Source organism: Trachurus japonicus, chromosome 8, assembly GCF_045865225.1.
Source record: "Trachurus japonicus isolate A0001 chromosome 8, Traja_1.0".
Taxonomy (NCBI): Eukaryota; Metazoa; Chordata; class Actinopteri; order Carangiformes; family Carangidae; genus Trachurus; species Trachurus japonicus.
Window position 1 is genome coordinate 11,998,927 of NC_140914.1, and position 60,680 is coordinate 12,059,606.

Genomic DNA, 60,680 nt, shown 5'->3' on the forward strand with positions numbered 1-60,680 from the left:
ATACCAGCACTACACTGTGGTCCGGTTTCTGCTCTATTGTTTGTCTTTGTACTTCAACCTAATCTACACTCTCATATCGTTTACTCTCATTACAGATCTAAAGACATACAATGTAATCCTTAAATAATCTCACTAATAATCTGAATGCTCTTGTATGGTTTTAATCTCACTTGTGTGACGTGATGTAATTCTCTTTTTAACTATCTAATCTCTCTCATCTAAATTTCAGATCATCTAATTTCTTCTTTCACTTCATTTTATGCCTAATTCCATCTACTGTGATCTGGTCTGGTCTAATATAATCTCAATTATCTGCAATTCAGTGATTTTAATTTAGCCTAATCTATTAGGCTATTGTTCAATCTCATTTCTGTTCAAATTTTTGTAACTCAGAGACAAGAAGATCTGATGCATTTAAACTAAATGAGAGTATTACTCTTCAGCATAATATAATCTATTGTAATCAAATCTCATATCTACTCTGACTGAATGTAATCCCATTTGATTGTCTCATCACGTCTGATCATCTAAATTCATGCCATCTCATTTTAAAATAAATGTTATATATCATATCTGTTCAAAATTGATGTAATCCTGCCCAATTGAATCTCATTTATAATGTCATGTTATCCAGTCTCATTATATCTCATTTAATTTCACCACATTGCATCTCGAATGTAATGTAATCTAATGTATGATCTCTATTCTAAAAAAAAAGTTTTTACCTCATTTCACTTAATCTCACCTCTATTATAACCAAGTATGATATGTCCCAACTCAGCAAATCTGTTCTCATCTGATGATTTGAATTATTAGGCCCCCCTTGTGTCGAGACGGCTGTTTCATTTTATGTAGAAAATACAGAAGCGAAGCGAGGGCTGGTTCCCCTAAAGTTACTTGTGTTTGTCTCATTACAGGAAAAGATACACAAAGGAAATGGTGCGTTGTTGTTTGTCGTTATTTGTGGTCTAAAGTGTGGTAAAACAAGATAAACATGCTCCATTACAGATGAAAGAACCAGGCCCATCATCGGCAAGTAAAATGACTGATTCCACCTGTGCTGTGTCACCAGCTGTAGGCTAAAGCCTGACACGAACATAAATCTGAGACTCCATTTCTGGAAAAATCTAGTCTTTGTAGCTCGTTCAAAAGGAGGATCATTATTTCTGCTGTGACTCAGACTAGTCAATATTCAACATCAGTTCTTCTCTGGAATAAGAATGAAAGAAAAACCTACACAGAACAGGCATTCATGCAGGGAGAGATTTATTTGTTTTAGCCTAAATAGTCACGCAATAAAAACTCAATTTATCTACCAGTCATCTATGAGTCACGCTTTATCTGAAGGTCACGATTACATCATGCATCTAAAACAATATGGGTGACTTTACTCGTCTTGTGTTTCCTCTTTTTTCTCTCGTTTTGGCTGAACACGGGGCCGTTAAAAAGAAATCATCACGGAACAAAGTGATTGAGTAATGAAGCTGCTTTTCTCCTGAAACGGTCAATTACACACAGCAACCACCTCCAGGGAAAACAATGACAATACAATATTTGACTCTTTATACCTTTTGTTCCTTGTTTGTGTGGTCAGCATAAGACTGGACCACAGAGATGATCAAACTGTTGTTTCACAATGTTTCTGCTCTATAATTAAAGTCAGAAAGTCCATCATTTCATCACTCTGGTTTCACAGGCTCAATATTATTTCAAACCTGGGCACATATGGGCAACATTATCACTCCTATAAACTATGCTGGAAAGTTTTGTGGAAGGTGTGACTGCCTTAGTTAGCATTTTCTGCGAGCCCTGTTTCTCATATCACACTTCAGGATAGTCAGCAGAAAAACAATGGCAAAGTGCGCTCTCCTTGGTCTGTCTGGCTGCAGTCTGAACTGTGCAACCCACAGTGTTTATAGTGTAAACACTCCTCATGTGTGTGTGTGTGTGTGTGTGTTTTTAACAGGCACCACAACGTTCCTACAAAAAAAAAGAAAGAAAAAAAGAAGCAGAGGTCTCTCTCTTTGTATCAGCGAGGAATGAACGTGGAAACCCCAGCCCAGTGCAAACCCTTAAAAGGCCACTGACTTAACATATTTACATTCAGTACTTAATTACCCAGAATAACCTGTGACGTTACCGCGGCAGCAGCAGCAGCAGCAGCAGGATCAGCAGCAGCAGTGCAGTTAAAATAAGAGAAATCCTGTGACTGCTGGGCTACTACACCACATACTTTCCTCAGGAATGGAATGCTGCTGCTCCCAAGTCAGATGGAGGGAGGAGAAGGAGGAGGAGGAGGAGGTTTTCTCTCTGTTAATGCACTTTTTCTTTTTTTTTTTTAAAGAGCTTGTACTTCAGATCTTAGCATGAGTGAGTGAGAAGACTGAGGGAGCAACAGGTTTTTGATTTCCTTATGAAAACTTATCATTTTTCACCCTCATCTTTTTTCTTTTTTAACAATTGGCACAGATTTGATTTTGTAAAGTAAGCAAAAGCAGACGCCAGCCAGCAGTATCTATCTTCTATTTATGGCGTCCTCCTCCTCCTCCCCCTCTGGCCGCCCCCCTCCCCTTCCCAGACTGACGTCAGCAGAAAGTTATTTTCATGAATGGAGGGGGCGGTCACGAGGTATCGGTGACGTGAATGCTTGCGGAAGCAGAGCGTGGAATGTTGGTACATTGTTGTTGTTTTGTAGTTAATTTAGTACGAGGATACACCGCTGCCCGTCCGCTGGACGCTTTACACCGACCGGCTCCACTCACCGCCTCGCCTCCTTCAGGAACCTACTCCCGACACTTTTTAATACGCATTCCGGTCCGGTCCGGTCCACAGAGGTGAGCTTGTTGTTTTTATTTTTAATTTTTTTTTTAATTTTTAATTTTTTTTTATTGGAAGATGTCTTGACATTCCTGAGTAAATTGCTGAAGTTTCTCACGGTGACATAGGCTATTATTGGAGCGCGAGGGTTTATGTTGTGTTATGTTGTGTTGTGGCCATGCGCGCCTATGTCATGTAGTAGTAGGACAGCTTCAGAGTTTTTTGGTACCAAGTTGTTTAAAAAGAAAAAAAGGAAGAAAAAAAAGTTGGTGTTTGAGTTTGTAGGTTTGTTTAGTGCGGACACGTGTTGTGTTGGAGTAACATAACATAACACAATGCCCCGCGAAACAAGTGGCTCCGCACAGACGTGTAGAAGAAGACGTGGTGGAGGAAAAAGTTGTAGAAAATAACTTGCGTAGCCTACTTTATTTTCTATTTTTAACAAACGTCACTCATTCAGTTGTAATAACAGTGAGTGAGAGCCAGTATCCATTTTTTATTTATAAAAATGTCATAAACTTGACAAATTCTGCGAAGAGCACGTAAACGCATCATTCAATACATTTAATGAGACTTATCTCGCTCAGTTTTTGACTAAATCGTTTAAAGAAAATAAAAATAAAAACGACAGTATGACGTTGTATTGTTATGATGACTGAATGTGGTTTAAGTTAATGGAAGAAAAACATAATTAGGTCTACGGCATATTACCCCTGATCATCAGTTAGAATAATAGCCTATAGCTATAAATAGGTGTATTTTCTGTTAGTTGTTGTTTACAGCTGAGCTCAGCTACTTTCTATTTTCGGTGGGCTTTTTAGGGAAAATGGAAGTGAAATAAAGTGAAGTGGCTGCTCCGTTGTAACAAATCCATATAAATCGTTTTCACGTCCTCCTTTAAATTCTTGCACTGTTGTTCCTTTTGGAAGGCGGGATTTAACTATTACAGGCTGCTATAGCTAAAGCAAAAATACCAGCCCTACTTTTGACATTGGAAACAACACGTGGTCTGCATTTTAGACATGTGGGACAAAGGGCACGATGTGAAGTTGGACCACCGGGGCTGAGTGGCCTACACAGGAGAAACAAGCAGTCATCAAAACAGCAGGAGTGCATATTTCCACAAACACTAAATCACTGTGGAGCTCCAGAGAGCTTTTATCTTATCTCTGTTCAGCTATCATTCCTGCTCTGACATAAAGTAAAAAATAGCTAAGGAAACTGTGTCATGGAAAAAGAATTATAATTTTTTCATAATTACCTAATAATAACAACACAACTCAGTGCTGAGCTACTTTTGTTGTTTTCCAGTGCTCTTTATTGAATAACTTGGACTTTTGACCTTTTCAGACCGTTGTGATTAATAAATGGAAAATATTTGTCTTCGACTAACTTGTTCCACTTAGATGGCCACAGATCGGTGCCCAGGGGGGCTTTTCTGATTCACTGTTGTCTCTGGTGGGTGCACACTGTCTGCTGCTCTCAGAGGGGCGGGTGGGAGCGGATGCACTCCCCTGTCATGAGGTTAACATGTGGTTAAATCTCCAAACTGATGATGTCTTCACTGGATAGAGAAGTTACAGTGGCTGACTCATTCTGCCACCACAGCAGTGTGTGTGACAGTGACGAGGCACATTGGGAGAAATTCCCATGAAGACACAGGATCTAGTTTAGCTGTTTGCCCTTTCTGGTTTTACTGCTCTGTGGTGATTAATCAAAGAGACACAGAATGCAAAAATGTTTTTGTGGTGGAGTATTGTGAAAGTGCAATAGCTGTGGTCAGTGATGCGATGACTCACAGGGGACACGGCCACTATGGTGTGTTTTGCTCCTCTTAGTGGGGAAGAAATATGTAGAGTTTTGATTATTGACTCTGGAAGCTGGCGATTTTTATACACAGCCAAGCAGAGTGTAGCTACACAGGCTGTTACCGTTTTATTGTGTCTGAGAGACGGCTCCGTCTGCCACCCACAGGGATTTGCATCCCATCATTTCCCTGCTCCTTCTGTCAGGATGACTGGATCTCAACCTGCTGATCTCACCTCAGTGTGGTCAGAGGTGTGGGATGTGTCAGTCTATTTATTCTGTGGGATTGTGTTATTGGGAATTCCTTCCAGACTTGCTGATTCAATTGTTTTCTGTGGTGACTTCCTGATTCCACCATGACTCAATAAACTGCAGGTTAACACCAACACAAACAAACGCTCTACTTGCTTCAACACAGTCCAAAAAATGTATGGTTTTTCTACCACTTCCTGTTGTGCCACTGAGCCAGCTGTTTTGCAGCAGAAACACTAAAATCTGGATAGTACTGGATTATTATTAGCAGTGTTTTCAAAGAGCTTCGGTTTGTTTTGGTATGTCAGACTGGAAAGTGAGAATGTGATGTAATGTAAGCTCTTGGGGGAACGGATTATTATTATTTTCCCCCAATGCTTCCCACATTATTGGTTCCCAGGTTTTAAAAACGTGGGTAGGTATGTCTTTTTTTTTTTTTTTGCATTCTTGACATTACTGGTGTCCCAGTGTCCCTGTTAGGGCGAATATCTTTCGCTGAGATATTCGCTGAGTTCTCCTCCCTTTCCGCACAAACGTTCCGGTGCTCATGCCAACCATTTCCAAGGTTCTCTGTACTTTTCCTTCCTCCCCATGAAACAACGGGATTTTCCAGGAAACGTCAGATCGGGAGGGTGTGATTCCCTGCCGCTGGTCGTCGCTTTTACCAGTAAACAGCATGACTCACCGCTCAGCTATGCTCTCCATTTCCTTCGCATAATATCCCACCAAATGTGCTGCGCTGGAGAAAGAGCAGAGCAGAGCAGAGCGAACGCGCGGGGGCCACCAGTCTGTGGAGAAACCTCCGACACATCCCTGAGAAAAATGCAAGAAAAGCAAGAGTTTGGTGAGAGGAATGTATCAAACTGTCAAGGGCAACGGCACAACAAATTCCTGCTTAACCTACTCCCAAAGTGAAACAGAGAGGAAAAACAAAGAGCCCAGACGAGCCAACTCTGCATTTATCACTAGAGCATGAGCACACAAGTCTTTGATATGCTGTTTATTTTAGGAGAAGGCTGGGCCCCACGGTTACCTGCTGTAACTGATGTGCAGCCTTGAACTTGGCCAGATGCCTGACTTTAAAAATATAAACATTTGGCATCAGTGAACTGAAAGGTACACAGGTTCATATGGAGTTAGAATAAACTTAATTTTTGTGAAGTTGTTCTTTAACAGCTGTCTGGTTTTTGTGCTGATGCAGAACGCAGCCCCGTCTTGTTTTCTGGAAAACAGTCTTGGAAACAAGTCAGTTCGTCTTCAAAGAGTTGTTGACACCCAAAGAACAAAGTAGCAGCCCTCCACATCAAATGAAACCCCGGCTTAACAATGGAGCACAACTATGAGATGTGCGTGTATTGTTTGTAATAGACAGTCAATTGAGAAATGACTCTCGTGTTAGTCCTTGGCTCAAACCTGAACTGTTGTAATGGTTTGTCAGTAAGTGCATTAGTCCTCAGAGACGCATCTTTTACAAAATGAATTATTATTTTGCTGCTGTTTGTTAAAAGTTAAGCGAGAGACAGACCACACAACACAATTGTTTACAATTCCTGCATCAAAGAAAGGTGTTGGACTCTGATTTGCACACTATGGGAACACAGGCTGCCTCTGATTTGTTTGGGCAAGCGAAAGACGTGCGACTCCTCTGAATTCCAGACATTTTGTGAATTTTGCAGCCGTTGTTTTACAAGTGGGATTGTCTCAACTCCACCCCCATAGCTGAGTGCATCGCAGGACATATTCAGACTGCATGTTCCCTTCTCTTGCCTCTGTGCATGTGAAGGTTTGCACATGTGTGTTCACTCAGGAATGTGGTTTTTGTTCTTTGCCCGCCATCTGTGGCTCCTCTTTTGAGGTGTTTTTTCGCCAACTCCTTCTCTCTTTCGCTGTTACGGAAAAACCAATGCGAGTTGTTTTCTGCGCTTACGAACGAGAAGCCACGATTTGTTGCGTCTGTGTGGCAGAATCATAAATGAGGGGATTTGGCTGTGTGATATCATGTAATGTTGTTTTTCCTTCTGAGGAAACTTTGGCATTTTGATTAGGAAAACCTTGTCTCTGTGTGAGTTGCAAAAACATAAGCACATGCCTAAAGAATTTCAGGGAAACAGCCTGGCCTCTTGGTTCAAGCTGGGGCCTCTTGAATGAAGAGAGGGAGGCCGCCACGCCACTTTTCCATGATTTTCTCAAGGAATACACCCAGGGACCCCCCTCTGACGCAATACCACTTAAATTAGGCTGTTAGGCCAACTTGCTGTCGAGGAATGTTTTATTTCAGCTCTTCACCTTCATTTGAAGCTCCTGAAATTTTAATTACGCAACTCTTTGCTGCATGTTTTGCAAAATGAATCAAAGAGAGAGCAACAGATGTTCACTAGATCTCTTCACAGCAGTTTATGTGGCTGTGGGTCGGGCTGTTTGTTTCTGCTTTTTCATACACTCTCGCTCTCACTCAGCATCTGCAAAGTCCTGCATTGGCAATATTTTGTAGAGTGGTACAATGTGGAAACATGATAAATATCCCAAAAGGAACAGCCACACCCAGTGTGCTTTTCTTCCATGAAAGCCGCCGCTAACAGGCCTGCAGAGAATATTTGCCCTCTTAGCGAGGTATCGCTTATCGCATGCTCACTTAAATTGTTTAGTTGGCAGAAATTTGTGTCAGCACTGTGGGCTAAATATATCCAGCAGAGTTAAATAAGGGCATGGAGCGGCTCAGGAAAGCCCAGTGTAAGAGGATCCAACCAGCCCTGAATCGATAGACTACATTGTCTCACAGCAAAAAATACATCAGTGACTATAAAGGAAACTATTTCTCTGTGACACTCTATCTCCAGGAATTTTCCACATGCATATCTACGGCCCTGTAAAGTTCAGCATAACTGTAAATGTTATGCTGATGTGATGATCTGTTTTAATGTCTGTGATGAGCAGGCAGAGCGCAGTGGCCTGTGTCCTTGTCCACTCGGGAGACATTTCACATAAATCAAAGGGGAAGTAACGGGATAATGAGAGAGACTGTCGACAAACTGATGGATTTTTCTTGTTGCATGGCTCCTTTAAGTTTATCAGCACAAGTTTGGTGCTTCTTATTTGCCCTATGTATGGGCTGTGTTGCGGTTATGAATGAGACTTGTTTATCCTTTTGGTGACCATGTGACTCACACTCCCACGCCCATTCGCAGGGTGTTTCCATGGCAGCAGTCGAGCATGGAACAGTGCACTCGTAGTCAGGCTGGTCTGCAGGTCCTGAAATGGAGCCTTGGGGGGATGTGTGCCTCTCACAGGATCACAGCTCAGCTCCCTCGCTTTTTTTGGCTGTGGCGGCAGTCTGGAAAGCATGTGCCTCACTGTAATGAGTACAGAGGGGCTTTTCTAGAAAACTGCCCCAGCAAATATCACATAGGCCTACGCAGAAAGCTTAAATGCAAAGAGGGAGGAAGAAGAAGAGAGGGAGAGGGAGAGGGAGAAAGAAAGAGAGATAGATAGATAGATAGAAAGAAAGAGAGAGAGGTTGCCTGTTTCTAATCCTGCTTGGTCTAGTGAACTACATTGTCAAGGCTCTCCTCCTCTTACAAGTAAATAAAGGCGCGCTCCGCTCCAGTGCTGGTGTTTAACGGTGTCGCGCTGCCCTCTACTGGTGTCTGCGGCACCGCCAACCACCAGCACACAGACACAAATATTGACACATGACATAACCCTGGAATGTTGTTGTGATGTCTTTAAAGTGAAGTTACAGAAGAGGAGGGGCCACTTTCCCTCCAGTGTCTGCACTATACAATAACATGAGGAGTTCAGATCTGATCTGATCTTATCAATACAGCAGTTAAGAAGTCCTGTATTTACAGTAGAGTCCTACTTGTGTGTACGTACACCGAAATGCAATTGAAAGTAAAAGTAGTCCCATAATATGACTCGTGACTGCAATATTATGACATGCTGTTTAAGTACTACTGATTAATAATAAACACGCAGCATTTTAACATAGACGATTAAAAGAAAGCCAAGTTTAAATGTAACCTAGTGTTTTAAATGTTTAATAACACATTATATTTAAAGTGACACCTCCATGACTTAAATGTTTATAAAGCAGGTCTATGTTTTGGATTAATGCTGTGAAAGTGCTTTGTTCGCAGAGAAATGCACACGACTGAGCATTAAAAGAGGCCATCAGGCCCTCTGTAACTTGGTGATGTCACAAAAAAATGCAGCTATGCATTAGTATGGCTCACCAACCTATTGTTATTAGAGCTCCAGAGAGAAGCCTAAAAAACTTGAAATAAAACACAAAGTGTGTGTGCATGTGTGTAAGAAGTCTGATGTTTCCCATTTAAATTAAGTTGAGTTAAGTAAATATAATTTGAAATAGTCAAATTAAATGTATATATCTCTAAATGATGAGCAAATAATGTGATAATACACTGTGCTTAACTGTGTTTATTCTTCTCTTCAGTCCTCAGTGTGTCTTGTGTGAGATTCTGGCCAGTCGCCTGCATGCAGGGAATGACGACTCATTTTAAGACGAGCAAAGCTTTAAAGGTGAGTGAGAAGAGTCTGAGGAATGGTTCAGTGGGCTGTGTCAATATGCCGACATGTACCAGATGCTCACCCCTCTGCTCGTGTCCTGCAGGTCAAGAAGGAGGCGGGCGAGAATGCCCCAGCGCTCAGCGACGATGAGCTGGTGGCCATGTCCGTGCGGGAGCTCAACCAGCACCTGCGTGGGCTGACCAAGGAGGACGTCGTGCGGTTGAAGCAGCGGCGAAGGACCCTGAAGAACCGGGGCTACGCCGCCAGCTGCCGCATCAAACGCGTCACCCAGAAGGAGGAGCTGGAGAGACAAAAGACAGAGCTGCAACATGAAGTGGACAAGCTGGCCCGCGAGAACGCCAGCATGAGGCTGGAGCTGGACGCCCTGCGAGCAAAGTATGAGGCCCTGCAGTGTTTTGCCCGGACTGTGACCCGAGGGCCACTGTCGCCGGGCAAGGTGGCCACCACCAGCGTCATCACCATCGTCAAGTCGGCCAACCACAACAACTCCAGCCCGACCCCGTTCTCGGCTGCCTCCTAGGGTCGACTGGACTGGGCTCTCCTTCTCCTGCCTGGTCCTTCCGGTTCTGACCCAGCCTGAACCCGCTCATCCTGTACTGAGAAGACGCTCAGTAGTTAAGACTGAAGGATGGGATGGGTGGAAAAGCTCTATGTGATGTTACGCTGAATTCACAACTCCGTCTCCCTCCTTCTGTCTCTTTTATACAATCTACATTGTCTGTGCACTGTGCAAATCCCCCTCCCAGACGCCCAGCACCGGCAGGGTAATGGGCCTCTGTGACCCTCCCTGACTGATAGCAGAGATTTGCTTTGATTCCAGTGTGAAGAAGTGTTTGACACGCCTTAATGTGGCAGCAGTGGCCTCGGACAGCTTTGATACTTATTGCCATAGAGCAGAAAACCTGAGAGATTTCAGTATACATATGTGACAGTGAAGCTATTTACAAAGCCTTTTAAAACGGTTGCCTACAGGGTCTATGATGGATCCACATAAATCATTATCTCACATGTAGTTTAACACTCAGAAGATTTCAAGCTTTGAAGTCATGTGGACACCTCTACATAGCCACAGTTACCGATGCTCTGCAACCACATGCCTTGGAGAGCCAGCCCAGTGCAGCACCAGACGCTTTCACTGAAATGTTCCTCTTGTTTTTTGGGAAGGTACAGTACTAGGCAGTAAAAATCATCTGTTTGTAGAGTTCGGTTGGAGTGAAATCCTCCATGTGGCTCTTTGTGGTCCGTTTGGAGCTCTGCATTATGCAGCATTAGGACCAAGGGCTCCAATACTGATGCCAAGTATTTAGGAGCTAATGCCAGAAAATAGTGAATTCATTTTGACATTACATTTGTCATCAATTCGATAACTTTAAAACTCCACCATTAGGCCAGAAATACATATTGAAAAGGCTCTTTTGTGCATGTTTTTGCATCCTACTTGCAAAACCCTGCACCAGGTATATCAGATTTCAGAGCAGCATATCTGATGCATCCCTAAATTTGCTGTCACAACAGCTCTGCCATGAAATGTGAGACTTGTCCTTACATACCTTGATTAAGAAATAGTGGAACGTATCAGTGAGGCTGAAAAGTGTTGCGCACAGTGAGCAATGTTGTTGAAGACATTGGGGGCTGTCGGGAAGGTGCTGCATGTGATTGTGTTGGTATCTCTGAAGTCCCTCTTGAATAGAGAAATGATTCAGTTTCTGCTTATAACGTTTTCTAATGCATGAGAGTTGAATTATACTTGACTTTAAATACTATTTGATGGAACCTTTGGACGACTTTGGAGGACAAAGAATATAAAACCAGAAAAGTGATGATAGAGGAAGACTTTGGGCACAGATTGGTTTGGATGCAGCAAGTTCCACGTTGCCCAGTGTCTCATTATATAGCACTTAGAGAAAACTGTTAAGATACAGTATAAAAAAAAAAAAAATCACAGAGAAAGAGAGTACTAGAATTTGGAAATTACAACAGATATAGAAGCTATTCTTGCATTTCTGAAGTTGCTGAGGCTTTAAGTGCATGGTGATTTAACGTGGTGTGACCACATTTAGCCTTATGTAACTGAGGATGGTATACGCTCTGATATGTATGCTGCAGCACTTACTGGGTGATGTTTTGCCTCTTTCCTTAAATATGCCACTCTTTGGTAGGTAATCCATATTGGATATAGTGTAAATGAGAGCGGTCCTTACAAGTGAAATGCAGTTCAACTTACTTCCTGTATATTACAGACTACAGAAACGATAAAGCTCCCACTGCCTCCGTTGTTACTTTGCATTGAGAACTCCGTCCAAATAGAAATCATTCCTACTGCTGGGTCACGAGAAGTGCTGCTGCCGGTGTTGGTAACTCTGAAACAGTAGCTATGTACTTTGCTTTTGACACACTCTTCTGCAAGAGAACTCCTGACACCCATCTCTAGAAACAGAGGTGTCACGACAGCAAAATGCAGTAAACACCTTTCTCCTGTTTGTACTTTTTTTTTGTTGAGATATTTAAATATAAAAGTCACTTGAAATAAAAAATGAAAAGCCGTTCTTACCGAGGATCCATTCCTAATTCGGAGTGAAGTCAATAGAGATTGTTCATGTCAGGATTTTCTCTTGGCTAAGAGGACATGACTGTTCTTCCCCTGTTCCATAGCTGCAAAGAACAGTATGGGGAACTTTGCTGCTGTACAACCTGCTGTGATTTTTAAGCAGGGGCATTGCTGTGTTCTTACTCTCATTTTGTATTTTCACTTGGTTTCTATGTTGATACGACCTATGTTCTCTTTCTGATACTTAGTTTTATATGCATATACAGTATATAAAATATATATATTACATATTTTTCTATATTTATGTCTTTTACTATCCTGGGAGTGGTGTGATTATGTAATCGATCTTTGAAGTCTAACTATGTTGATGCTGACCTTTTATCTGAAGTTGTATTCACATTTACAATGAGAAAACTACTCTCATAACTTAAGTCTTCTTTGTGAGTATTTATACCCCGTGAATAGTTCTTCTCAGCACATTTGCTATTTCTAATCCACAAATTGGACAGACAGTGACTAGGGTTACATACAGGCTGTGGCTTATTATCTCTTAACCGTCAAAAATGAACTTGCACGTCTGCATCTGTCATATTTTACATCATAACTTTTATAACAATTGGAGTGAAACTACAGACAATATACGTGATTAAATGTAATGGAGCAAGTCAAACCATCTATGCAAAGGAAGTCACAGTATTTTAAATCATTTCTAGGTCATTAACCTGGAGATTTATGCCAAACATCTTCAGTACCTATGATATCATCTGAAAAAATATTTAACATAATTCAAAGGAAGAGCTGATGTGATCAGACAGCCTTGTGCTAACCAGATGTTCAGGTCTCATTTGAGGCTTCTGAACATTAGTTTAAGAGTTAATGTGAATATTTCATATAGGAAAAGAGACAACTTCAGCTGCATGTAAACCTAGTCAGTCTAAGTAAACCTTTCTACGGATCACAATTGATTAAGTGACAGTTTCAAATGATGATGATGATGGTAATGCTTTTGTAACCCATAAGAAACCTTACCTGAACATTAAGTCCAAAGCTGCTACAGACTATCCATCCAGACCTGTTAAGTTTAAGGTCACAGAGTCAGAGGAAGTTATAGAAACACAGTACATGTTTACAGAAGTCCTTTTTCTGCACGTTACAATACAAGACAATATTGCTCAAAGAGAAGATTACATTGAGTTTCTAAACTGAATGCTGTTTAGCCCAAATGAGGCGTTGTTTTCTTTACAGCATTTATTACTGTATTTGGATCTGAGGTGAACACACCTTAAAAAGAAGAACTCTCAAAGTATATGTTTCTGTACTGTGCCACAGTTAAAGACAAACCTCTCTGCAGATGAATTAAATACTATGTTGTTAAACCTACATCCAGTGTGACCCAGCAGAGGTCCCTACATGCTCTCTCACACATGTTGCTCTTACCACACACACCACACAACAACAACTACATTTTCTACAAGGCACTTTTTCTAAAATAAAAGCAGACCTGCAAAAACAAATAAGCATTATGCAGAGTATGAATAGTCTATGGGTGAAAAGAGGCATAAACATTTACCTACCCATGTTTACTCAACAGCCTTCTTCCCTCCACACAGCTGAATTGAGTGAAGCTTGTTATACCCAGGAGCTATAATGGAACTGTGTAAGATATCAGTTGTTATTTTACCTTTTTATATGAACCATAACAATGCAATAGTATGTAAAGAAATGAGGTTGCTCGCATATCTTGATTCTGTATTCAAGGTTATGAGTTTTAAATTTCTTCCTGAGAACGTGTCTTTGAGTAAATAAGCTTACACACACACACATACACACACAAAGCTTTGCCAGCCCTACAAGCTACGGTATTTAACTTTAGCTGTGTAGAAAGTCAGTTTTAGAATAATAGACTGAGGAGATTGTTTGTTTGTGCCTATAAACTCAGAAAAAGCTCCAAGATGGTGGGAATGGAGCATGTGTATGGATTACATGGTTGTGGATGAAATAATGGATGAAATACATTGAATGTTAGTTCAACAGCAGCAGTTTCTGTGTCGAGTTTGTACATTCGAGATAAATGGATTTCTTTGTTCTAGTCTCATGACGAGCGACTGTAAACAAGAACAGTAATAAGGCAGCATAAACCGAGTATGTACCCTTCACAGCTTGTCATTATTCTGCTCATATATATTTTATATTTATTTCATTGATTTGTGTAATTTTATTAAAACAAACACCTAAATTATTTTTATTTTACATTCATTTATTTACATGTTTTCTCAATGAACTACCCTCATGTACAAATAAAATCTGTATTTGTTTCTGCTCTGATTTAAAGTATGGTAAATTATTCCTATAAATAGGTCTGCTGTGTCTGTTTTTGTACTTTCAAATAAAGCTTTTTTCCCCCTATCTACAACTGCACAATTACTCCATTCAATATACAGTGGCAAGAAAAAGTATGTGAACCCTTTGGAATTTCTTAGTTTTCTGTATTAATTGGCCATTTAATGTGATCCGATCTACATCTAAGTCACAAGTATAAACAAACACAATGTGCTTAACCTAATACCACACAAAAAATTATAATTTTTCATGTCTTTATTGAACATATCCATTTAACATTCACAGTACAGGTAGAAAAAGTAAGTGAACCCTTGGATTTAATAACTGGTTGAACCTCCTTTGGCAGCAATAACCTCAACCAAGCACTTCCTGTAGCTGCTCATAAGAACTGCACAACACTAAAGGATGAATTTTTGACAATTCGTCCTTACAGACCTGCTTCAGCTCAGCCATGTTCTTAGGATGTCTGGTGTGAATGGCTAATTCCACAACATCCCTATTGGATTCAGGTCTGGGCTCTGACTGGGCCACCCCGAAAGGTGGATTTTCTTTTTTTGAAGCTACTCTAGATTATTTAGATAGCAGATTTACTTCAATGTTCAGGGACATTGTCCTGCTGTATCACGCCACACTAGCTGAGTTTCAGCTAGTGGACAGCCACCCTCACATTATCCTGTGGGAAGCCTTGATAAACTTTGTGAGTCATTTTTCCCTCAATGATGGCAAGCTGGCCAGGCCCTGAGGCAGCAAAGCAGCCCCAAACCATGATGCTCCCTCCACCGTACTTCACCTTTGAGATGATGTTTACATGCTGGTATGCAGTGCCATTTTTACACCAAAAAAATTCAGGCCTGCAATGGAAAGCAAAGCAATTCATGCAGAAAACTAGGGAATTCCAAAGGGTTCACATACTTTTTCTTGCAACTGTATGTGAGCTGCAGAAGCAAGAAAGAATTCATTTTATTTTCAGTGCCAAAAAAAGGGGCTAACATTTGCACCACTATTTTTCTTTTCATATTTGTGTAACGAGCTGTAGATTCATCTTTGCTTTCCCAGAAAGACAGCTATAATTGGCACGAGAAGGTATCAAAGTTCAACAAACTATTGCTACACAATAATTAATGTGGTCAGAAAGCTAGATGTCTCCCACATGACAAAAATACATTTAAGTGAAAAAACTTGCTCTCGGTTGTTTGTGCCTTTCTTTTCTTCTTCTGAATTGCACACATTAAATACATTAAGATCTTCCTGATTCATGATTCAAAGAACAATTTTGTTTACACGAACAAAGCATATTAAAACACCATAATTTACAACATTCAGATTCTGTACATGTTTCTCTTCATAATCCCTGGAAGATGGAATTATACGATGAAGAGTGGCGTGACCACATCAGACAAAAAAGGCTCTGCCAAAAGCATTTGTTATAGTGTAGAGGTTGCAAAAAGACTAATTGTGAAAGTCTGCTTCAACGGCTGTCTAGTTGCAGTGAATTACACTCCTTAGGATACTGGGAAAATTAATGAGAATAATACAACTCCCACTTTTATAGGGGACAGGTTTATCTAATTTGTCCATGCTGTAGTAGATACAAAGGATTGCAAAGTGCTACAGTCTGCAGTTTGAAGTGCCTGCTCCAAAACTAATGTGTCTTTGAAGGGATCCTTTCATTTGTCAGGAAACCATGCAGAGGAATGCTCAGCAAATACTTCAAACAAGCAGATGCGAGACAAGTCCATGAAGTGTCATCCCGAGCCGTCGCTGGCTTCACTGCTCCCCCACCTGGAGTCACATATTAATCATCTTCCCTTTGAAACTGACATGAATCAGAGGAACGAGGCTTCAGACGACCAGAGAGCGGTCGCTGACGTGATGACAGAAACAGAATCAGGATCAGGGACACTGCTGAACATCCAGCAGCATCGTTTGGAGAAAACACATAGCTCCAGACTTCTGATACAGCGGCGGTGACATGTCATTTTCCTACGGTTATGACTGCGTATTTATGTTGGCAGATCACTTCCCTGTTCACTGAGTCATCCATTTTAAAACATTATTAATAACATCCTCCTCTTCTGGGAGCTTAAATAATAACTCATTAAAATAAGACAGAAGTAAGCAGTCCATTTTAAATACTGTGATAAAGAGAATTAAACACCTGGATTCAATCCAGCTCTGTGTGAGATGCAATACAGCTGTTTCCCCAGGGGGTGAGGGATGGGGGTGGCAAGGACACAAACACCTGGATCTTGCTGGGAAAAAGCCTAGAATTCATCATCAGAGGTAATCAGCATGATTTTGTCAGACTTGCGGGAGCCCTTGCCGCCTGTGGCCACTTTTCCGTTGGCGCTGGGCTGGACCACCTCCTGCGTGGACTGCTGGGTGTACTGCTGGTAGGCTGGGGAGAAGTTGTGGATGGCATCCTGCACCATGTCCCCAGGGTTCATGGTCTCCTTCAGGCCGCTGGAGATGCTCTGCATTGGGGGGAGGTTCTCTGCAGAAACACAGGGACAGAGTGAGTTAATGGGTCACATCATAATAATAATAATAATAACTAGAAAATTTCCTCTCGGGAAATTTTGAATGGGCCACGGGAGCTACTGCGGGTTGTGCCATCTCTGTCAACATGGGAATCAAACCCACGATCTTAAGGTCAAGACAGAGCTGATCAGACCTGGCTCTAGAGTCTGTGTGTGTGTGTGACCTGTGTCAGTCTGATTTAGCTGTGTCTGTGTTTATAAACATTTAAACGAGCGCCATGGATTGTTTATGAAGTTAAATGATCATGGTCATTGATCAGGGATTGATCAAAAACTATATGACCTATCTTTTTTTGACTTACATGCAAAAATTTTGCGCAGTAAATCGCGACTTACGTCGCAAATAATTCGTACACTGTTGAGAAAAGTAATAGCACACCGATCCCGATCAGGACGCACATTTTGATATATAATTTGTCCTGCAACTCTTCGAGTTGCAGGACTAGTAGCAAACCGAAAGTTGGCCGGAAGTGGAAAAATAATAAGAAAAAATCCACACAATAACAGTAGTGCCCGGGCTTCGCCCGGGCACTGGTCCCTGCAGCTATTTCATAGCTGTTGGGACCAGTGCCCGGTGCGATTGCCCGTGGCCCTAATGATAATAGTTTCAATTTATATAGCGCCTTTCAAGACACCCAAGGATGCTTCACAATAACACAAGACACAAGAAGGACGCTTAACAATGACACAAGACAGGACAACATCATAGTGCATGTGACAACATCTGTAAGTATTCATCACATCAAATGAAGAAAACATTTCAACTGCAAATGCAACAAGATCTTCAAGGAGCCAATCCTGCTGAGCATTTTATATTTTTGCTCACCCCTGAAAACTTAATTTTATATCATAACCATTTCACAGTAACATTAAACATTTATTACACAAAATGTGCCATAATTTGGACTTTGGGAAAGAAATGAAAAAACAAAAAACAAAACATCAATTAGCTGTTTAAAAAAACTCCAACAACACTAATTCATGTTATCAGGATTGTTTGGGTGCATCATCAAAGTTTGATTCAAATGTTGCTAAAGCCTGATTTTTAACTAGTGAGAGAAGTGTAATTAAACATAACAATACAGAAAATCTCTGATGTGGAAAAAAAAATCAAATCATCAAACTTTGGCAGAAAAGTTTGTGTTCATCATATATGACACCATCACTTAAATTAAGAAGCTGACCGAGACCAAAAAGCTTTCCACAGTCTTTAAATAATTTATCCAATTGGGAAAATTATTTCTTTTGAGCAGCTTATTAATTACTTCACTAAATGCTCCAGTGCTTCTGGTTCTGTAAACTTTCCAAATTGTGGCATCGCAGCAGTAACATCAACCAATAAAAAAGATTAAAATCCCTAAATAGCCGTGATTTGTTTCTTTCACTGTGGCCTTTTCATGGGCAGCAGTTTACAAATGGACTGAACAGAATTCAGTCACAGCCACTCCACTGATGGTCCCTTTGCACCCAGCTGTGAGCCAGGTTGAATCATTTCCAGAACTAAAATGGTGTCCAAGGCAAGAAAGAAAAAAAATAAAATAGAGAGAGCCAGCAGACATCCACAGCCTTCTGTTTGGCAGTGCTGTCTGGACTGGATCAGAAGTGGCAAAGAGGAGGGCAAGCTGAGGTGGAGGGGGAGGTGTGGGGGGGGTTACAAGGCAGTTAGGCACGGTCTGCCGACTTTCTCCTTACAGCCTGGTCCACGGCGCTGAAGCAGAGGAATGGTAAACAAGAGGTGTTGCATCCTCTGCAATCACACACATTTGCTGCACCCGAGGGTGGGGGTGCAAACCCAGAGCTTCACCGTTAAAGTTCAGTCACAAAAGAAACGCAATAATCAGCTGCTATTTTTATTATTTTAACACTTACTGCACACTGTACTAACAGATTTCTTTCAGGAGGGATAAATGACAGTGAAAACTATTAATTCAATGTCATTTCCTTGTGCGATTTTTATCTTGATTAAATAAAATAAGGGGTCCAATCAAGTTAATGTGGACATTCCTATATTTCCATCATCACTTCTGCTACGTCTACACATTACACAGCTAAAGGGGACAGAGAGTTTCCTAGAGCAGGACAGGGAAAAAAATGGCCGAGTGATTGATGTCACTGTCGAGGGCTTTTCCCTCGGCTTCCATTTGTCTTTAACTTGGAGGCAGCATTGACGTCAAAGGGGTGCCACTCGCTCTCTGCTAGTTACTGTACTGTACTTTGAAGTCTTCCTCAGCTTTCCTCTGCTTTTGCTTTAATGACGACCGTCCTCTGAGCCATGTGCAACAATCAGCGCCCTCAGGCTGATGGCTACCCCCCGCTGACTTCCAGCCTGACTGACGCACAGATCACGGCAGCACCACATTCAAGTGCGAAATTGCAAATATTAAGAAATCCCAGCTTGGGTTTTATATGGATATATATAAAATTGAGGGATTTAATGTATAATATGCCTGATAAAATGAAGCAGCCTGGTCTAAACGGCTGCAAAAGAGGGATACAATTACTGGAAATACTTTCAAGCCGGTGTCAGTCCTTATTGCGTGGGGGTAGGAGAGGAACAATTAGCCCGAGTAGATATCAACATATTTTCAAGGCGAGGGTGACGGGTAATGAGCAGTTGAAGCCTCTCTACGGCGCTCACCTGGCACATCATTTTTTTTCTCCTGGTACACGGTGCAGGTGAAGGCATATCGGAGGGCGATGGCGGCAAAGAACATTTCGATGCAGATGATGAAGTTCTGCCAGCCTGCTGCCACCGTACCGGCGCCGACCTCTTGTCCGTCGATGTAGAGTGCGTTGGGTATGACCCCGCAGCGTTCCAGGATGGCGAGGACCATTCCTACAAAAAGCAGCGACATTTTTTCCACATCACATCATCAATTTATGCTTCACCTACTAGGGGCACTGATATAAGAAGGAGTAGAGAGGGGAACTTACCTTGCCAGAAGGATAAGAAGATGACAGATTTAATTGTGAGGAATTTGAGCACAGGTTCGTACGGCCTGAGCAGGTCACTGGTTGCGAAGAAGAAGAGGAAGAGAGCGTAGAGGGCCAGGCTGACGGAGAAGTTGTAGATGATTGTGATGTACAGGTATCCTCCATTCACGCTGTAAGGAAACAGACACATGTGGTGATGTTACAACCCTGCCACATCTGCGATCGTACGGCAAAAAAAAACTAAAATATTAAGAGTGTTTCATTCATGTTCTGCCTCCATGTATTTTACAATGGGCTGAATGAAAAAGAGTGCCAGCTCACATCTGATGATATTCTCAGCCATATTGCATGAACACCTGGAAACGCAGCCTTTTTGTCCCCGTCACAAACAAGCAATTAATAAATACTGTTTGTTCATGTCTGTCTTATTTCAGGGTGCATCTGATAAAAAAGGCAGATTTGTCTGTGTTTTATTGTCAGCCTGCCTCTCTACCCTCTCTGCATGCTGAAGAGCCTCTCTGAGGACTCAGCTGTGACTACACTAATTACTGCCATGCAGTAGAGAGTGCACGGTTGGATGAAAGCATATATGTAAACAATCTGTGAATCACCACCGCCTTGCTGCAGAGCTTTAAGAAAGACATGAAAAAGACAGTTATTTCACCCTGCTATTTCTGCTGTTGAAGTACACAGAGAAACAGGCGGAGGAGAACGTAATCGTGTCTATCCGACGGCTCGACGGTAAGAGGGTGACGATATAAAGCTGATATCAAACTTCTCTGTCTCAAGGCCTCGTTGAACTCTGTGCTTTTCCTGAGTCGTTCGGAAACAAGTGTTGTCACAGCTGAATCTTCAGTAAAAGATCCGGAGCTAAGAGGAGGAGAAGTGCTCCTGAAAATAAGTCAGACAGAGTTTATAGGCTGCAGATTTTATGGTTTTCGATTACACTCTTAAGACAATTTTATTGAACATATTACCCTCTCCATATTCTGTTGAGACCCTCAATGGCTCATGTGACTCACTGAAATACACTGAAATTAAATTTGTCATTCTAAAACTTATCCCCAGTCTATGCATCACTTGACATCCAAAAAAAAGTATTAAATGAAACAATACATCTCTCTTTATAATGCTGTGCTTCACCAGGTCTAATATACAGCTAGAATTAAGGGGCTTCATTTCAGAACATTTACTACATTTTGCAGAAAAAATGTAACAATATAATTCCCTTAGTCTATATTGGAAAAGTGCTGAGTTATTATTTGCAATATCGACGGTAGAGGCGAGACAAGAGATTATGACGAGGACGGTGATACACCTGGGCCAACATGCAGCAGAGCACTTGCAAAGTTCCTTCAAAGTTGAATCCCAGAACTTTCAGCTTGGAATAAAACCCCCTCTGCTTCAATTCAAAATGTTTCCATCATGCCTGCTGTGAGGAGGTGATATAATTATCTTCACTTGCAAATTGTTTCCTTGTGCATGTAAACAGCAAATGAGCCCACTGGCAATGGCATGGATGCACGAGATACATGAAGAATGAAATGCAATGAAAGAGAGATGGTGCTCACTTAAAATCTCCATCATGATATTTGCCAAAGGCCTGCAGGATGATGGTGATGGCTGCCATGATGGGTTTGACAACGCAGAACTGGAGCGTCGCCTGGAGAACACATTACAATTCAGTATGAGACACTCAAACAAGCAAGGACAACATGGAGGAGGAAGAGGAGGAGGAGGATGAAGGGGTATGAAGGGGCTCTTTGTACATCTAATCAGATGGAAAAGATCTCTAACTGCCCTTAAACCCGCCCAGTGGCATTTTCTCTCTTACCTATTCAGTACTCCCTTTAACTTTGGAAGTTATTACAATAATTTGTCATGTCTGTTGTGATTTGTTGTCTCTGTCTTATCTTAACAGCTGTGATTACGAGAAATAGTTTGACATTTGTGGAAGTAAACCTACGGTATTTTTGCTTCCTGGCAGTGAGGGAGGTGACAAGTACAAATATCTATCTTTCATTAAAACAAACTATGAGATAACACAGGTAATAAAATCCCCCTGTCAGCAGCTGTAAAGATTACTCATTAACATGTTACAAAACCTGATTGTCAAAATAACAATTCACAGTGTTACAGGAAGCTATACGCTGCCTCTTACTTTGGCAGTTAACTTCCTGGAGTCTCTACGGTTACTTGGCAACTGCTCAGAGCCAAGAAACAGCCCTGCCAATAATCCCTCATAAAACAGCAACTTGTTCATTTTAAACTTCAGTGTTGGTGCCGATTAAACAAATGAGATGTAGTTGTTAATTAGTGAGCTTTAAAGATGCTGCAGGGCGGCGGTTCCCTCACTCCCAGTCTTTGTGCTAAGCTAACTCTTGGCATAAAAAAAAGAACAGCACATTTCCTAAAATGTCAAACTATTAAAAGACTTAAAACACTGAACTTGAAAAGGTCATAAACTAACATAATGCAGTCTTTTCTGAAGCTGTCCTTTCTGTCCAAATAATGCCAAATAACTCGTCCTGATGTCTTAACTGCCGATGTGGATGGGGTCTGGCTGGTGGAGCTGCAGCAGTGATGGGAGTGTTTGACTTGATGAGCCAGAGGGAGGCTTTTGTGGAATGGCCGGAGAGCCCGTGGTGGGCTTTACAGAATGACATCAATAATCATTTATTTAACTGATTTACTTTGAAGCTTTTAGTCCTGACAGTCTGTGGTTGCTCTCTGCCTGTTCCAGTGCCAGCTTGTCACTGTGAATATCCTCAAAGCAAATAATTTAGCATGATACTTCCAGACACGCTTGATATTCAAAACACAATGCAGGTTCAGAATGGCAGTGGATTAAAAGTTAACTGTGGGTTGTTGTTTTTTGTTTTTTTTTGCCTCAAATTAATTCAAAGTCAGGAACTGCAGAGAGAAATGAACTTTAATACTAAGCTACATGTGTGAGATAGGATAAGATAAGAGGATACGGTATGTTAGTTCTACTGTGCATTTGTGTGATATGCCACCTTCACAGCAGATTGATTAACAGCTCTACTGCAAACTGGTGTATTAAGGGGTTATCAAGATTCATGACTAGGGGTGCCCCCATATTGATCGGTCGCTGATAATCTTTGGTTGATTTTCATTAAAAAGAACGAAAAAATAAACAGTGACGGAAGATTGGAATTAATGTTTTGAATCACCAGTCACCCTCAGTTGATGGGCTGTGGTGGTGTGTGACAGGCCACCAAAACCATACAGCCTGTCAGCCGTGTGTAACGTTTACAAAGCGGATGAGACTGATATGAATGCACGGCAAAAATTATCAGTATCGGCAAATCTCACTCAGAGATGATCAGTATCAACGGCACGCAATAGGAGCATCTCTCTTCATGACAGCTGGACTGTTTTGCAGCTTATCACCATTTTTTCATTATGACATATCACTGAGAATTCACAGATTGATATGACCTGAAGCATCTTCTTTCTGTTTTCATTTTCATCACTTCAGAGTTCACTGCAACAGTTCACTGGCAGCCACTATCGACATAGCTGTTTTTTTTATATTTCTCCTGAGTCCCAATTAACGGCAACACCCCTCAGCTTTGTGAATTAACAAAAAACAGAGCTCCGAAGCTGATCTATCCAAATTGATTTCACACTTTAATAATGAATCCACGCATCGGACCACAAGGCCAGTGTTTTTTTATTGTCCTTTTGCCTTCTGCTTCTCTCCCAGCATCTCTGCTGCTGTCCACTCTTGCATTTTTAATATTTACAAGAGGCCCTATTGATATAACTTCTTCTCAAGTACAAGATAATTCTTTTTGTGTGTAATCTTGATGTTTTCCCCTCTATGAAAAAATAAACAACCAGGACACAACAAACAGGATGATCCTGTCATTGTCAACAGGTGAGATACCGTGTCAGGTGTCGTGTCTGGTTTATGCTGATAAAACTGCTAAATTAATTGCTCCACAGGATTCAACTCATGTCCACTTTCAGGAAAATAAGGCCTTAATGTGACTTCAGGACATAAAACTGAAAATGTCAAAAAACAGTTTAAGATGCAACAGCTCACCTTATCTCAAAGGACCACCATAACTCTAAGCTGCTTTTCCATATCAGCGATTCATTTGTTGACCCCTCTTCTAATCACACACTAAAACTTCCCCAATATGTGCAAAGAATTTTAATGTATTTTACACTGGGAGTATCAGGTCCTTTCAGATCTTGTCCGATGTGTTGACTGTGATAAACTGTTGAGGATATTTTCAGCTCAGTCCAGGGAGACTTTACCTCATCTGAAGTCATCTCTCATCGAGAGAGCACGCTGTTGTTTTCTAGCTACAAGCCACATGGCCCTGTGATCAATATAATGGAGGCCTTCAGTAATCAAGTTAGAACAAATGAATATGCACAAAAGCAGCAAATCATTACTTCAAATCCAGTTAGTCCCTTGTTTCATGGGAGTTAACCTGCAAAACAGCATTTAATAACTTCTGAAGTGTTCGATGTATTGATTTCTGAAACTTTGCTCCATGAATGACAATGAGGGCGAGCTATTTTAAAAATCTGAAAACTCAGTGCTAAGCTGTAGCTCGGGGGCCTCAACTTTCACAGCACAGTCTCCACCCCAAAAACTACACAGAAACCGATGGGAGTTTTAGCGCAATGCACTTTTTAAAAATCTGCTGTACTGATCTTCAATTGACCTCTCATGGAGAATTATTCTTTAACTGTGTCTTCCAGAAATGCCACCAGAGAAAACTTGCAAAGTTTTCATTTTCAAAACACTTCACATTTGGTTCTTGTCAAGGCCTATACTCAGTGTTTATCATTTGCCACTTACAAAATAAAAGGAAAAATGTTTATTTCACCATTTATTTTGTTTTGAAGACATTTGAAGACTCAGTTCCAATTTTCATCAGTGTTAGACTAGGAGCTTGTGCAGCATCTCAGGCCTCAAGGAGAGAGCTGAGTGCTGACAGTTCATATCAACTCTGTGTATATTATCAAGCTGCTTTCACCTGGCCTCAGTCGCTTTTGTTTTCCCTTTTAAAAAAAACAACAAAAAACTGTGATGTTATCCTCTGTAAAGCACACAGCCAATTGCAACAGCTGTCATTTTTAAGCAGCCTGTAGATGTGGACAGAATTGTAATTTATAGCAGAGTGTTTTTTTCTTCTTCTTCTTGGTTTGATGTTTTCTTGTTTTCAATAAGTAAATTTATTTTTGTGGTCAAATAGAGCATCTCCAGAGCACAGATAAGGGGATGATTGAAGCTCACCTGTTTGCAGAATCTCAAAAAGCCAATGGAGTAGCTCATTCCGACGAGGCAGCAGGTGCCATACAGACAACTTGACCTGCAGAGGCAACAGAAAACAACGTGTTTATCATGTCAACACTGACACAACAGACGGTAAGGGTCAGACAACAGAAACATATACACAATGTGATACAGCCACACGACACAGTAACAAAGCACTCTTGCTTGAAATATTGATTTTTGACCTGGTGCCTATTTTTAAAATCGATTAATAATTTGGTTTTGTGGTTTGTAAACTGAATATCTTTAGGTTTTGGATTGTTGGTTGAACAAAACATCTAATCTATAGATAAAAAAAAAAAATCACATGACTAAACAGTGATAAAAGTGGTTTGTTTACTGTAGCCCTAGATGACATTACTGCTTCAGTTTATGTTGCTTTATGTTGACTCAGTTCTATAGACTTGAACACATCATTAAGTTACATGTTGGAGTAATAATACATAAAATTGAGACAATGGTGTCCATACAAAATTGCTTAGACAAGTCACTGTTAGCGCTACAAAAAAAGCCAATCATGTAAACTGACAGACAAGCTGCTTACACCAAACAGTGAACACTTATTAATTCCTCATCCACATACACTAAACTTCCATTTGGATTCATTTCTACCTGTTAATGCTGATGTCTGGAGCTGGAAGAACAATTTTAGTGAAGTAGGTCAAGGTGTCATGTGAGACAGTGGATTTAAAGGCTTCTTTGTATTATGGGGTGTTTGGAAGATGAAATGGCTCTAGGCTAAAACAGCGGCTCCAGCAACAAAGTAGCCACATTTACAATAAGTCAGAGTTCTTTGGTAGTGCTATTACTCCAAGTCAGTGGTGATGTGTTTAAAAGGCAGTTTAGGGGCTGAAATAAATTAACTGGTGAGAAAGTCTGTGCTCTGCTGTGAGACTGAACCTGGAGGCAGCAGCAGAGAGGACGATTAAGGACTGAACTCACCCTCAACTTTACACAACAGCAACAACTCCTAATCTGTGTGATGCTGCTGCACAGCACCTTCAGCCTCAACAACATCTTTGAACTATTTCCAGATGTGTGTGTGTGTGTCTGTAATTGTTTCATTTGTGTTCTTTTCCTTTTTCTTCAGACACTCAAGGTCGAAACCAAATCAACCTGAGCGCATGCAAATAAGAGCCTTGACTTCGAGTCAACATAAATTTGAGAAACAAATGAAGATTTGCCCACAGAATGAATCTGCTTCTAAAGCTTCATGGTTCTCTGCCTGGTCCCTGAAGAATTTATCTAATTCTGACCAGATTAATCCAACTTAATCTAGTTTATTCATGGGAACATAATATATTAAGTTGAATCTAGTACATGCAGTATGTACATTATTAAATAAAATATGACAAGGCTTATTAGGGCTGTGCTGCTTATGTGCTGTGAGGCTGTGAGCATGATAACAGTGTGCATTAGATATGTGACATAAATCATCTCACATGATGCCAGCTGAAAACATACTCAATATTCACATTCACATTCAACATAGAGAGAGTTCTCGCTAATTTAAGAAAGAAAACACTCATTGCCTATGGAAATCCTAAAGGACGTGTAAAGAGCAACTCAGCACAGTGGACTACTCTAAAACAAGTTGTAGGATTTATACCTCATCTCCCCAGGCTGGTGTTAAGCAATGCCATCGTTTATCAGGACTCAACATTAGTGTCTCCACTGTCTTAAGACTTTGGCAAAGAGCTGCTGCCCTGTGGCTGCGTCAGCCATAAAACACAGCCTATCGGGGGTGGTCAAAAGCTCAGAGATAAAGGATGACTGTCACAGATTAATACTGCACTTGTTTATTGCCAGCACTTTTGCTGTTGTGCTCACAGTAAAATGCTAATTCAAGGGCAGGGAGATGCACCTTGCATCTTTTGTGCTTGAGCATATGAAATCTAAACCATATCACTGTTCACACTACCGGTAATAAGCATTTATTACTTCAGAGTTCAACAAAATTAGGACATGTGTGCATGCAGGACTGAAATGAGAGCACTCACTCTATGGGCTTCCCTCGAATCTCGGACATGATCGCGCTCTCTCCTCCCAGATACTCAAAGGACAAGCTCAGGAAATTGTAAATGACAAAGGCTGTAAGACAAAGAGAGGAGTTACTTCTTTTTCCCACACATTCATTGGCATGATTTTAACTGCAGAATAATTCCTCATCACCCAAGTATAACTTCATTTGAAAGGTCAAATCATTTCAGGGGAGAACACGCCCACATGATAAAAAAATAATTAGTACTACATTTTGGAACAATAAATGTTTCAGTCCTTACAATAAGAAGCTTCCAAGGGTTCTGTGTCTTGGAAATCCCTTCCTAATCCTTTGTTGCTATTTAAGGAGGGATTAAGTGAAGCTAATGCAGATGGTGTCCAGTCAAGAGAAGGTTCATTATGTTTTAGCCGTGGCCGCTGGTGGTGTTCTGGTCTCACTGCTTTCTGATGCGCTTCACTATCAATCAGCCACAAAATTGGCCTGCAAACTGGAAACTAATCTCCTGAATAATGTATTTCCTACTTTTTCCCTTTCCCAAATTACTTGTAATCCATTTTACATATGATTCACCTTTGCCACTGTTGAAGTATTCTGGTCTTAAAGCTTCAAATACAGAATTATGGTAAAGCTGCATAAAGGCAATTAAACTGCTGCTATCTAATCTACCGAACACGGTTTACATAATATCTAAATATAGAAAAATCACAGCAGAATTACTCAAAAAAATGATTGAGAAAAAAAAAAAAGTTAAATAGATCAGACATAAAGAGCAAACTGTAGGCCTTTTCCCCCATTTGCAAACATAGTGAACCAAGGCGTGAAAAGAGATGCTTCTACAATTACACCTCCTAGAAATGCAACACCTCAAATAATGAGGTGACTGGTGTGAAAAACGAGTTTGGTGGGTTCCTCTTATTTTCCATCATAGCAGCTGTGACTGGTCAGGAAGGAAGCTACCAAGCAGGAAATTTAAAAAGGAGTTGGCATGTGACATTTACCTTCATAACAGTCCCGAACGGAATCAAAGTACACGTAGTACTGGTTGTTGCTAATGAAGAGCAGACTGAGCCAAGAATCGAAGGCGTAGACTGGCACAATGAACAGGATGCGGATGATGTAGCGCTGCTCATTGGGGACGGTGTAGGATCGAAGGTGTGTGTAGATCTACGTTGAAAAACACACGAGAAAACAAAAATTAGTAAACACATGAACATCTTGATTAGCACTTTTATAGATTCATGGAGCGGGGATATGAATTCAACCAATTTCTACTCATGATGTATGAGATTACAATGAAGCATGACATATGGTGAAGGGATTTTCACATGCAGGCTATTGTTCTGCAGACAGTGCCTTGGTAAACAGACTACTTTCTCTACAACATCACACAAGTAATATAACTTCACTCAGGCTGCAAATAAATTACTATTTAAATGATTATTTCTTCTGAAGGTTATTGTGTAAATTGCTTTTTATATATTCAACAGTTCCAAACCCAAACACATTTAATTCACTATGAAATAAAAGGGATATTTTAACATTTTGACAAATTTTAGGTTCATTACCTTTAATTGTCGGTGCAAGCTGTTTTTAGATTGGCGGAGTGGAGATGGAAGCTGCTCAACTAACGCAACGGAGGCGCACAGTATTCCCATGTTTCCCTCATCAAACTAAATACACAATCCAGCAACTCCATAACATTCTTGGACAAATTGTAACCTGCACATTCGCCATGCTGTTAAATAATAACGTATAATTATGTAACATTACGACACATGAGGCAAATACTAGGAACTACTTGCGCTTTTGAAGTCACTCTGCCGAGCAGCCGTGTCTGGAATGTAGTTCCGGCTACGCATTTGCCTCGAAAACAACTCTCGTATGTTACATTATTATTTCATAGCGTGGTGAATGTGCGGGTCACAACTTGTCCATGAGAGCATTTGGAGTTGTTGGATTGTGTATTTGATGTGGTAAAGGAGGAAATACCGCGCACCATGCAGAGCTCACATCTCTGCCCCGCTGATCTAAAAACAGCTTGCATTGACAATTAAAGGTAATGAACCTACTCCTAAAACTATAGGGATTATGGCAAAAGGTGAAGGACAGAGAAACAGAGAATGTGCCCCGTTTATAAGGAAAACTAGTCTGGTCATTTTTTCGCTGTCAAGAGACCCTAAGTGGAAGGCAGAGAGCCTCCATTCTCCTGGTAACAAGTAATTTAACCATCACAATTACTCTGAAGCTGTATAATTAAGGTAAAAATCTTGCTTAGTTCCTCTTTAAAAAATGTATTAAAAAAACAACAGTATAACTGGAGGGCTTTTCAACGAGCTTTGGGACTGGGCAGCAGTGATTAGTCTATCAAAGACAGAAAATATCAATAATAAGTTATCTGTACAGCAGCGACAGTAAGGCAATACAAACTCAAAAGGGTGTGATCAATGTGGAATTTCAGCCTCCTGAGGCCTGACAACAAACAGCCAAGCATGTTTTTATCTGGAGGGTATTATTTATGGCTACAGTCTAACCTTGCGTTCACAGCTCTGTCTGTGTAAAGATCCGTCACTGTGACATGCAGCAGCGACAGAGTGGCTGTCTAAATTGTTGTATATTGTATAGTTTTCTTCTTCGGACGCATCTCTCCCTCTCTCCCCCCTCCCTTATCTTCCCTGCTTTGCTTCTTATGTCTTGTCCTGTCTTGTCTCAAACTTCGGGAGCCTCTCTCCGCATTGCTCTCCAAATTTAAATCATGGAATTGGTCAACTGGTCTCTCAACGCAATTGACAGAATTTTCTCGACGACTGGTTACATGATGGACTGGTGGAAGAAGTGGAGGGTCATGTGCCTGGTGATTCTTTCCGTTGAGGTCATCGAGGACATCTACATATTCGGGACCATGATAACAGGTTATCTGCTGATTGGATTAAGCATGGCCCTGGTGTATCGAAAAATTCGGAAGACGGTGACAGCAGTCCAAAGCCCCATGAAGCTACATGATTGATGGGGTGGGCAGAGCTGTTAGCACTCAGACTGTGGGTATAAACTTTATAAACCGCAACACGGAAAACGAATGGATCGATTTGGAGGCAAGAATGGACAAACAGAGTAAATCGTGTCTATTGGAATGAATGCGACTACTCGTCCTAACCCAAACAATCATAATCTAATCTGCATTTAATGCTGGAACAACTCCCCCAGGAGATCGCTGCAGTGAGACGTTCTGTATTCCTATTCCTTCCCTCCCTTCTTCACGGACACCTGTTGATTGTTGACTCTGTTTGGGACCCGATTGAGGACGTCTCCATGGCAACCTGCTGTGTTATTGCGATGACATCCTGCGAACTGAGGCTAGACGAAGCGACTCTCCAGGCATATGTGCACACACGCATCCATGGACACTTACACACATGCACATATGCAACACACTCCCCTACCTCCCATCCCACGCCTTCGCTGTTGTTTTGAGTTCTTATGTTGTAAAGTGTGCTCATATACTGTATGTATTATGCTGCTGAGGTTTTATTTTTCCCGGTCCCACACTGTACTCCCCCACAGGAGCATAGTCTGGGAGCTGCTTTTCCACCCCTCCCCTCTCCTCCCGCATCCTGTAATGTCTGTCTTATTGTATGTATTGCATGCTGTATATGTACGGACGGGTTGATTGCTGAAATTTTGCTGTACTTCTGTTCAGTGACAACAAAGGCTGATTCTTCTTCTTCCTCTTCTAAAGTAAAGAGATCACCCAGCGTCCATTTTAATGAACTCCCAGAGTAGAGACTGGCTGCACCTGACCTTATATTATACAGCTCCAACTTCCCTACGGATAAAGGCAATAGGATCCATAAACAAACTTTATTTTCAGAAAGCTGATTAAAGACCTTTAGTTTTCAACACACACACTCACACAGAAGGAGAGGAACAACTCTCTTGCATGCCCCCATATGGCCTCCATAAAGGTAATGTAATGCAGATGACAACATTTAGGGGAGTACACATAGCATATGGCAAAAACCTGATTATCATTCATTTCATTGACCTTTAGATTTTAGACGTTTTTACACACATCTTGATGATGAATTATAGTTTTTAATCCAGACTGAAATGTACATTGCCACTGACGCAAGGACGGGATTATCCATACTGACCCAAGCAAATATGTTTTCAACAGAGTGAGTAAAGCACAAGTTGTCACTCTTGGTTCTCTCGGGTAATATGAAAAAAAAAAAAGCTACTGCAACCTGAAACTGCCACAACCTGGAAACATGTCAATAATTGCTATTATGGTATAGTATCTGTGAGCAAATAAATAAATTACCTTCTGATAATCCCAGGATCGCTTCAACTGAATAATGAGTGGATTAAACTGAAAAAAAAAAAATCAAATTGTCTCTCCTCACTGTCCCTGTTCAGATTAAAGCAATCATGCAGGGAAAGTCTTAATGTGACACTTATTATAAAACCAAAGCATGCTACTGTAGGGAGCATTATTGCGATACCAGAGATGCCGCCATAATGACGGAAGACTCATACATCTGTAAATATTCCCAGTTATTCAGGTCATGGTGTTTCTATGTGTTCCTAACTTGACCTGCTTTAGGTTCCTGTCGGCATTCCACTTCTCGTCTGAAAACTTCAACCTCCAGAAAGTTCAGTTGCCTTCGTGCAGTGCTTAGAAAGAGTGATGACTCATTCTTCATAAAAAAGAACCAATCAACATAATCAAGTCTAGTTTCTCAGTTGATCAAGAAGCTTATTACCCATTTGGCAACTAATAGTGGGTGAGGGGGCACTCCAAGTAATCACGTCAAGCTCAAGCCACTTTTGAATAATGACTAGAACTCTCTAAAGAGCAGGGGGAAACAGAAACAATTAGATATTATATTCATGGCATGGTGGTATACCAACAGAGAATTTATCAGCAATTATTTCTATAACAGATCGGCCCTTTTAAATCAATCATATCAACAATAATTAATAATCAATGATCCAAATATTGGTTAGTTTGCTGCTATGTTTTCAACTTCTAGCCATTCCTGAGCACTTGCTGTACACTGAGTACAATTAGCCATAAGGTCTTGAAAATAAGGATAAAGAATGATCACAATATCTTCTCTTTATTCTGTTATTTCATAATCATAAATGTCTTCAGACTTGTGTTTGTGACCAAAACCTAAAAAACATCTATTCCAAAGAGCGAGTTAAATGTTAGTCCTTAACATCCACAGTCTAACTCTAATCAACACATGCAGCTTGATTAAATGCCCATTAGAGGCTGCACATTAAAGCCTGATGACTGTGAGGGTGGGGGAGTGATGTATATGGCCATCTCCACATGTGAAGTGGAGCAGGCTACAGACTGATGTCCTCCATTTACTGGAAAAAAACAATGTCCTTCCTGAATCCATAATGCTGACCTGACAGTTGCCTGCTGAACCAGACTGGTAAATAGTTCAACCGAGGCCAAACAATCCTGCACAAGTCGAAATTGTCACTGATTTCAGACACCATTAAGACATCTGTTTACATCCCATATGCCTACATAATTTCCTGAAAATATCATAATGTTAAAAGAAAGTGATGAAAAATCCTGGAGCTTGAACACACCAGCAGATCGGCACCAGAGTTTAATGGGTTCTTCCCTGACCTGTGCCTCATCCCTCCCGCCATTTAGATGCAAATCGGTTCAATACTTTTTTACATAATTCTGATTACAAACAGACAAGTAACAACAACCAAACACATGTGGAAGCAAAATCTCCCCAGTAAAGGTAATAATATATTCAAATACATTTCTGCTTTTTCTGCATTTGCCTATTATTGCCTCACAGTAACAGTGGATGAGGGGCAGGTGTGTCACACATTTTGAAAACAATCTTAAAGAGAAATGGTTGCACATATCGTGACTAAACGGAAGTGCCATATGCAAAACATGACGCAACTATACTGTAGGAGATATAGGTGCAGTCTGTTGCTCTTAATCCCCAATGCTTCAAGTTGCAAAGGGACCAATAAGCCCTCCAAGAAAAATGAGCCTCCACTCCGGAAAGCACTGGCGACTTTACAGCAAAGAGGATCTAAGGTCATTGTCTATCTGTGTTTAGTATTCAGAACGTGAGTTTCAGAGTCTATAGCAATCCTCTGGAACCAAGTCAGATGAAACACCACCAGCATTGCAACAATAACCCTGCAGACCATTTCATTCAGTGTGATAGAAAAGGATGCCTGTTGGAAACCTGCTCCTTTCTCCCTGTGGTACACTTGCTGTTTATTTGCTCAATTAAAATGTCTTGCTGCCAAGTGTTTGGCCAAACAAGTAATACATTAAAAAGATAGAAACCAATTTGCTGGATGTTGAGTCACAAATCCCTGAACAAGGTTTGTTTTGTTGGATCACAGGATGCAACATGCTGATGAATCATGGGGATGCTAAAGGTATCAGAGCTAGCCAAACAAAAACTAACTAATTACACGATACATGAGATACAGCCATGCATGTAAACATAAACAAGTGTATGGCCAGCCCGAGGCTGTTGAATAGATGCATGTTCAGTACAAGGGTTATAAAACCATTAACTAAATCTGGGAGCCATTACTGTTGCAGAACATTAAAACTGCAGCGAAGAAGAAAACAACAACCTCATCCTTTATAATGTTGTAAAATGTTATCTCAATATCAATTGATTTCCCTGCTGATAATACACTGCACCCTACTGCATTCTCTGCAAATGATAAAACCATAATGATAAGCTATCATCTGCGCACAGTGGGTAACTCACCCACACATAAGGGAACGCTCATTTACAACAGCGATGAAATGGATTCTGGGTAAAGGTGGCCTGTGTCGAGCCATTTATTCTTCTTAACAATCTTTTTTTCTCCCCTCCACACAAAGAGCACTCACTGTCTATTGTCCTTTAATCAGCTAAAGGCGTTTCATCCATTTTAATCTGATAGCCACGGTCAACTATTAAGTAAAGCAAAACATCCCCACAATGCACTGGGGCAGTGGAAGTACAAAGTAGAAAGAATAATACCTGCTGGCAAAGGAAGGAATAGTTTATGACTAGATAAGACAGAGCGTCATATGGAAATATCTGAGCTGCGACACTGAACTAACTGCACTGTGCTGTAATGTAATATAGAGGGAGGAATTTGTTTCTGTCCTCTAGCAAGGGAGGTGCAATCTGTCAGTCTGCAGTCGTCTCTGATTACACATTTACATCACAAAGTGCTAAATACTTTGTGGCTGTATTGCTCACTAGTGCTATGAGATGCAGTGATTTATGCTTCTTCAGGCAAGATAATCTTAAAAAATTATAGACTCCAGCTGAAGTGGCAAACTCACCTGGTGGCACGTTATGAGCAAGGCCGACCAGACAAATATCCCCGACAGAGCCTGTGCAAACGTTGTGCTTAAAAACATCTGGTCCTCTATGATTGTGCCATTGCCAGTTCGGAGGATGGTCATGTTAGAGATGTCTGACTTCTCTGGGAGGACTGGTGAAGGCAGGTGCACAATTGTATTATTTTCTCCTGATGAATCCATGTCCCCCAAAGAGATGTTCATCTGAAATAAAAGAGAAAGTAGGCCTAAATAAATTATATAGGTGACATACAAGAACACTTCCTCTGTGGGTTTAACTACGTGCTCCCCAGTGGGTTAGTTCATACTTCCTGTTGAGCACAGAGCCAAACCCGGATTATACTGTTGTTTTAACTGTCAACATACAAATAGAAACGACTTCACTGTGTACTGTGTACCTACTTGTGACAGACTTCACTACAAATGGTGTTCAAATGACCTTATCCTTGATATGCGCATTCTTTACCGGTGACAAACAACTCACCTTTTCACGGGGAGGGTGGAAGCAGCTTTATCCCGTTTAGATGACACCGTGCACACACACAGTCCAGGGTTGTCACTTGTCACAGCTCAGCGTTACAGCACCAACATCCACAGGAAATATCTTCTATTAAAAAAATAACCAACCGTGGGCATTTGCTGCAATTTACTTACGGCCCGTCGACTTCATCAGCGACGGGTTCAATGGACTTGACTTCCTTGTTTGAGACAGGTGCCTCAGCGAGGTCGAAGTCCGCACAGTCGCAGCGTTAAAAACTCGAGATAAAACCGCTCATAACAACCGCAGAAAGAGAGAGACAGCGCATGAATCTGTGGCGTCCACTCCGCAGAACCAGAGAGAAGTCAAACTTTCAGTGTAAACGACGGGGACTTTTTTTCTATCCTTGAGCGGTGAGACGGAGCAGCAGGATAAACAGGTTGGGCACAGAACAGGTGAACGGATCACGTGACCAAAGCTCCACGCATGTCGTCACCACGTTTCCTGCTTACAGTGTCATAGATTTTTTAAAACTTATTTATCACCTAAAGTAGTAAATTTACACAGTCATATGGCCGGATTAAAATCTTGAGGGGCCCAAGGGCTAATATTTTTTGTTGGGCCCCTGCTCACCCCCCTTTATAATAAAGCAAAAAAAAAAAAAAAAAAAAAAAAAAAGTAGGCCTAATGATATAGTGAAGTAATTCCTGGTTGTAAGCTTACTCTGCTTAAACTGTTAAATAATACAATCTTGCCTGAGGTTCTCCATGTTAAAGCTGTTTCATAAAATATGACTTATGACTATTTACTTATTTTTTCTCTTCTTTTCTTGTTTTGCTTATCACAATTTATCTCAATCCATTTACCTTTTTGCTGTTTTGGGTCTTCCCTGTCTTTTGCTATGTCATGTCTTTATGTTTGCTTAATGTTTTTTTTAAAAGGACATCAGCAAAAATAAATATATCACTTAACTTATCAACAATAACTAATAAACACACACACTAACACGTATAAACAGTGCACAATAAAACAATCTGTTACAAGAATTTAAAACAGGGACATATATTTGAGCTGGACCAGTTGACAAGAAACAATCTGCTATAATTTTGACATTTAGTCTTTTGAATGATTTTTGTGCTTGAGAGTATCAAAACTATATAGACCAAAGATTTTTTATAAACCAAAATCAATAATCAAGACAATCAGACAGATATTTAAATTCAGCAAGGACACAACTATCCCAAATCAGTCAAACTATAGAAATGTTTATTACATCTTTATACTACAATTATACACTATATTACAAAGTCCAGAGGATAATGTAAAACATGACTGACATAGGATGTGTTGGAAATGTGCTGAGGGAGACTGAAGGGTTGCTGCATTGTGGCCTCTGTAATACTGCTATAATTGATGAATGAAGCAAAGACCTCGGCATGATTAGAAAAGGCCTGGCCCAATTTTCCACTTGGATGGAAAGATTTGTGATACTTAAAATGTTGATCGAGTGCTAAACCCAAATTATCCTTCACTGGAGTGGAGATGACTGAGCTGCTTTTGTTTCAAAGACAGAAAAAAAGACAACTTTTAGAAGAGACCTGTTTTATTTCTGAATCATCCTCAAGAGATAGTTCTGAATATTTAAATATTTAAACATTCAAAAGTACAAAAATAACAGTATTAAGTTTTACAAACTTGGAATAAAAGCTGGAAGGTCAAATATATATTTTACACAGTGATATAACTGCAGCTATTGGCCAAGCATAACTTTGTCATTGCACACCTCTTCAGTTTGTGAGAGCACAGTGGCCTGCAGAAAACCAGATAAACTCAAAATTGCGTTCTTGGTAGGAGACATTCCTTCCTATTTCAACGAATCAAAGGAATCAGAGTGAATGACATCGGACCTCAAGCCTCAAGTTTCTTCAACTACAAACCAGTATTCAGACACACAAAAAGACACAACAGAAAAATGTGACAATGGAGGCATCCCAAGGGCTATATGTCCATTGTGTTGACCAGACTACCAGACTTTACAGCTTTTAATGACCTCTTTCATTTGTTTCACTGAATCTATGGAGGAATCCTTTAGTGCCAGTCCCAGTAACACAGGCCTGTTGCCAGCTTCTTGTGACACAAATGTTGCCAGGTTTTTGGCACAGACATGCGTCAGTGGCTGAAAACAGAAACACAAACGAGGTTATTAGATCATGACACACAGAAATGCTGCTATGTAACATGTTTGCATCAGGAGAAAACTAAAAAGTGATTCTTTGAAGCGATTTCGATTTCTTCAGAGTAAATAGTTATAATTTTCCATTAGTGACATGGCGCATTATTGGCGGGTACTTTTACAGAAAACAATATCTGCAAATCTTACTATGACTTGATTCTATTTCAGTGAAAAACAGAAAGGTGGCTGTGGCAGATTCTTCTATAATCCAACAAACCAGATTATAAAAGAGATGAAGACTCCCTGTTGAGACATTACACACTATATAACACAACAGTGTTATGTTATTGACATATTATTTTTTATGATAGTGTTGTTTACAAGATAGTGTAAGTTTTGCCAACAGTTTTGTCAACCGCACGATAAAATACTGTTTTAATCCATTTCTACTGATGATTCCAGCACAGTGTGCTAGTTTGAAAATGACATGCTCATGCAGAGATTAAATGAGTTTTCTTGTGTAAATAGTAAAAGGCCTGAAAATATCTAATTTTCCCAATCTACCAGAGCAGGTCAGAACCAATCTCATCTGCCCTTTCACAGTATGAAATGAGTTGGGCCGAGTCTGTCTGATATCCCTCGATACCCACTGATACATTATTTATCTCAACAGATTCATCCAGCGTACCTCGTCTTTGCCCAGAAGCACTTTGGTGGAGAACGTTGGGGTGCTGATATCATTAGACCTGGAGTCAGGTGTGACGGATATCAGTGTCCCAATTTTGCCGTACTGAGTGAGAACTACAAATATGTAATTACTAAACTCTGTACAGACGACTTGTGTTGAAACTCCATTGACGTCTTTCTCTGTCTGTTTCGACCTGATGACGGGCTCGGGAGAAGTCATAGTGTTAATCCTAGGGAGAGAAAAAACAGGAAATGGTACATGACATGAGTATTATTATTATTATTCAAAAGATACCACACAGACACATTTTCTGATTAAGAATGTTGGCACCATGAAAGGTTTGACATTTATTTGTGGCTATAAATAATGATTATTTTTATACCCATTAAAACCCATCATGGTTTGGTAAACCCCAGAGTGATTTCATTAGATGTTTGTTCTGCAAACTAATGGTAACCTATATCACATTATATCACATTTACTTTGACAAAGATGATCATAAAGGTGGAAGTAGATGATATCAGCCAGTATTTGTCAAACTGCTGATTGCACATTGCAAAGGAACCCCCCACTGTCAGCTAACTTCATTGTGCTGCATTCTTGTAAGAAGGATTCATTTTAACAGAATTTATACTAATTTATACTGTTGATTGACTGATCAAATGAAACACTTTTAATACGTTTTCTAGTTAGATTTTTCCCCCCTGCTTTTATGGCAAGAAGCTTTGCCTAAGGGCTGGAGTACTCGCGAAAACACCCTGGAGCTCAGGCATGAATTCAGTCATTAACTAACTGTCCTCAAATAATAAAGGGATTTCAAGTTAAAGACTGATTGTATAATCTGTACTACAGCACATTATTAGCTGCTAAGTAAACACGCCTAACGGCGTCAATGGGGAGTGGTAAGAGCACACCCACGATGAAAAAAAGGCACGTCCTACCAGCTTCAGTGTGATTTTCAGTTTTATTATCCCTGCATGACAGAGAAGTGGGCAACTACTCAGATGCTAACATTAGCTACACAGCTACTGTACTGTTAGCTCCGGTAAACATGGCAACAGTCGACACCCTGATCAGTGTCTGGTTGAAATGAAATGTCCTCACCTCGTGTCTTCGTCTGTTTCACGGTGCAAAACTCGTTTCTGGGCTGAATCGTTTCACTTTCCACAACTTCTGCAGCGCTCAGTCATCCACTGCCCAGTGTCCAGTCCACCATGAAAACAAACCGAAACAAACGTGCCTCGCTTAGTGCAGCGTGCGCCGGGTGCCTTCTGCGTGATGACGTACACCGACGTCAACAGAATTATACCATCACGCAGGCTTAAAATCATACAAGACATGAGTAGTTGTATAACATTTCACTACTTTGGTGTTATTTTCTATTTCCAGGTATGTTTTAATTCCTATTGTCATTTATAGATTTCAGCAGTAAAGTGGAATAATACATAACCATTACGGACTTTTTCTAAGAATGACCAAAGCAGTGACAGGAATGACATTTATGTACTCTGCACTTATAGGGATGATTCAGATGAATCCATTTTTGCCACTTTATATTTATACTAGTCTATACTACAAGATGGCGAGAAATCATGTAGTTACACTCAACTAACTATATTTGACAGATGAGTTGTTGCAGAGACATTTTCTGTTCTCTGTAGGCTACTTTTAACTGAGACGGTTGGTGAAAAAGAAAAATTTGGCTGATCTCTTTTTTTCATTTTCTGCCTGAGGTTTGCAGCAGACAGGAAGATAAAAAAAACGTACAGATAGAGAGCACATTGTGTGTCTTTTTGTTTTCCTCACAGATAATTATCAAGGTTTCTGCATTGTTCACAATACTAGATTATAGCCGACTTAATTTGCATAGTTAATTTTCCCAGAAACTGTGGTTTCCAATTTAGTGTAATTTAACTGAGCTCCAATGAAGCATTATCAACAGTAGATTTCCTTTAGTTTAAAAACAAGTAGATCCTCTGACCTGTTGCATTTCATGTTACATCAATATTAGGTAACAGAAACGGCTCGCTCAACCCACAGCAAGAAACCATAGAAGCGGGACGTTTTTGATTAACTGTCAATGGAGCCTTAATTTTAGGAGCAGATCAGTCTTACTGCTTATTTATTTATTTAGATTTTTAGCAGAGTTTTATCAAATAGTGGCACTGCTCTCGTGCCCTTTGTTTACCAGGATTTGATTTGATTTGATTTGATTTGATTTGATTTGATTTGATTTGATTTGATTTGATTTGGATCCCCATTAGCTGATGTAGTTTGCATCAACTATTCTTCCTGGGCTCCGATCAGACCAGGAATAAAATATTCAAAGCATTATATGGAGGGAATAGAGTAAATAGTATGAATTTTAGCCTGCTTGATTCCATAGGTGGTGCAAAGACTGAGTTAATAGCAACAGATGTAGAGTAAGTATGGAAGAATTATTCGCTCACAAAATGTTTCATTTCATGTACATGTGTGATGAAAACCAACAAGAATACACCTGCAAGCAACAGCATTTTACCTGAGCTGTATTAGAGCTGTATTGAAATGGTATGCAGGCCAAGGAGAGTTTAGCAGGTCCCCATACTATATATTGGCTACAGATGGGCAAGCACAGCAGCCACATCTGCTTTTACAGCCGCAGACGAGACGAGCACTTGAGGGATTTTCACCGTTTAGCAAAAGTGCTTGTATGACTTTTTTTTTTTTTTTTAAGGTGAATGTTGGACTCCACTGAAGTCTGCAAGTGCTGCATCAGGCTGATCCGAAAGGAGCCATCCCATATGAACATGACACATTCACAATGTCAAATACAACCGGCTCAGCGGAATTGTTATGCGCTCTGAGTAGGCAGCAGTAGGTATGAAATTGGTTGGGCCGCTCCCTTTCACGCGCTGGCTGACCATCTGTGTCCTTGACTGATCATTTTGATCTAAACAAAATTGTAATGCAAATATCAATATACAATATTTCAGCATTGACATTCAGATCTATTTGGTAAAGTGTGCGTCGCATCCATATGAGTGAGAAATCACAAGCTTGAACTGGAAGAGCAGAGTTTAGAGTCTGACGGTACAAAGGGAGAGGGTGGAGAAGAATCTGAAAGCACAGACTATACGAGCGGATATATGCACATGTTCTTGCTCCAAACTCATAGTGACACTTTAATATCTAAGTCAATAATGTGAATGCAAAAGTTCAGACTGATAACAGAAAAAGAGACCCCCCTATTTATCAAAAATAAAGCAGCTTCAGACTGTTCCATTACTGTGTGTCATGTCTCTGATGTGCTGGGAATATATATAAGTTCATGCTGGGATTTTGTTCACTTTTTGTTTTTGTTTAGAGTCACACTTTGTACCAAGACATGACACCTCAGAGAAGCCTTGCATGTCCTTCTCTTTAATTAAAGGTCATGCTTCATGTGGTCATGTTTCAAAGGTGAGTTTTCAAATGTGCCAAAACGATACAGAAGGAAGGCAGCGAGACACGATGTTCATCCAATCAGGCCACAGCGAGGCAATGAAGACGTTTAATTAATGATTACATCATAGTATGTGTAGTGTTAACTCCTTGCAAGAAGACATTTCTACATACACATGTGTGTAAACATGTCCCCCATGGCGTTTTTTATACATCATAGATTAAAGCACACCAGACCCACTTTACACCAGCTACATGACATATTCATAAAGATGCAGCTTGTATTAGTTCAGTTAAAATGTCCTTGTGGCTCTCGTTACTGTAGTTAACATCTACTATGCTGTATGTTGTGAAGCGGTTTCTTACATCTCATACATGAACATTGTTTTTCATTCCATTTTCATTTTCCATGTCATTGATTTTGGTTGAAAATGTCTAAACACACAAATGTTAGCCGCTGCTGCTGCTCAGGAAAAGAAATTCAAAACTAGGTCACACCAGGTTTAACCAGTGGGTCATAAGGATTTTTTTTTTCATATTAGAAAATACTGCTGTAGCTTTGTAATGAGTTCTACTTTCATATTACTCATTCCATGTAATATTTCTTTGCATATTACTAAGGGCCTTGCTTTGCATAATGAATTACAGCAGACTCACACTAATGGCTACAGTGGCTGTTTCACGAGTTCAAGGGTCCTTGAGCTGTTTCCTGGGAAAATGAGGCATAGTTTAATTCATTATAATGTGATTCATATGAAGGAGGCACTAGTTGAGAATAATTATATCCTGTATACAGTGTATACACTTCTATATATATATACTGTATATAAAAAATCAGAGGCTTTTTTCTGTTCCCTCTTTTCATTCCACTGCTTGCTTCAACCTTTTCCAAATCATCTGACATGTTGACAGTAGTAGCCTTGCAGCTAAAGTATATGCACATGCATTGAAGGGTCTTGATAGCAGAACCTTTAGATTATACAGTAAGTCAAAGGACAGGCGTTTCATTTCAGTTACTGGTGGTGTAAATGTGATCAACGTGTTCTTTGAATGTCAGATTTAGGAAACCAGATGTCCTTTTAAACTATCTTGAAAGATTCTTGAAAGGTGTAGTTTCCTGATTTTGTCTTTGGGCGATGAAAATGCCACAAACACCGGCTCTCTCCCAAAAAAAAGTTGAGCGTTGGCGTCACAAAGAGAGAAGGAAAGTTTGACTGTCACACTTTTCCAAAAGAGTGGATGGTGCTTAAGGGTTCTCAGTTTTACAAACACATCTCATCCCTCTGTCTGTTTGACTAGTCAAGCGTTTTCTCCGTCTCCGTCTGTCTATCACACAGACTCTCTGTGTCAAAATGTCATTCCAGATGAAAATATCTTATTTGCGGCTTTGAGTCAGTTCCTGCCCGTCACCATGCGGAATTTCATCCTCGCATTTAAAATTTACCGCATGTGTTTGCCTCTTTGGCTCTGACTGAATACATATAATGCAGGCTCATTTTTGTCTCCTCACACATGATGAATAATAACTACCTCCATGTCAGGTCATCTGTGATGTTGGTGTATGAGCCAAAGTGGAAGTGAAACATTTTCCTGACACCTGCTCATTTATATCAGAAAAGATGGGAGAAAAAAAAAAGAAAGGGGGGGAGGGGGACACCTTCGTGGCTCAGTGTATTTCAAAGTCACAATTCTCATTTTCACACAGACACCCACACACACAGACAATTATTACCCTCGTGGCCACTAGAGTGCTGTGCTGTATTACAGATTGAGCTCAAAAGCAACTTTACCATGACATTTGAAAGTTGCACCCATGTCACGTGTGATTTATACTGTTGTTGGCTTCCATTGAGGGTTTTTTTTTTTTTCATACTGGCAAAGGAGAAAACAGGCCAGACAGACTGTGATTCTTCTTTTCTGAATGCAGACCACACACATTACTATAGTTTTGGTTTTTAGAGCGGTTTTATGATTCAAAAAAGCTTAGCATTTTGAAATCCCACTCTGCCCTTCACACGTCCTGTTTTCAACTTTTCAACAATGGAGGACAAAGCAAAAAGCCACTGTTATATGCTTGACATTTTATTCTGAAGAACAAAAGCTATAGAATATAATTAAATGATTCAGTAAATGTATTCATCAAAGAGGTAACTCATTTCTTATATTTCACATTGGCCAAAAGCAGCATGGCTTTATAGTTTGTGTCTTGGCTTGAACGGGTTGTGACTGACAGAAGGCAGAGCGAAATATTTTGGAAGGAAAGCAGAAATCAGAGAAGAAGCACAGACACCTCCCACCCCGTCTCATCTCGGCTCCTCACAATGTTCCAGAAACGAAACACATTAAATCGTGACTGGAACGTCTTTCAGTCAGTAAGGGTTTTCAGCTTAATGTTTGAATGCTTTGTTAAATTACAGCATGCTCCTCAAATCATATCACACAGAAGCAGAGATGACATAAGGAGCGTGCCATAAAATGAGAAATGATTTCCAACAGCTGCATAACTTCATCGTGGTTCAATTGCATCTGCGGGGGCTGATGTTCATCTGAAGCACATCAATCTGAAGTTGAGGCTGTTAAGGTCAGAAATTTGAGGAAGATGCTTTGAAATTCATTTCATTTTCTCTCCGAGTCTTTGGTTCAGATGAAGATCCTCTGCTCTGTTCAGCAGAGCACAGCCGCTCTACACTTACGGATGTACAAACAGGAACCAGGTTGTAAAAGCTCTATCCTCTAAAGCTGATGCAAAGGCAGCCAGAAATTCTTGAAGGTGTAATAAAGTTAATACTTAGGAAGAAACAAACGTAGCATGCTGAGATAATCTTTTAATCCAAATATGATCCGATTAGGCTGTCTGTCAAATACTGTAAGTTTCAACTGAAAGTTTGTCTACCTAAATCACAAGCAGTGTTTGTTACAGTGAATGTTTCAAACTTTGTATATAAAAACACTAAATTGCTATAGCTTGTATAGCTACTTTAAGCTGCCTAGACACCTATAAACTGGCCTCCCAACCGATTTATCTGAATTTTTAAGAGATAATTATGCTAATATATCATTGTGTAGTGTTCTTTAGCAGTTTATAAGTTGGCTAAATATTAATTACTTAAAAAAAAACATACATCGATTTAAACCGGAGTAAACTTTCATGTAATTCTGTAAAGGTTGATTGACTGTTGAATTGTGCTGGTCTATGATTACAAGGGAAACATCTCAGCCAAGCTGCTGGTCTCTCGAGGTATAATCAGTGCTAAATTACACCTTCATATGCACAGTATCACAGCAGATCATTACTTAAATGAACAATCTGGAAAATAAAATGTTGATTTCATTCATGTTTGGGGGTCGTGGCTGTGACTCAGGAGAATGACTGGGTCATCAAGAAATTAGAGGACCAGTGGTTTGATCCTGGCTCCTCTGGTCTATGTGTTAAAGTGTCCTTGACACTAACCCCCAAATTACTCCTGATGGTTCCATCAATGTATGGATGTGATCAATGAGTAAATGGGTAAATTTGTATCATTAAGCACTTTGAGTGGTCGATAAGACCAGAAAAGCTCCATATAAGTGCACTCCATCCATTTACCATATGAGATATTGTGTAATTTATTACACTGCTGAGTACAATGTATGTCCTGCTAATATGCATGCAAAATGTTACACTGTCTCAAATAATATTAGAATGCAATCATTATCTCTCAAGAGAAGGAGCTTAAAAACAAAATTTCCTTTGCTGACATTTATTATTAAACAAATAAATGAGGGTGATCAAATTAAATGAAGTAAAATTTCCATTTTTCCATGGAAGAGGTCTGTGCGGTAATTTGTGATGTAGAAGTCTAACGGAGCCTGTTATTGTCATGGCGCCTGTTTGACTGCAGTGCACATGGAAGTGAGAACTGTTTCTGTGAACCAATTTACTGCACATCCTTTGCAAAAAGGAAGGGTAAAATATATCAAGAGACCAGAGTCAAGGTGGGAACTCTGTGCACTATTAATATTTCCGTCATGTTGAAAGTGAAACCTCGTCCTTTGGTTGCGAGTTGCAGGGTGTTATATAACTGGTAACCTTCAGCACCTTCAGATTCCTCACCTCTTGTTAGCAGCGTGTGCTTTACTTGTTCTTGTTTATCTTACACTCAAAAACACCCTTGTTGGTCTCTTCTGCATTATTTTTGCTAATATTTTTATGTTTAGAGTGGAGACCCTGTCCTCACCTTCTCAAAAAAAATATTTGATTATGGCACTATAGACAACTTACTTTAAACAAATTAAACTCATCTAAAGAGTACTTCAGAAATTAAGTGCTTCGTATTTTCTTTGTTCTCACACATAAATTAGCAGTATTTGGTCCTCTCTGTCGTGTATCTGCGATCATTAATCATCACTAATGACCTTCATGAGGCCTTAACTCAGTTCATCTCATGTCCGTGCATGTTTGCTGTGAAGACTGAGAGCCAGACTTGGCCAATTATGAAAATATAATATTTAATAAAAGATGGAATTAATGTCATCAAAGTCAGGAGATATTGATGGGTCTCAGCGACACCGTCCAAATAGTTGAACATTTTTGCTTGATGAGTTCATTAACAGTAATCAGTTTAAACTGCCTCTTGACACGTGCATGTAAATGAAACATAAGTAGCATGCCCTTTAGTGTTGTTTAAAATTTCACCCAAATGTATCACCTGATTAATTCAAATAACTTTGTTAATTTGTGCCACTGATTATCTGCCTGGTCTATGATGCAGCACCTCATTAGATCAGACCAGCCAGAAGGCATTCATAGCAGTCTAGCAGAGGAATTACATATTCCAAACAATTAATATTGATATTCAGTGGTATGATGTGTATGCAATATAATTCCTAATTGAATTATTAAATGTACAATGGAACATATTTGGAGCTATTGTTGAAACACTTCTCTACTTACATAAAAATGGTGACACTGAGAAAAAGAAAGAAAAACATTCTAGATGTAATTTCATGCCAGCAATGCACTCCAGTTGTCACAGCAGGAGTAATACAGTGCACTTTACTTCTTCTGGAGGACAACAGAAAGATTGCAGAGGAGAAAGTATTAAGAGTACGACCCAGGTATTTCAACAGATGGTAATGGGGGGAAGAGTTATTTTTTCCCTGACGCCTCAGGAACAGGACTCAAATGGCATCCATTAGTTTTCACAATGTCGCTGCGAGACCCACGGAGAATTCACCTCATACCTTCAAACTCCAAAGATATGATTCAAAGCTTCTTAGAAAAACAGTTCGTACAGTACACTCAGAGAGCATCAAGAGACCTTCACTTTTTTCATATTTTATTATGTTGCAGCCTTAAGCTAAATATGCTTAAATTCAGATTTACTTCATCTACTGTAGCTGCAATACTCAATACTCCTTGATGATAAAGGCACAAAACACAAGTGTTCAGCGCTTTGACTACGACACTTGAAATTAAACTCAGCTGCCTCTCACTTCTCCTGAACATCTTTGAGATGTTTCTACACCTTCATTGGAGTCCACCTGTGGTAAATTAAGATAACATGTATGCTATAATATGCTTATAATAATGTGTAGCAGAGCAAAAACTCATAAGGAGGGGGGGACTATCTGCAGAAGTCAGAGATTGTGTTGAGGGAAACATCTCTGTTGTACTGAAGGTTCCCATGGAAGTTTGGACCGACCAGCGCTCTACCTTCAGCTGGACGGTCAAACTCAGCACTCAGGGAGAAGGGCTGTGCTAAGAGTGGACAGGACACCAAAAAACTGATAGTCACTGTGGAGATGAATGAAGCCTTCAGAGGGACAACCATCGCCGCAGGGCTCCTTCTTTAATCTAAGCCATATGTCAGAATGGCCAGAGGGAAACGTCTCCTCAGTAAAGGTCACATGAAAGCTGCTTGGAGTTTGCTCCTCAAGGACTCTCAGATCGGGAGAAACAAGAGTCTGTGGTCTGATAAAACCAAGACTGAACTGTTTGGCCCCAATTGTAAGCGTCATGTCTGGGGACAAGCAGGTGCCACTCATCACCTGTCTAATACCGTCCTGATGGTGAGGCAAAGTGGTGGTGGCAGCATCAGGATCTGGCGGTGTTTTTCAGCAGCAGGAACAGGGAGACAGGTCGGGGTTGAGGGAAAGCTGAACTGAGCAAAGAGCAGAGATATACTTAATGAAAACCTGGCCAGGGTCTGCCCTTCCTCTGACTTGAGCTCAATCGAACGTTTCTGGAGAAAACCGAAAGTGGCTGTTCACTGACGGTCTTCCTCCAACCTGACAGAGCCTGCGAGGATCTGGAGAGAAGAATGGCAGAAAATCCCTAAATCCAGGTGTGTGAAGCTCATGGCGTGACACCCAAGAAGACTGCTTCAACTAAGCAGTGGGTAAAGGGTCTGAATACCTGATGTCATTGCGTGACATTCAACAAATTTGCTATGATCTGTAAGATTCTGTTTTTACTTTGCTGTTGTGGGGCCTTGAGTGTAGATTGTGAAATGTATCTTAGTTACCTTAGCTCAGGCTGCAACATAACAAAATACGAAAAGGTGACTTAACTCATCTACAATTTAAAAAACACATGTACAAACTCTGTGTGCTGCAAACTGCAGCGTCAAGGGTCTAGAGTAGAAATTATACACAACCACTCCAAATTTTGTTTTAAGGATATAATGATTAAATATTTAAATGTTGTTGGGAGGCAGTGGCTCGAAGGCATGTGTGGAGCATGAGCAGTAATAATGTAATGTGGTTCTGTTCCTCATTAGGTGTTCACTCCATTAATATTGTAATGAGAATGACTAATCAGTTGAACATGTTGAAGGGAATCGCATCCTGTGATTATATTACGGTCAATCTGTCATGGTCAGTGGACTCCAGGGTTATTTACTGATTAAATGATTTACTTTTTTTGGTCTTCCCACACAAACTCTGTCCTCTAATAGAAGTGGTGTATTTTCTTCATTTTCCAGGATGACTTCCAACAGCTCTCAGGGGAACGGACATGAAGTGGTTGCTGTCAATCAAAGGTGGGTGTATGGTTGTGAAAACACAGCTGGTCAGTTTGTAAAGACGAGAGCAAGTCGACTACATGTGACAGTTGGTTGGTACAAAAATAAAATGTGTACCTGCATGCTGAAGTTACTTCTGGTGAAATATTTACTTTGATTCTTGGATTTTTTTCTGTACGACTGATAAATGATGATGTGAAAAAAATCAAAAGAAGCTCTTCTGTTCTCTTTGATTCTCTTTGATACTTTCCGGCAGATTTCGCCCAATAAACGTCTGTACTACAAATATTTGAACATAGTCTTGTGTCTGAACAGCATAGAGCTGAATAGGAAAGAGTCACAAACAGAGATCCAAGACAGAGATATGCAGTGTACATAGCTTTACGCTATGTAATTTCTGCATTCATTATCTTTAAGTGTCTTAGGGCTGTTCTTTGAAGATTCCTATTTTCTCAGACTTAACAATCTTATTGTGGCAGAAAAAGGTACAGGAAGTTCATGAGAGGTTTATCCTTTTAGACACTTTTTTTGCCTTAAAGGGGGGTATTTGTAAGTTTTCTTTGCCACTCAACATGGCTCCATGTTGGGAGAAGGCGGTGGTGACTGTCGCTTTCAGCAAGAGCTTTAGAAAAACGTTGCATTTACAAGACGAGAGGTTATAATGTGCCCTCAGAGCAGCACTATGTCTTCAGGGTAGATTGGAGGCTGCAGTGAGTAAGTGATAAGATGAGCTGGAGCTAGCTGGTTAGCATGCTTGATTCAGTAGAGGAAAATCAGTAGAGGAAAGAGTTTATGTCACTAGTACTTTCCACTGATGAAGACAGTGTTCAATGAGTAAAGGACTAAAGTTTGATGCTGTGAACTGACAACGTCTCTTCGAGATCAGTAACTAAACAGCTGTTAATACTAAAACTGGTTATGTACTGTAGCAATAACAAAACTCACAAATGGCTCTTTTAATTTTAACTTTCAAAACAGCAAAATGCATACAGTATGATGGTGGTGAACACCAAAGTAGAAAAAGCAAAAGCGAAACACTTACTTCAGGCACTCCGACTGAGTCAAGGAATTCTTTAAAAAGTCTTTATTTTATTTAGGGCATATCTCTATTAAAATATATGAGACGCCGACCGGTTTTGACCAGACCTTGGCTCAGTCGGAGTGCCTGAAGTAAGCGTTTCGCTTTTGCTTTTTCTACTTTGGACTTCTCAACTTCATGAGCACCTGAACAAATTGTCTGGAGTCTATCACTCGGTAACTTTTTCTTTGTTTGTCGGTGGTGGACCCCAGTTTGATTTTTAATCCAGTGAAGAATTGAGGAAAATGTGTTGATTAAGAAGTACTCATGTTGTACTGGCGAAAAAGTAGTGATACCACTTCAATCAATTTTTGCTACAAGCCCTTCAACAACTTACTTATGTTTCATGGCAAAATGTACTTGTGGACTGGTTCACAATCAGAATGGGATTTCAATGGTCATCATTATAAACAGGAAGAATGATTACAGCCAGCTAAACCTGTGAGACTGTACTTACAGGAACTTTGCTTAAATTGTGGGCTCATGTATGCAAGATTAAATTTTGCAAAAGACATGTCACTTGTAATTGGAGTAAAAATTGCAAAATTACACTGTAAAAAAATATGATGATTTATAGTGATTTACTCACATTAATAGGCATACTTTTGACATGCCCCGGCTTTGGATGGAGTCAGCAGCACGTGGTGACAGTTCTCACTCTCTTTATTAAGACTGGGATGGCAGGAGCAGGACAAACAGTGGCCGAGGCAAGACAGGGTCTGAAATGACAGGAGAGTTGGAGTGAGTGGACTGAATGCATGTGAACATCTGGGGCAATGAAAATATATCACATTTCATCACTTTATTCAGTGTAGCCTAGACTAGTAATGCCGTCTCATATTCAAGGAGCTTTCCTTATCGTTCTCAAGGTGTAACAAAACAAAATGCAAACACATTTTTATTCTTTCGTTTTTGATTTGATTCTGACTATTTCTAATTTACCACCTAGTCTGCATCTTTTAAACACAGGCTCTAATATCCAAAGGCTTCTTGACATATCCTTCCAGAATCTGGACAATTAAAGCAGTATGTGCTTTGATTTGTGTACAATGAAACACCGGGAGAATCCAAAGCGGCTCAGTACCGAGCAGTACGAAGGCGGCTACATATTTAATGACTTGGTCTTTAATTGAACATGCTGAGACATTTTCAAATCCCCATAGAGGTGGGAAATGAGGAGCTTAAAAGCGTGGAGCACAGTAAAACTCTGCTATACTCTGACACTAGAAAGGATAATGCACTGTGATTAATTCACTTAACACCACGCAAACAAACAAAAAAAAGAGGAGAAATACGCAGGTTAGTGAAGCACATAATACAAGATAGTGCTGCTTGTAAGATCTTTCACATCCAGGCAGGGGAAGGGGTGGCGTTTCATGTTGGATCAAAACATACATGATATGCATATTTCAGAGAGCTGAGAGTTCTCACCCATGCATTACTGTTAAGAGCGATTCACATCTGAATACTTCATGTGACGAAGTGATCCCATTTGGGAGACCGCTGCACATTTGGCTCAACGCAGCCGGAAAGGGTTCGACCAGCATGAGCCAAACAAACCTCATAACAATCAATGAATAAAACAACACTGGTGGCTTCTGTGAGAATGGGTGCTTTTAATTTTCCTGTCCAGATCAGCCTCTGCACCAAGTTTTCAGCAGTCACTCAGCATCGTCGCCTGGCAGGAGGCTCGTCACAGGGAGAGAGCTCTGTTGTCTGCCGCCTGTCCTTGTGTAGAGTGCGAGTGGAGAGCAACTGAAGAAAAGCTTTAGTCAGCAGACAAAAAAAAAAAAAAAAAATCTTTTAATCACAGATGTGGTCTCAGAAGAGAGCCGTGGCAGCAGGTTCATAATGTTTGGGTCGCTTCAGGTCCTCATCTAATATTCGTAAAGGTGGAAAACATTGTGAACTGATTTTTGGGCTGAGCAAGGGAAATTAAATCTGTAATGCACGAGCAGCCTCAACAAGCATTCTTCATTTTGGCATAGACCCTCTTTGGAGAGCTGCACAGTTTCCTTTTTTTTGTACTGGTGCTGCTGTTATGTGTCATTTCTGCATGATTTATCACCAGCATGATGAGTGCTCACAAGCATTGAGAACGGTGTCAAGACTTGACTGGAAAAAAAAAGAAGCAAAAGAAAAATGCACAAATGAAATGTGCTCACTCTTTCAATGTGTGACATTTGTGCTAATTTAAAATGAAGATGCACATTTTTTGAAATACCCGTCTTCATTAAGGCTTCTACTTTTGCCCAACAACACTGGTTTCAGTAGCAGGCTTAATCTCACATTTGGCTGGTATTCAGGTTGCTGTTTGATGAATACATAAGACCATCTGGGTATTGTTTTTCATGAGACATAATGGGCACAATATTTTACAGAGACATGGCAATGTCTTTGTAGGCGGCCCACCCCAAATTCATTCATCAATCAGGGCCCCTGTGTTTGATGACTGGGTGGCATTTGGTAAAGACTGAGTGCAGGTATGGTGACAGGTCTGTGATTGTCCCTTGGTATTATTTAGAACAGCAGGAGACTCACAGATACATTGCACGCACCTGAGAAAAGGTCACAGAGAAAAATGGAGAACAGTGGCAAATTGCCTCTCCATCCCATTACTGGTCACTGTTACTACAATATGTTAGCCAGGCTGCCACACCGGAGGGCCGACGTGAACTATGGGCTCCGAGACAGGATGAGGATTTTGACTGTGTTACATTAATCTGCTCTGGGTGTTTTCCACTTGTCAACAAAGCTTTTGTTTTAGGTCCTCAGGGGAAGTAGGAACAGTAGGAGGGCATGAAATTATTTATATGTGATCATTTCACATCAGGGTCTGATTATTTAATATCGACAACTGTGAGTTTATAATGTTTGGAGTGACTTTTATGAATATGAGTGAACCCCGGTGGGTCGGATTTAAACCTCAGGGCTGTTTCTTTTTCTTCTGCTTTCCAGTCAAGTAATTATGTCTGGGGTTTATTGTTTTTGCATTTCAATAATGCTTTAGCCGCCGATGGAAAACAAAAAGTATTATAAATGATTCACAACGTTCAGCAATCACGAAGATGAATGACCCATCTCAGTCATTCCTGAGGTTCGTGACTCAGCCATTCATCTGGCGCGTAAATGGACAACATCTCTTTATTTTTTAAAGAGTTCATTGAAGGCTGCAGGAATGCACAATAGTGATTCAATATTTTGTCTAGCTCAATCAGCTACTGATAATCACTGGCTGAATTTCAAGTAGTCATGTTCACCTTAAAACTGATCTCCAGTAATACTCTGGTGCTGCTGATAGCAGCACTGACTCCCACCTGGTTTAATCTGTGTGACAGGCCACCAAAACAAAACATAGTGGCTGTGTGGAACTTTTATAAAGTGTGTGATACCTTCTGCTTGTCATGCCAAAAATGATCAGTACCGGCTGTGTGGAGCTCAACGCTCTGCAACTTAAGAAAACACATGCAAAGACACCAACAAGCTACAATTTCAGAAAACAACTTCATAAGTTTGACAGCACATGTGCCGCAAAAACACAAAACACCTGCAAATATATGGACGGGCTGCAAAAACTAACACCCATTTTTCCAGAGACACAAAAAAGCCATCGACCCAGCAGGGGCATACTGTTGTTCAATGTTTCTTGGCTTAAGAACTTATGAAGATGTCTGTCTGTTGGTGGTGTTTGAAACTAAGGTGGTTTGTTACAATGTACAATATCATATGATTCAGATATATATTATTGCGAATGTGCTGTGCCTTTTTAGTCTGTCATGTTTTTGTGTTGCTGGAAACACTTCTGTGTTGTGGTTTTGTATGTGCATGCGTTTCCTCAAGTTGCGGTGCACTGAGCTGCTGTGGCTAACTGTGGCCGAGGGCGACGTGACATCACTCATAGATGATCAGTATTGGAACAGGTGACGAAAAAATATAAAAAGTTGAACTACTCTGTCATTGAGAAAGAGGCCCTGCATGGCATTGAATTGGGGATTACAGCATTTCGATGTGTATGTTGGTCCTGGTTCTCTGGTTGTTTACACAGACCATAATCTCCTTACCTTTCTCCACAAGTAACAAAATCCTCACCAACACTTAATGAGATGGGCTTTATCTTTGCTGCTCTATAATTTGGTTATTTCCTATTTGAAAGGGTTTAAATTGTAATGGCTGATGCCCTTTCATGCACCTGCTGTGTTTATTGCCTATTTGTGCCTTCCTCTGTTTCATCTGTTGGTCTGTCCTGCACTGCAGTTATTTGGATTTTTGTGTAATAGCCTCAAACAATAAAAGGTTGTTATGGTGATTATTTTTCAGAACAGTAAAATGTGACACCTGTCTGAGTTATGGTTTTGTTTGGTACTAAATAACAATAATAAAATCCCAGTTATGTGTTAACAAATGAGGTCTGTGGCACACTGCCATTGACGGACTTCATGAATAAACAGTAACACACATTCAAGTCACCCTTGAGCATATTGTGATTTTGTGTTACTCAGCAGATCAGGCTTCACCACCGGCCGGATTTTTAATTCTCCTAGAGCGTTTCACTACATTAACATGGCAGCAGCAATTTGGAGCGAGAGCGCTCTGCCTCATCATTCACAAAGGTATCAGAGCATCATTGGTGGACGTGTGTGTGTGTGCGTGTGTGTGAGGAGTGAGAGGGTATAGTGGCTGACGATGGGGTGGTGTGTGTACCTTTGCAGATTGCTATGTTGTTTGCTTTGGTTTACAATTTGTTTTGAAAAGACTCCCAGCAAGGCCTCGAAAACATTCAAGGTTGTGTTTCTCTGAGTGTCCAGGGCTCGTCAAGCACACAGAGCAAAAAAAAATAAAAAATCTGCCAGTTTAATGTGCTCATTGAACAGGAACATTGTGTTTGACTTGGGCTGTTCTTATCTGCCCCTTGGTAGTTTCCTTCTCACATTCTAATTTCCTTTCCTCTGAAAGGCATTTTTGTTATTAAATTATTCAAATGAAGATTGCCACAGTATATGAAATAAACTTAAAGAGAATGGGTTAATATTCCACTTTGGGCAATAACGGTTGCTCACCATTTTCCACAATGAATATAATTTTCAGCAATAGCCCTTAAACTATGGAGCGGGGAAAGAAAAATCAGTCATTCATTCAAACACTTTTTCTAACAACATGGAGCTGATGACTTAAAGGGATAGTTCAACATTTTTCAACATTCATTACCTTTAGGGGCCGTGTCCACCGGACGCGCTTTCAGCTCTCAGCGCTGCTTTCCCAGCGCTTAGCGCGCTCTCTCTCCCTCGTCAGAACGCCGCTGTTGCTAGGTTACAAAACGAGTCCTCTGACACTTCCGTGTTCCGGCCTTGTTTATTGTAAACACTACAACGAGTGTCAGAAATACACAATAGCATTAGCAACAGCTTTTGACATGGACCCTGAGGTCGGCCTACCTTCAATACAAGTGTGGGTCATGATATAAACCGAGCCACGTCTCCGGTTGTGTTGCTGTCGGTAACGTAAGTCCCGCCCCTTCTTGATTCTGATTGGTCAGTGCGGGGAAAAGTGACATTGACGAGCGTAGCGCTGTTCTAAAAGTTGAACAGATTTCAACTCGAAGCGCTCTGAGCGCCGCGACAAAAAGAAGCAAGCGCCGAGGGCGTTTTACCGCCGAGGGCGCTGAGCGCTGTGAGCGCCCAACTCAATAGGGTTTGAATGTAAAATAGACGCCCAGAGCGCTGAAAACGCGTCTGGTGGACACAGCCCCTTACTGTAATTGTCGCTGCAAGCTGTTTTTAGATCGGTGGAGCAGAGACGCAGAGAAGCTGTGCGGTACTTTCGCCTTTCCCTCATCAAACTCGTCAAATACACAATCCAATAACTCCAAAACACTCCCGTGGACAAGTTGTGACCTGCACATTCACCACGCTATGAAATAATCATGTAACATTACAATACAGAGTTGTTTTCGAGGCAAATGCTTTGCCGGAACTACTTTCCCTTTAAAAGCACATTTCCTCAGTATAACATTTTTTAGGCATAGGAAATTTCTTATCATACAGCGCAAACTGTTGTATTATTAACACACAATGCAAAATGAAAGTGGATGCTATTGGACATCTCAGTTACTCTACATACTAAAACTTCACTTGTTCACTGATAGCATCAAAGCCGCACTAAAATGGAAGCCATATTTGCAAACTGTCTGTGGATGGTACTCAAAGGTTTCTGTGGACGTTCGAAGACTATCTCACACTCAGAAATGAACTTCTTATCATCGTAGCTCATTTCACATTGAAACGAAGTCAAGCTGAACAACGATCTCTCAGCCTACACCAGGTCGGGATTTCACATCACTTTAAGGCACAATAGCGGTCATCCCTGACTCATCTGTTAGGGGCACTGACCCATTACACTACGAACCAAAAAGGTCTGCATTATCTCTGGCTAAAAGGTGAGGCAAATTAAACAGATTTCACTCCCTCTGTAGAAAACTGTATGGCAGCCAGCCCATCATATCATATGATTTTCAATCAGTTTAGGTACTTTATTTAAAAAAAACAAAAAACAAAAAAAACAGTTACCTGTTGCTGACCTTTGAGTTTGTGAAGTTAGCTGTAATGAGCCTATAATATAAAAGCACAACAACAAAGCAGGCATTTTGACAGGTTATTGCAACATCTGTGTTAAAAGGAGGAGAAAAAGATTGTGTTAGCTCATCAGAGAGATGAAACAATCTTGATGAAGCTATCTGATCTGATTATGATAATAAAATCCTATCACTATTTCAAAAATATTACCTTGACGCCACCTACATGTATGCTGCACAACTTGACCATGGTCTGCTGGGGGCCTCATGCTGCTGTGTGGCATTTTTAAATCCAGAGTAAACATGCAGTACTGGTGCAGGTATATAATTTGTGGAAATGTAAGGGTGTGAATGGGGCTGGATTAGTGAAAGGCTGTGTGGTCAAGTCTGAGACTAGCATTTAGTCTGTCTCTGAGCTGTAGACTTCAAATACTTACTGTAACCACGCCATAGCTCTATTGAAATAAAATCAAGATCCATCAATGTTATCATCATCAGTGTTCTGTTTGGCATGAGGTTTGACAACTCCCATTGCAATAAAGCCGGGGTTCTGCATGGCTGTTCAGTTTCAGTGCCTTTGCTGGGAATATTACGTATTAAAAATCTCTTATGAATACCTGGGAAAAAAAGGCTGTAACTCATTTTTTACAACATTTCATCCCAGTGAAGCTGTAGAAAATGTTAACTTTGCCCCAGCTGAAAGTGAGTTCAGGCCCTGGAGCGCTCCAACAATTAATTAGAGATTTCCAATGATGGAACCAAAGTTATGAATAATCCATGTCTCAAACTGCAGGAGTTAGCATAGCCTTGAGGGAGATCAACAAGCAAGGCTTACAGTAATTTTTATTCGTATTTCATTTATTTATTTTGCAGCCAATGCATATTAACCTTTGTATTGACATTGGATTTCAAGGCCACAAGTCATGCAAACATTAAAAGTTTAGCCAACGCTTCTTCTCCTTAACAGTCAATAAAGCACACAAACATTTCCTGGCTCAATTTATTCTTCTCACCTCTTAAAGTATTCCATTGTGTTTTTAGTCAAAGACATTTCATACATATGTTTTTTTTATTTATTTAATTTTAAATCTCATTCGTTTTCATCTACTTTCGGATCAGTAGGTTAATTTGTGATAACAGGGCGACTTGAGTTAGTAGCTCCAGCGTGTCAAATGAATGGATGTCAATGTCAGAAACATTAAACAGAACAATCACTACCGGGAACTGCTCCTCTCTTATTTTTATCCATTTTCTTTTCTGCACATTAGAAGCTCTTTTTATTGCATCACGGACTGTTTTCATATTAGCATCACAGAAAGGATTACTGTTGTAGATTAGAGGGACTGAGTCATGTGTGGGTAGAACAGGTAAGCAGAAGCAGACGTGTTGCTATGGTGTTAGACTTGAAAGTACTCTTTATATTCCAAGCTATCAGACTTGCGTGGGCAAAGTCTGTGCAGTTATCATCCATCCGACCTCCAAGCTCAAGTCACATTTCTCCATGCTTTATTTGATCTGAAATATGATGTCTCAGGAGAAATCAGAGCTGTGTTTGCAGTAATAAAACTGTGAAAATGACTCTAAATCAATGTTCTTTCCAAAAGAAACAGATACACTATCAATATCATGTGAAATAGGCTTTAAAAGAGGATTTTCAATGATGATCATAGAAACCTCTTTTCTGTATGATTCAAGTTTGTTTACTTTAGTTTAAATAGTCAAAAACAATAACAGGTCATTAACAATTTATGTAGAAAACACACAGATACCAATTTTGTATAGTGCCAAACGCAATGTGTGAAGACTTAATATGATCAAGAATTTTGCCACTTAATAAATCCTTGCAGAAATCTTTGTGTCTGGCTGAGTGAAATCGTGACATTTGAATTCAAAGTTGATGTCAGAAGCTGCCACCTGGGAGGCTTTTCTACTGAAATAAATCCATGCAGCTTTCAAGACGAAAAGCTGCCAAGCCAGTAGAAAATACAAAAGTGGATACATAAAACATACAAATCTATCAACAGTATGATGTTCTTACTTTACTGTATGAGCTGACGGAGGATGTTATGGCTGAGGTAAATGTGTTATACTCAGGCAGACAACTTACTTGTTTCAAACTTCATCTAAAAGACTTCCATGTCAGCGGAAAAAGTGAAGCAGAATTGAGTTCAAGGGCACAGATGCATTGATCTGATCGATGAATAATTTCTTTGTGGTTGCAACTGGACAACAGTTTTTTACTCTTTTGGTCCTTCAAATCTTGTTATTTGTTAGATTAGGCAATATTACATAAAAATTAATTATAAAGATTACTGACACACAATAACACACATTGTTTACACACTGCAGTACCATCTATTACCACTAGAGGGGACATACTCTGCCAGGACTACACTTGGTTTATCAACAGGCTGTTCTACTTTTACTCAACTGTTGTGTGTGTACAGGCCGGGGAAAACTGGTCTAAACTGGCAGGGTATACAGTTTCCACCAGGATAGAAATAGAAACACACACACACAGACACTGAGCATGAATTTACCACACAAACCCTTTAACTTCCATTGTTGTTGCAGGCAACCCAGTGGTTTGGAAACTGATATACAACTGGTGTACATTAAAATCCCATCCTGACAATTTTCAAAATAAGATGTGATCCAGCTCAGTTCATAAATCTTTTGCCTTCTCTGCCTCGAAACTTTCTGTGCTTGCAAATAATATTTCTTCAGATTCAGTTCCTGAGAATGTACCCGACAGATATCTTGACGCTGGACTCATTCAACTCCTCTGACTGGATTCAACAGTTTGGCTGATAAAAGAAAATGTACATGGACTGAAAACTAAACAATTCAATAACTGACTGTATAAATGATCATATCTTAGATTGGAAGGTAAATCAGAGTTATTAGTCGTGTTAGTATAAGTAGGTATGCTCCCATTAGTGTAACATGTGTTGAGTACTGTGCATACATTATTATTGTGATATAGATTATATCACTTAGTATGGAGCAGACACTGTGGGCTACATCAGCTGAAGCTGAGTCAGGAGCAGAGGGAAGCAAGCCAGTGCTTCATTGTTGGTCTGTGTGGAATCCAAAGTGTGAGCATATTTGGACATATGTAAGCAATTACAAAAGTGCACTGCATCAAAGGTGAATACACTGCAGCACAATACTGTAGTTTCCCTCTCACTTTAACTGATTGGCTGCTGCTGCTGCTATATTCTTCATACTGTCTCTCCCTGCACGCTGCTGCTGTTCCTCAAAGTCTGATCTTGACATGATCTAAATTAAAATGATTTTCACCCGTCTTTATACTCTCGCCACTGCTTCCAGAGTCATTACGTTACTCAAACACTTTGTCCATAATGGCTGGAATGTCATTTTGAAAACCTTGCTCCATTGTATGACTTAGCCAGAAGTTGCTTTCAGTGACTGTGATGTAGTTGTCTTATGCAACAAAGCCTTGATTCATACAGGTACTGTTTAGCTCTGTGTAGATGTTCTGAACATGATTAATCTGTTATTAAGTAGATGTCATGTGAGGAGTTCAAACAAACAGAGACACTGAAGATTAACAATGACACAAGAGGCAGGAACTGCTGGTAAACCAGCTGTGCGGATCATTGCCCCCCTCATGTTAGTATAAGTACGGATGCATCCTAATAAACTCTTAAGCACTCACAATGATTAGCTATTGCATAACCTGAAACAGTGCCAAAGGGTTAAAGCCTAGTTTTAATGTGGTTCAGGCATTACTGGGCTTCAGTCTTGGGTTTATTCCAAAAGGACAATTTAAGAGAATTACTGGAGGCACATCAAGTTGTCAAGATACCCATTCCATCAATGAAATCCTACAGAAACACTGTATTGGTGAAGGGAAGTGCATCCCACACACATGGCCTTTGTTAATTTGCCACATGCATATCCCAAATGGACTCACCTCAGCTAAAATGCAACAATAGATAAAAGAGACTGTAAAATTAGCATATGAAAAGAAAATAGCTAGAATAAATAATGTTAATAATGAAATAAAACAAAAATGAACAAAACAAACACACAACATTTACATTCAGTTCGCCGTATTGCACAATCCCATATTGCACTGCGATTAGGTTTTGGTGTTATCAAGTGTGGTTACTGCTGTGGGGTAGAAACTGGTTTTGAATCTGTTTGTCCTTTTCCTGATTGCTCTGTACCGTCTGCCTGATGGAAGCAGTTCAAACAGGGAGTGACCAGGGCGAGAAGTGTCTTTTATAATAATGTTTTTGTGAGGCAGAGGGAACTGTGTATTTGTTCCAGGGGTGGGGAGAGGGCAGCGGACGATCTTCTGGGCCGTGTTGATGACCCTTGGAGTGCTTTCCTCTGAGCCACTGTGCTGCTGGTGTACCACACGCACATACAGTATGTTATTATACTCTCCATGAAGCACCTGTTAAAGGACACCAGCAGTCTCTGTGAGATGTTATTCTTCCATCCTGAGCACCCTCAGGAAGTGCAGTCTCTGCTGCTCCAGGTCAAGTTCTCCTCAATGTGAACTCCCAGGAAGGGGAAGTCCGCCACCCTCTCCACACCGTCCCCGCTGACGATTAGTGGTGAAATGTCTGTTTTCCTCTTCCTGATTTGATTATATTATTTTTCGAGGTGTTGAGGAGCCGGTGATTATCCATGCTCCACGGACTCATCCCCTCCAGAGATGAGCCCCACCGCGGTGGTGTCATCCGCAAACTTGACGATGGTGTTGCTGTGACATGCGGGGGTGCAGTCATAGGTATACAGGGCATTTTATTTTATTTTT

General features: G+C 40.4%; 3 protein-coding genes across 3 annotated transcripts; 1 reads left to right on the forward strand and 2 right to left on the reverse strand.

Moving 5' to 3' along the window:
* Positions 1-2,638: 2,638 nt before the first annotated feature.
* On the forward strand, positions 2,639-10,535 carry mafk (MAF bZIP transcription factor K). Its single transcript, XM_085783850.1, has 3 exons — positions 2,639-2,834; positions 9,329-9,414; positions 9,506-10,535. The coding sequence occupies exons 2-3, from the start codon at positions 9,370-9,372 to the stop codon at positions 9,941-9,943; spliced, it is 483 nt and encodes a 160-aa protein (XP_085639976.1). The 5' UTR covers positions 2,639-2,834; positions 9,329-9,369; the 3' UTR covers positions 9,944-10,535.
* Positions 10,536-15,607: 5,072 nt separating this feature from the next.
* On the reverse strand, positions 15,608-35,426 carry tmem184a (transmembrane protein 184a). The gene is made up of 9 exons (XM_085783849.1): positions 34,958-35,426; positions 34,456-34,677; positions 28,106-28,271; positions 27,106-27,196; positions 25,067-25,142; positions 21,357-21,448; positions 19,786-19,955; positions 19,490-19,687; positions 15,608-16,805 (listed from the first exon to the last, which is right to left on the reverse strand). The coding sequence occupies exons 2-9, from the start codon at positions 34,675-34,677 to the stop codon at positions 16,576-16,578; spliced, it is 1,245 nt and encodes a 414-aa protein (XP_085639975.1). The 5' UTR covers positions 34,958-35,426; the 3' UTR covers positions 15,608-16,575.
* A 1,110-nt stretch (positions 35,427-36,536) lies between these two features.
* psmg3 (proteasome (prosome, macropain) assembly chaperone 3) lies at positions 36,537-39,100 on the reverse strand. Its single transcript, XM_085783851.1, has 3 exons — positions 38,917-39,100; positions 37,813-38,041; positions 36,537-37,127 (listed from the first exon to the last, which is right to left on the reverse strand). The coding sequence occupies exons 2-3, from the start codon at positions 38,029-38,031 to the stop codon at positions 36,975-36,977; spliced, it is 372 nt and encodes a 123-aa protein (XP_085639977.1). The 5' UTR covers positions 38,032-38,041; positions 38,917-39,100; the 3' UTR covers positions 36,537-36,974.
* Positions 39,101-60,680: the final 21,580 nt, after the last annotated feature.

Bases quoted from the DNA above. Each gene is read 5' to 3' on its own strand.
- mafk (XM_085783850.1), top strand. From the start codon at position 9,370: ATGCAGGGAATGACGACTCATTTTAAGACGAGCAAAGCTTTAAAG. The intron at 9,415-9,505 runs GTGAGTGAGAAG...CGTGTCCTGCAG, and splicing joins AGACGAGCAAAGCTTTAAAG to GTCAAGAAGGAGGCGGGCGA.
- tmem184a (XM_085783849.1), bottom strand. From the start codon at position 34,677: ATGAACATCTCTTTGGGGGACATGGATTCATCAGGAGAAAATAATACA. The intron at 25,143-27,105 runs GTGAGTGCTCTC...TTGCCTCTGCAG, and splicing joins ATTCGAGGGAAGCCCATAGA to GTCAAGTTGTCTGTATGGCA. The intron at 19,956-21,356 runs GTGAGCACCATC...GTTTCCTTACAG, and splicing joins TATCATGATGGAGATTTTAA to CGTGAATGGAGGATACCTGT.
- psmg3 (XM_085783851.1), bottom strand. From the start codon at position 38,031: ATGACTTCTCCCGAGCCCGTCATCAGGTCGAAACAGACAGAGAAAGAC. The intron at 37,128-37,812 runs GTACGCTGGATG...TTCTGTTTTCAG, and splicing joins TGCTTCTGGGCAAAGACGAG to CCACTGACGCATGTCTGTGC.